At 37.6% G+C, this 72,089-nt stretch overlaps 4 protein-coding genes and 2 non-coding genes across 6 annotated transcripts in view; 4 read left to right on the forward strand and 2 right to left on the reverse strand.

The window, feature by feature from the left end:
- Positions 1 to 71: 71 nt before the first annotated feature.
- Positions 72 to 143, forward strand: TRNAD-GUC. The gene has a single exon. It is a non-coding gene; the product is annotated as a tRNA-Asp (tRNA).
- A 17,006-nt stretch (positions 144 to 17,149) lies between these two features.
- Positions 17,150 to 20,447, forward strand: LOC113282687 (pentatricopeptide repeat-containing protein At4g39530-like). The gene has a single exon (XM_026531736.1). It carries the CDS (start codon positions 17,199 to 17,201, stop codon positions 19,725 to 19,727), a length of 2,529 nt encoding a protein of 842 aa, XP_026387521.1. The 5' UTR covers positions 17,150 to 17,198; the 3' UTR covers positions 19,728 to 20,447.
- A 3,755-nt stretch (positions 20,448 to 24,202) lies between these two features.
- On the reverse strand, positions 24,203 to 25,636 carry LOC113327378 (purine permease 3-like). Its single transcript, XM_026574679.1, has 2 exons — positions 24,735 to 25,636; positions 24,203 to 24,640 (listed from the first exon to the last, which is right to left on the reverse strand). Exons 1-2 carry the CDS (start codon positions 24,873 to 24,875, stop codon positions 24,359 to 24,361), a joined length of 423 nt encoding a protein of 140 aa, XP_026430464.1. The 5' UTR covers positions 24,876 to 25,636; the 3' UTR covers positions 24,203 to 24,358.
- A 19,452-nt stretch (positions 25,637 to 45,088) lies between these two features.
- On the forward strand, positions 45,089 to 45,160 carry TRNAD-GUC. The gene has a single exon. It is a non-coding gene; the product is annotated as a tRNA-Asp (tRNA).
- Positions 45,161 to 45,381: 221 nt separating this feature from the next.
- LOC113282695 lies at positions 45,382 to 48,772 on the reverse strand. The gene is made up of 3 exons (XM_026531746.1): positions 48,652 to 48,772; positions 48,273 to 48,515; positions 45,382 to 45,717 (listed from the first exon to the last, which is right to left on the reverse strand). Exons 1-3 carry the CDS (start codon positions 48,661 to 48,663, stop codon positions 45,670 to 45,672), a joined length of 303 nt encoding a protein of 100 aa, XP_026387531.1. The 5' UTR covers positions 48,664 to 48,772; the 3' UTR covers positions 45,382 to 45,669.
- A 19,973-nt stretch (positions 48,773 to 68,745) lies between these two features.
- The window catches only part of LOC113280558, an 8,813-nt gene continuing 5,469 nt past the window's right edge, over positions 68,746 to 72,089 (forward strand). Inside the window, exon 1 of the mRNA XM_026529192.1 lies at positions 68,746 to 68,809. Coding sequence (XP_026384977.1) covers positions 68,746 to 68,809 — 64 coding nt within the window. The remainder of the gene's footprint in view (positions 68,810 to 72,089) is intronic.

Below are 72,089 nucleotides of genomic sequence, written 5' to 3' on the forward strand. Positions count from 1 at the left end.
GTGCTTGAAGCGGTTAGAATCGTTGATTACCGTTTAACATATAGTCAGGTCTAGCCAACCTAACAAACCGAGTCGTTGTAGTATAGTGGTAAGTATTCCCGCCTGTCACGCGGGTGACCCGGGTTCGATCCCCGGCAACGGCGTATTTTTTTCTTCTTCGTTATTTTTCAATTTTTTTTTTTTTTGTCTTCTTTTCATTTTCACTTTCTTTGCGTTCCATTTCTTTTCCCCCACATCGATCAAAACCAAGCAAGTTCAGCTGAGGAGAGCCTCAAACCTCACTCTACACATACCCCTCCCTCCAGGCCTCCATTGATCAAATGTCTCAATTTTCCCTCTGATAAAGATCCTCAAATATGTCATCATCACTTTAGCAACACCAACCAAAATTATAGAGGTATAATGTGGAGCATCATTATAAGACCTGATTTTCTAGCATCAAAATGCATTTTAATTCCGCTGAACTTTTTGTCTCTAGATCTGTCTGATTCTGAGCACCCACCAAAAATGAAGTACTAATATTTAAAAGATGGTATAAAGCAAAAAACAAAATTAATGATGATTCCCGGTGGATATGATTATCCAAAACAACAGTTAAAGACAGACTTTTTTTTATAGACCAATGGCGCTGTAAAAGCTTCCAAGGAACCAGTCTTTTATTTTTTACTCATCATGGCAGAGACATTTTCTTTTCAATACTCGAAAACAGAAATAGACAACAAACATCATATAAGACTGCATCATCTCGGCGCCAAACGGCCAAAGTGACATTAATTTGAATTAAGAACAACTAATTCTAGAGCTTGCGGGAGTGAAAGCGCAGCGAGGATCCGTTGCATACTTGAACTTGATTATATCACCTTGGCGAACTGGTTCACCACTATTAAGGCTACAAAGATCACCACTGGTTGGCTCCAAGATGCTGGGGCTTACATTTAAAGTGGTAGTTGTGAACACAGGACAATTAATCACCACGTCTGATTGAGGACATATACAGTCATTGATTATTGACACCTCGTACTCAGTTTGTCCATGAATTTGAAACCCAGTAAGTCTTTGGAAATCACTATGTTCGACAAATCACATTGACAAAATCCTGTCACAGAGAAAAATATAAAGTAAATACTGGGAAAAAAATCATTATATTAAAGCCGAAACTTGGAATTTGAATTTTTTTTTGTACCTCCTCCGATAAGACTTAATATGACAAGCAGCGAAGATGTTAAGAGCAGTAGCCATTGTAGATACAGTATATGCTAGCTACAACTGAATTTCACTACTATATAAAATGGTCTTTTGCTCTTGAAACAAAACTATGATGCTCAAAAACTTCAATCTTGCATCCTTATATGGTCTTAGAAATGAAACTTAAATATGGAAATGGTATTATCATATTTTATGAAATGTCCTAAAATTCTCCGCTATTAATTTTATTTTACGTTATTTTGAAACAGAAATATGGAAAACATTTAATCTTAAGATCTTATGACGTAATAAGTAATAACAGCTTTGCATGCATGCATTAACAGCTTTATGCATGCATTAAGATCTTAAAGCTTCTCCGCCATTAAATTTTTCCTTATTTTGAAACGAAAATTTGGAATATATTTAATTTTAGGATCTTATGACATAATAACAGCTTGCATTAAGATCTTAAAGTAACAACATAGGAAAGTTAACCATGAGCAGCTTAATTATATATCTTGTTGGAAAAATATATGCGGTTTCGATTTCTCGGAAATCCAAACAAAATACTAACAAATAAGAGAGTTAGAAGGACTTATCGGATTGGTTGATCGAGGCGAGGTAATCCTCTTTTCTTAAAGACAATTCATCCCCGCATACGGTGCTCACGGTTCTACAGATGTCGCCTTCCAAGATATAACGATCACGCCTTATAGTAAGTAGCACTACAATACTTTTAGCGGAAAATGGGTCATTTGTCCAAATATTTTTAAAACATGGTTCAAATGGACGAGTAAAAATTATTATGGGTGAAATGGACACCAAAAAAATAGCAAGGATGAAACTGGATTCATCCTGACTTAAACTTGAAAAATAGCAAGGATGAAACTGGATGCATCCCGATGTAAATTAAAAATAAGAAAAAGTATTTGAAAATGGGTAGGATGAAACTGTTTACATCCTGCCTATTTTTACATTTTTGTCCATTTAAACAGTATCAGAATCTAAATGTCCTTTTCACCCTGCAATTGATGATTTTGGTCTTTTTAACCAATTTTGTGTACTTTTAGGCCAGCGAATGTTGACAATTACTGTGCTCTTAAATGACTCTGACTCTTGACTTTGAAACTTGTTTTCTCCTTCTCAAAAACTAGTGAAAAACTCATATAAAAATAAAACAAGAGATGGATTTATATAGAGTTAATGGTGACTCTACAAGGTGTCTTTTCACCCATAGGTGACTCTCCATGGCCAATGGTGACTCTCCATAACACCTATTCATGACTAGGTGTCTTATAGTGAAAAGGCTTAACCCAAACATATCACTTGGAAGTTTAAATCTTGAAAACTAATTTTCACTCAAATAATAATTTTAACTTAAAATTCCAACATATCCATGACCCATTTTTCTAGCCATCACTTATCGAAAATACAATCAAAAGCATTAAAACATATCTTGCATTGCAGCTTAACTATAGAAACTATATCCATATATATCTGTCAACAAATTGCCACGAAAATAAGGAGAAAGATTAGATTTGGTAGTTTCGTCGTCCCATTGTAAAATTTTCCACCATTTCGGATGCCCTTCAATCCACTGTAAAGTGTTAGGAATGACACTATTCATGTCGAACGGTAGCTTCCTCAGTAGTGGACAGTCCTTCGCTGTAATAGACTCCGAAACTAAAAACTTCACATTATGTGTAGGTATACGAAATAGGATTGCCACGTGTCATACCAAGTAAGGTAATGTAATCCTAGTCAAAGATCCGTGTCAGTAACCTATCAAATCAATCAACATCAGGAGGCGAGACACAGATCCCAAGCGCGAGGTAGTTCCCCACCCCGAAGAAAAACAGAAGGACCATCAAGATGCTAAGGCGAAGCCACAAAAAGATTTCTTGGCGAAGAAGACAAATCGCGAAGTAGGAGTAGTAGGGCACAAGAAAAGGACAGGTGTCCCGACAAGACCACGTGAAGACAACGAAAGGTGGGGGAAAACTTTATGGAATATGCACCAGGCGAAGCATAAAGTAACCTCGGCGAAATGATATGAGTTGTATACCACTATAGTTGCCTAGGCCTATAAATAGAGACCTTTGAGCAATGCAAAGTGGTGTGGGGGGGGGGGGGGAGGGGGGGGGGGGGGGGGAGGGGGGGGGATTCTAGCAGTGGAGAGGAGAGAGGGAGAGTTAGGATTTCCTTGTAATCCATTGGCTTGGAGAGGGGATTAGGGTTTCTCGATAATCCACGAGTATAACTTGTATTTCGCTGGAGATTAATAAAGAATCTTTTGTTCTTGCGTTTATCATGTCTTAGATTTTATTTACTTTCCATTTGGGTGTGTTGCTGGATTTCCAGTAATCACATTTTGGCGTCCAGAAACAGGGAACTTAGATTGGGGGTCAATCCTCATCTAAGAGTTAGAAGAAAGGCGAGGTTGATATGAGATCTAGGTAATTAGGGTTGAAAAAGTTCAGTTGATATTGAAATAAGGATAGGTTAATGGCTAGAATATCGGATCGAGCAGCGCATGTAGTAGCAGTAAGGAAAAGCAAACGATTGGCGAATAAAAGGGGAAGGATGTAACGGGACGGAACATCAGCTGCAGGAGGCAGACGAGAAGGGAACCAGTGGCGGATGGAAGAAGATGGCCTCAGGAAAGGATCGGTGCACACGTCCGATACAGACACCGTTGACGAGGAGGAAATGACTCGTGAGGAGATGAAGGAGGATATCGGAGAAGAAAACATGACGTTGGACCAGCTAAGGGAGACGCTCCATTGTGAACGAGAACAGGACCGGACTTGGCGGAACAACAGATGCAGTTGGAAAGTCATAACGCTAGGTTGAGGCAACAAAACCGACAACTTAACGAAAACGTGGAGGATGCCATAGATTCGGAAGGAAACATTGTATATTCGTAGGAAGATGAGCTGCAGCGAAGGAGATATGAACACGAGGAAGACGAAGGAGGACGAAGAAGACGACGAATGAATGAAGACGAAGAAAGAGACTTAAGAAGAGCACTGGAGATATCACAATGGGAAGATCAAAGGCGGAGACATGAGGAGGAACAGATACGGGAGGAAGAACTACAACGTCTGGTGAATCTTATCCGAGACGAGGAGGAAAGACGACGACCAGGTGAAGGGAGGCTTAGCGTGATAATAGGACGTCACCACGAGGAGGACGGAGGAAACTTGAACCAAGAAATTCTGAACGAGCTGAGAGACATGAGGGCTTTAATAAATAACTCACGAAGAGGTGGAAGAGTGCAGTTAGCAGAAGGGATAGAGGAAGCAGATAAGTCTCCATTCACCTATGAGATCATGCATGCGGAAATCCTGGAGAAATGCGTGTTACTAACGCTTGCAAGCATATTCAGTGGATCGGAAAGTGCAGTGCAACACTTGAAGAAATATACCCTTTCGCTGATGTAGTGGGGACGAAATGACGCAGTACTTTTTCGATATTTCCTTGCGAGATTAGCAGGGGAAACATTAGCCTGGTTTGATGAGCTCCCGGAGAAGTCGATATCATCATTCAAATATTTGCAGAGCATATTATTGACGACGTATATAAGCAACAACTTGTTGAGGCCAGGGATATAGACACTGTTCAACCTGAGGAGAAGGCCAATGGAAAGCTTGCGGGGATTGGTCAAGAGATGGAGAACAGTGTGCAGCGAGTTAGCCAGGAGAGTTGATGAACGAAACTTCATCTTAGACTTCGTGAATGCTTTGATCCCAACGGACCTGCTGTACACACAGATATTCATTATTCGAAACTCGATAACGATGAACGACCTGAGGGAGTACCAGGAGGAATACATAGCGTTAGAGGAAAAGCAGAGGCAGGTCAGTGAAATGATGTTGGCCCCAGCGAAAGAAGGGAATTCTAGGATGTTACCAAGGACGGTGCACACAATAGAGGATGGACTCGGGCGAGGAAAGGGAGAGCCAGCAGTTCCCGTCCCAACGAAGCTTGTGGCCGTCTCGAGTGGAGATCAGGAATGGATTGATCAACAAAGGTATGAGGAGTCGAAACGAAGAAATCATGATCCACGAAGCTACAACACGGGATACCAACCTAGGAATAATCAGGGACCCAGATATGGGGAAAGGAGGCCCAATGGACCGATCTTTGAAGATGTGAAACTCCCACGACTTAACACAATTGTGGAGAAGGTGTGGGAGGCAATAATGCTGACGGAGGAAATTCCGCCCCCACCAAATTTCGGAAGAGAGCCCCCACCGAGGACTCGAAGTCATGAATTCTGTAAGTATCATCTCTTCTATGGACACCAAACAGGTGATTGCAGAAACGTTCGGCGAATTATACTTTGCTTGGTAGATCAAGGGAAACTCACGCATTTTCTATAGAGCTATGTGCCACCCCTGCCACCTCGTGAGAACCAGCCAATATACCGGATCTAGATAGGCCGAGGAAAGCAACAATCAAACTATAATTCGATAATTCACGCAGCAAAAAGTCTCCAAGACTTTCATGACAAAGTTCTTAAAAGAGTACATAAGAGAGATTTCGAGGGAAATGAAATATTCAGTGTCATGGCGAAAGAGCCGTTAGAGGAATGATAGAAGAGGGAGATAACCTTCTCGTCGAAGGATGCACCTGACGGGGAAATTTCACACACAAATCCTCTGGTCGAGATCTTGGGATTCAGAAAATATTCCAGATGGGAGGAAGAGCAAGCTGAGAAAAGGAGAATTTGGGCAATAGACAGAATCTTAGCTGATATTGGGAGTTCAGTCGATATCCTATTTTACCATACCTTCAGGACCATGGGATACTAGGACTCGGATCTTGTACCTTCTACATATAACATATATGGGTTCAATGGGGTAGCGTCTAAACCGAAAGGGGAGTTGACCGTGAAGATTATCGCTGGAGAACTAGAGACGAAGGTCACAGTCTATGTCGTAGATGTTGATTCTCCCTACAATTCTCTCATAGGGCGTCCTTGGATACATGTAATAAAGGGAGTTGCATCGACATATCACCAGGTGATTCGGTTCCCGATGCCAAGTGGAATCGTCGAGATAATGGGGAGATCTGAGGGACGCAAAAGAATGTATAACAAAAGACGTGCATAACTATGAGGAGAAGATAAGAAAGAAGATGGAACAAAGGAAGAAAGTCAATGAAGAAATAAGAGCCGAGCAGCTGATGGTATTTACGATAGAGTCTAGCAAAGAATTGAGCGTAACGCAGGAGGACGAGGAGGAAATCAATGAAGCAAAAGTTCATATTAAGGAAGATAACACAATTCAAGGAGGCCAGGTCAATCAAAAGCCAGGGGGAAAGGCCAAGAAGGGGAAGGTTGCTGAAGGAAATGAAATGACAAAGAACAAAAGAGAAACTCTCACGACAAAAGAGAAACAAATTCCACGAGAAGGAGGGAATATGAACCGGTCAAGAGGAAAAAGGGTGCAAGGACAAGAGGTTGAGGAAAACGTTGAAATACAAAATTCGCAGGATAAATTGAAAGACAGTCGCGAAGACGAGGAGATGGCCCAGTTAAAGGAGGAACTTTACCAAGAGAGGCGTAGGAAAGAAGATCTGGTCAGGGAACGAATAAGGTTAGAAAGGAAAAATGAGAAGTTGATTATCAGAAATAATCATTTGAAAAAGAAGCAGGCAGATAGTGATATGCAGGAGAAGAGATATGCTATGGGAAGGGCACGAACTGAAGAAAAACATTACGCACGAAAAGGTCTAGGACGAGGTGAGCAAAAAGAGCGAGAAGACTTGAAGAAATCCATCGAAAGTAGCAGAAGAGAATTCAGGGAAAGAGAGTATCGAATGCAGCAATCAATAGCGGTTACTCAAAGAAGAAACAATATCCCTAGGAAAAGGAGAGAAAGAGATTTGCAAATGGTGAACAAAGGTTCAAGTAGCGAGCTATGCAATCCAGAGATAGAAGCGCTCTTCTCGTTAAGGAAAAGGGAGAATGAGAGCTTGCGAAGCCTCGTTGCAAGATGGGAAGCAATATGAAAAGAATTGAAGGGAAGAATCTCGGAAGAGGAGTTGGTGCGATCATTCATCTATGCTTTGTCAACTAGGAAGCCACTATTCTCGACACTATTCAAGATAAGAAATGCAGTACGAATGAAGGAGTTGAAAGAATACCAAGCCGAGCACATTCGTAAGGAAGAAGAGTAGACGAGATAAGATAAGTGTATTCGCTTTATTTTAATGATAAAAATGAAACAATCGATGTACTCAATTTTCGAAGAGCATAGTAATAAAAATTTGATGAAATTTTGATGAAATAAATATTCGCCGAGCATCCAAAGACAGTAAGACCTAAAGATTGGGAGGAAAATAATGAATATGAAATAAAAACTTTCCATGGAAACTTAAAACCTTCGCCTAGGAAGGCTGAGAACCCACGGCATGCACCCTAGTTTGCATAAAAATGCAAGAGGCAAAGACCTAACGCATGTCGTGGACAACTCTCGGACAGAAAGCTAGGGGCAATGACAAGACCTATCCGCTGGGGACCCCTTTTATGATGGCCTTCGGTAGGGAGTGCAGAAATATGACCAAGGCGCCGACGTATTCGGTTGAGCTGCGGGTTCCTGGGACGTCTGGAGCGTTACCGGTCATGACCGTCTGGAAAGTCTTGGCTACCAAGGCACCGTCGATCCCAAAGAAACCCCACTTAGGGTGTGACTTCGTAAATCCAAGACTTATCGGCGAAGAGGATAAGAAGTCACGAAAACAACTGAATGTCGTAATAACCGGATGGGAGGAGACCAACATGCATGTTAGGGTTAACCTCCTTGAAGGAGCGCTCAGGGGGAATATAAAGGGATGGCACCCTCCAGATTAGGGAGCTATGTGACCAAAAAAGACGGCAATGTCATGGGGATGCTATTCATGGGAATAGATAGGCCTGTCATATTGTCGCAAAAAGAAAACTGAGAAAAGATGTTAAGGAGAGGTTGATGGATTGTTATTCGCAAAAATAGCAAGCGCCTGAGATTTCGCCGAATTAATACCCTTAAAAACAGGGTGAGGCGCAATAAGACCTTAATTAGGAGGCGCATTAAGACCTCATAAAAGGAAATAAAAAATAAACAAAGATAGACGTACACGCCGCAATGGCGTATTTATGAAGAGCGTCACCAGAATACTCTTGTCTTGATCGGACAAAGCTCAATAAGAACAAGAGGCAAGTATATACTTTTATATTTTTTGTTCTTTTTTAGCATTCTCCTCTCAAGACTACGAAGTGCTTAAGGCATAATTTAAGAGCTGAGAGACACGACATCAGAGAAAGGAGCACGAAGGAAAAAAAGCGAAGTTGAAGGCATATTCTAAGAGAAGGAACCTGAGGCAGAAAACTGAGACCGGGCGCATACTGTAGTAATCTTTGCTCCTCACTCTTCTAAAGTTATCATTCTTAACTCGCCGAAAAGCAAAAGAAAACAGGGATGAGCGAAGAAGAAAAGACGGAATTAAGGATGACTTGAGAAATGAGGGCAGAAATAAAGATGAAAACTCGCAAAAGAATAAAAGGCAAGTATATACTTAAAGGCTTCGTTATTATTTTGAGAGTTTTCATGGTCAATATATACTTGAGGCAAAGGGCGGATATCAAATAAACACACGCTTGATAAAACAAAATCATAATATCATAAAATGTGATGGTTCCCAAAATAAAGTGTTTCCCCCCCAAGCTTGGGAGCGCCCATAAAAATTGTTAGTTGTAAAACAATGATCCGTGAAAAGAGAAGACAAAACTAAAATTTCTACTGAGGGATGGCTTCATCGATGATGGCGGGCTCAGGGACCTCACCACCTGCCCCGGTAATGCTAGTAGAATCTCCCTTGGACCTCTTGTTTTCCTTCGCGGTGTCACCTTTTGGCTCCACGTCGTCATAAAAAGATGCTTCCTCGTTGGTAGGATCAGCAGCTTCATCCTGAGGCTTCTCATCATCGGAAAAAACCTCTAAAAGAAAAGAAGGAGGAGGAATGCCATGCTCGGCGCAGTAGTCATTGAAGAGCGGAAATTAATAGCTCTGAGTATTCTTGCAGGCTTTCTTGGCTACCTTCTTGGAAGATTCGATGATCTCGTCCATATTTTCATTTAGGCTTTCAACCTCCTCATTAAGACGAGAAACGTCACCACGAGCTTCATCTCTCTCTTTGGTGATACGAAAGACCTGACTCTTATGACGCTCATCTGATTCTGTGAAGGAAAGAGGAATTACATTAGAAACAAGGAAGTAAGCTGGGACAATCAAATATAATAGTACACCTAAAAACTACCTTCCGCTTGAAGGATATTAATATTTAAAGTACTCTGAACATCAGAGTATAGATGATCAAGCCTGGATACTTTGAGGTTGGAATCTTCAATCTGAACGCATAATTCGTGATATATTCTATCCCATCCTTCACCGTAAGGGGACTTCAAAGTGCTCTTGTCAGACTTAATAGAGAGAACGCCTTTTCCATGAAGACTTCCAGGCTTGACCGGAGGAGAGGATTTCACAGGTTTTGGACGAGAGGAAGTGGCTAATTTATCTTGCAAGAGTTCCACCTTTTTCTTCGGACAATCAACCTCCTTGTTTAGACCATCCACAGTGTTCCGAGACCTACGAAGAGTAGCTGCGGCTCGGTTTTGCTTTTGATCACTCGATCGTAATCTTCCTCTAGTTTCTTATAATTGGATATCGACGAAGAATAGAGGCCCCGCGAGGTAGTAAGAGAATTAGAGACCCGTTGAAGCTCTGACTTAAGGTGCAAGTTGTCATTGTGGAGGTGGAGGTTCAGTTCCTCGTTACGAGAGCATTCAACTGACATACGGTCCACTTGTAAGCAAAGGGTCTCAGCCTTTTCATTAAGGATGGAATTCTCCGAAACATAAATATCGTTATGAGTTGTAAGATTCACCATTTCAGCGCGAATATCTTCCAGCGAAGAGGAAGATTCGTCGGCGCTCATTTGACGTTGCATGCATCGAGCTTGACGAAGCGTAAAATAAGAAAATAATGGAAGCCAAGGCAAGGACAATAGAGAGACGTTCAAGAAAAAAGAACTTACTCAAAAGCTTCTCTATCTTTTGATCTTGCTGGTGGGAATGATCTTTTTCTTTCTGAAGGTCCTCCGATAAAACTTTGATTTTAGCCTCATCTTTCCTAGCCATCTCGCGAACGAGCCGAGTTTCCACAAGGGTGGCCATGTGACGGTAGACTTCTTGCGAAGCAAAACTTGAACTCAGAAAATAGATCTCGGAGCCGAAAAGGAAAAATGGCGGAAAAGGTACAAAGAAATCACCTGGTTTATCAAGGCAGAGTGCTGCTGGAGAGACAAATTCATTGAGGCACTCAAGAGCGCGAACGAGTCTTGAGAGAGGAAGTTATCAGAAACAAGGGCGGACAAAGACTCCAAAGCGCGAGATCTCATAGCAGGATCTTCTTGGGCTTTCTGGTAAACATCTCGGAGGAATTGCATGTCAGGGTCGAAAAGGGGATTTGACATTGCAGGCCGGACGGGTTGCTTTCCCTTCGCGCTAGAGAAAGGCACTCCATAAGAACTCTTAGGATGTTCAACCCCCGGTTGAACAGGGGAATCCGCGACATTGGAATGAATGACAGAATCGGCTTCTTTCGGAGGAGCAGAAGCAATAACTGAAAGGGGATGTTGCTTAGCGCGAACAGGACGACCAAGGAGAGCGGAGGGTTGTATTGCGTCTAAGGCATCCACATCCAAGGTCTTTCGCAGCCTCTTGGATGCACCAGACGAAGGAGCACTTGTCTGCGAAGTCAAAGGTTAGAAACTAAAAGGGCTAAAATTTACAAACAAAAGGCAATAAGGATGGTACCTGAGAAGAAGGAGGAGGAGTAGGGTGAGAACGTTTCTTGTGTCCCTTGGGTACCTCGGAAGTAGGTACTCCGCCCTACGAAGAGGCACGACGTCAGGATAGGCAAATCATCACAAGATCGCTAGCAAATGGAAGGAAATGATACATGTTCAGAAGGAGTCTTCTTAGCAACCACTTTCTTCTCCTGGCGCACCTTGACGAGTCCAGCAACGGGCATCACATACTAAAAAAAATTGAGAAGCATAAGTACAACAGATAGTTCCAAATGATACAAGTTGCAGTAGGAAAAAGTCATACTTCGCTAGGAACATTCCAGCGAAGTCTCCAGGGATCACATCCCGCGAGGTAACAGTGTCTGGGAAGAGGACCATTGCGAGGAAAGCCCTTTTCGTCGTAACCCCAGACGAAAGGACCACCAACTACTAAAGGAAACCTCTCCCAGTCATCGATAGAGAGACGAAGTTGGGAATCCACATCCAGAAGCAGCTCCTTAGTAGGGGGAAAAACCTCTTTTCTAACAAGCTCAATACCCCACTCCTGATGCTCACAAGCGCTTGTAAAGACAGTTGAATAATTGTTCACGAAAGAGTCTATGTTGAAATCCAAGGAATCAAATTCGTCGTCTGAAGAAGAAAGTTGCGAGATGCCATCGCGAGAACGAACTTTGAACTCGTTGGCAATCCGAATCACATTACCAGTGAGTTGGAAAACCCCACACTGAAGTCTGCCGAGAACCTCTAGGAAAATGGGGTTTGAAGGATCATACAAAGGGAAATATAGTCCCTCTCTCAACTGACTGAGAGAGATTATCACCTTATCAGCAGACCAAGTATCCGAACCGATCCACCGGTAGTTCAGTTCCATCTCTTGGGTATCAAGAATAGCAGGATCAGGGGAAGAATCAACAGTTGGAGTTAAGGATAAACCTAACTCCTGGAGCTCGGCTTGAAACTCCTCGAGAGTTTTGAGAGAAGCGGATGCAGCAGCGCCTTTGGGAGACATGGTAATGAAGAAACTAGAGGATTACGGATAAATAAGGCAAAAGTAAGAGCAGAGATTAAGCAAGAAAAGAACAGAGATTGGAAAAAGCAGAAAAGAAACTCAAAGTAAGGCGGAGAAGTGTATTTATAGCAAGAGGAGGGGACCAGTAAAACCGGAAAGCGATATGACCGAAGTAAAGATGACCGGTAACGAACGGTTACCCAGGGAACGTGGCCACGTGGAATTACGGGAATGGAGAACGTAACGGTTAAGGAAACTAAGACGGTTCTTATTCCATCCTCACAGCAATTTGGACGGAATAAGAAAACGCAAAATGTAGGTACACTAAATATGATTAGCACGTGTCATATCAAGTAAGGTAATGAAATCCTAATCAAAGATCCGTTTCTCCAACAACAAAAAAACCTTATCCGTTTCACTTTCGAGTTGAAGTGTTTTTAAGCTTACTATGTTCGCCAGACTAACTAATGATGATATTGGTGAGGATGCTAAAGGTGGTGATAATACGAGGGTTCTGATATCTCGACATTTTGTAATTTGTAATAATTTTGTGCATGATTGCAATTTGTGGCTACTTACTAACCTTTGAAGAGCAAGACCAGTCTCTAGCTGGATTCGGAGATGATTTAAATCTTGTAAGCTTTCCAACTCACTTAGACTTGGTGCACCTTCTACTTCCCATCTGCGCCATTCTGAATCAAATAAGTCCAGCATCTTTAATTTTGTAAGACAAACCAAAGTCCCTGGACTAAGTTCAACACCACCATATCTACTTAGGACACGTGATAATTCGAAATATTGTAATTCCACCAATGAAAAAATACTTGTTGGGAGTTTTTTGATATCCAAATCTGACATATTTAAAACTTTAAGCCTGGGCATAGATTGAAAAAAGTCATCAGATATACTATGCACGTTACTCTTTTGAAGCAACGGAGTTGAGAGATTCAAGCAATTCGGTGCTCCAGCAATATCTGTTATCGATATGTTACCTACTAGACAGATCTTCTCAGCCTTCTCCCATTCATGGAGCTTCAGTTTGCTTTGTGCTTGAACTGTTAAATACTTTCCTTTGTTTTTCCCCAGATCTGAGGCTATCCAAATTGCCAAATCACGAACTACATCATGCATTTTTACTTCACTTCCCTTCAGGCTATTACCACTTTCTAACAAACATGCACTTCTAAGACTTTCAATAACATCATGACCTTCATTATAAGCTTCATCCATATCATCAACTGCATCTAAGAATCCTTCACCTATCAAAAGCCAAATAAGTTCATCTTTCCGAATCGAATAGTCTTCAGGGTATAACGATCAATATAAGAAACATGACTTCAACTTTTCACTTTGTAAGTTGTCATAGCTGAACTTCAGAATAGCAAATACTCCATCGACAAGACCTGAAAAAAATAAATAAATCGTCAGACTATGTAAGTGGATTATGACTAAACAAGGTGGAAAACTAGATTTATTTGTAGCAGAAAATAATTCACTGGACATACCTGAAAATTCTGATGCGGATCTCCGAAGAACAACAACTGCGTATTCCCATTGTTGGAGAGTTGTTTTGCTAGCCATTGTTCGACCAACAGTAACGAGTGCTAGAGGTAGACCAAGACATTCTTTTGCAACTTGTTTGGCAAGCTCCGGTATGTTTGGATGGCAACTTAGCACTTGTTTGGATTTACTTTCCATTTGGATGGCAATCAAGACATTATATCTCATCATTGAACCAACATATAAAACTTTTTCCTCAGTTTGGGATCTTACAAAGACTCTTCTTATGCTCAAAAGAAACAACAATCCCAGATTTACTTCAAGAGAAATTTCGAATTATATATCAGACTTTGACAAAAACTTATTGTAGTGCATCCGTCCCATTGTTATTCCTTCCGGAAAAATCTAAGGAGCTATTGTAGTGTGACTAGCACTACTTTAGAAAACTATTCAAATTGGGATATTTAGCCTCGTTTAATTGGGGCCCCAAAATACAATTAGGGGCCTCACCCATTTTGTTTGTGCCCCAAATTTCACAGGGGTGTATTAAAATTTTGTGAAAATACTATTTTACCCTTCACTGAAAATAATTTTTAAAAATCTATTAATCCTTAATCCTAAGCCCCAATTCATTTCTAGTTCTACACAAAAAAATCACTCCCTCCCCTCTCACCCTCTCGACTCTTCTCTTCTCCTCCATTAACGACTCCAAGAAAAAGAAAGAAAAAATCTTCACCCGAAAAATTTCAGTTACAGTAAAAGGGTCATCAATTCGACAAGCCTAAACCCTAACGATTTTTCATATGCATGTAGAGACCATAAAAAATCTTTAGGGTATATGATGATCAAGATAACGACCATATTTCTGGTTTTCGTATTTTTTACCCTAGATTAGAGTCTTTAACACAATATAGAAACCTATGACGATCCTCTATGAACGGCCATTTTTTAAACGTCAACGACCCCAGGTGAAAAACAAATGGCCTCTTTGTCCCAAGCTAAGAGTCGTCAGGGTGTATCATATTACCCTAACGATTTTTCATAACCTGGAAAAGTTGCAGGTTTGAGTCGTCATTTTTGGTGTCAATACATTGACGACTTTATAGAGTCGTTGGGGTATACATCCCTCGACATTGACCACTCTTTCTCTGTGTTGTGACATATATCCAATCCATGAGAGAATTTAAGATAATCTTACCATCAACACAATCATCTTTGTTGCTTGAACCTTCCCCAACATCATTTCCCCTACTTGAATTACTCATTTCTAAAAACCGTAATTTTTCCTCTAAAACCTCCTCTTCTTCTTCTCAAATCAATTCAAAAAAAAAAAAAATCAAATTTTGATTCTAAAATCTGATTTTAATCTAACATAATCTAACCACACTAATTAACTTAATTAAGTTTTAATACTAATCATTCAGGGACAGTTTAGCCACTTAAAAATATTTTGGTTAAGGGGTGACTCAAATTAGATTTGAATGACCTTTTTAGTCCTCTAGTGGGAGGCCCCTAATTATTTTTTGGGACCCCTAATTAAACTAGGATATTTAAGCCGGTTCTTATGGCACATTCCAAATTTTTCTATTTGCCATATTATGTACTTCCATACTACAGTAAAACTAGTAAATTTGAAGAAAGTAACTTATACATGTATATGAGCGTATTTTCTGGAACCTTTATGAGTAAAATTTGTGTTCTTGTGAATTTGGTGGGGTCTTTATAAAGGGAGGTTCCAAGTATATCGCCGGTCAGATCCCGTCGTTTATATCGAGTGAAATAAAACGAGTGGGATCCAAACCCGCCCAACAGGAATTAACAGGATGGGGTTGTTGGACGGGTTGGGGTCCACTTTTTTTGTGTCACTCGGTGTAGACCGTGGGATTTTAACCCACGATACACTTATCGTTTAAGTATTATAAAATATCGAGTGGAACTCTTTTATATATAATAACTAAAATAACTATTCGGAAACAGAATCTTTATCGTCACCGCTAAAAAAAAATTCCGAACGACCAAATCTCTCTCGAGCTATCAAGTCTCTATTTTCGCTGACGACTTTATCGCGCATGTCCAAGTGATATATTTGACACTTACACCTTGTTTGTTTATTCTTGACTCATCTGAGTCGTTTGGATTTGAGTTGTCTGGAACTGACTGAAATCATCTGGCTCATCTGGATCTAACTCAATAAATTTGTTTTTTGAGTCAGATTTGACTCAACCGACTCAAAGATATGTGAGTCAGTGGCTTGTCCATGAGTCAGGGGTACGTTCATCCCTGACTCAAACGACTCCGAGGCAGGGGTTAAGTCTGATTCAGAGAGCAAGTTAGATCTGACTCAAAATAAAAAAACAAACGATCTGGCATCTGACTCATGGAGAGTCATGGGTTGACTCAAACCCAGATCAGGAGTCAGATGCAAACAAACAAGATGTTAGCCACTTTTATTTGCCATTTAAACAAGTGCATAGTCGGTGTATATATCCAAAGGAATATGCCTAATAAGAGCATCTCCAACGAGATTTTCTCCACTTCCTAAATCGTAGCCCACATTGAATTTTAGGATATTTTGAGAAAAAAACATCTCCAATTGAAACCTCTAAAAGCAACGTGAAGATGATGTGGAAGGTGGTTATAGTTACATCCTTTACATGATCTTATGGTTTTAGAGAGTCTCTTTTAGGATATGAGGATCATAATCAGCAATTCCATTGGAGAGTAAATAGTAAAGCAGTTAGACTTTTAAAGAAAAAAATTCTTTAGCCAATAGCGTTAATACATGTGCCCTATTGATTAACTTCAACGCCAATCCGTAGGAGAAGATTTCTTTTCCATTCCTAAAACTAAGCAATTTTTATCTTAAAAAGAATAACACGTAGGAAAGACCTCAGGATCCGTTGGAGATGCTCTAAGGTGTTTAGATATCAGAAGCAGAAGTTAATCAAAGAAGTATATTTTACAAACCGGTTTGGATGCGCACCCAAAAGCTACTTTTTAACTCCTAGAAGCCAAAAAATAGGAAGAATGTTTGTGTATAAAATTTCAAAACTATTTCTTTCGAGGGAGGATCCATGGACACTATCATACATGATTGTGCAATTTTCTCTGCAAAACCCAAATGACTATGAATTTAAAACTAATATTTTAATGACACATTCGTCTCATAAGACTCTACATTTCCACAAAAAATGAGCACAATTCGAAACCTATAATACCACCATCTATCCCTTTGAATATCAGTCGTTAAAAGTTATCGGTTGAAATTAAGATCGGTAGACGGTGAGGTTTGATATCTCGAATTGTGCTCATTTTTGCTAGGAATGTAGAGTCTTATAAGAGGAACGTATCATTAAACTGTTAGATTTAAACTTATTGTCGTTTGGATTTTACGGGAAAAATGGTACTAATCATGTATGATGATAGAAGCAAAAATATTTTTGCGTTAACCAACCTTCACAAAATTAGTAACTTTTTTACTTCTAAAACTAACTTATAACTTTTCCGGGAAAAGTTACTTCTGATTAAAAAAGACCACTTTTGAGCTTCTATTTATACCCGCCAGAAACAAACTTCAATTTCCAGGCCTTGTATATATCAGAAACATGTCCGTTACCTTTATCAATGAAGGTTTTCGAATTTAGTCTTCTAAATGAGAATTCTCTGCAGCTTTTTCAGAAAAATTACATCAATAAATCTTGCATTAAATTTCTCTACTTGGCAATCATCGTCTCTTATTCTGTATCTTTCAAAGAAACCCATTTTACACAACATTGAATTCCGTAGAAGAAAGCGTAAGCTGGCGGAACTTTTACAAATACATGTCCCAAACAATCCTCACCTCTTTTACAAGAAAGTTCATGGAGTTATCATAGTTTCAGGGTTTCAATCAGAATTATTTTTAATCAATGTCCTTCTTAATACGTATTCGAAATTAGGTTGTCTTTATGAAGCGCGGTTAGTGTTCGATAGAATGTCTGACAGGAATCTAATAACATGGTCTTCAATGATATCCATGTATACTCAACATGGTCAGGGTAAAGAAGCTTTGGCTGTATTTGAGAAATTTCAGGTTTCGTCGAATGAGAATCCGAATGATTTCATATTATCTAGTGTTCTTCGAGCTTGCACGCAGTTGAGAGATGTAAAACGAGCAATTCAAATTCGTGGGTTTGTTATAAAAGCGGGTTTTGATGAAGATGTATATGTGGGTACTTCTTTGATTGATTTTTATTGTAAAAACGGGGATATTGAAGAAGCAAAGTTAGTTTTTGACGATTTACCAGTGAAAACTGCAGTGACTTGGACTACCATAATTATGGGGTACTCGCGAAGTGGTAAGAGTGAAGTTTCTTTGCAGCTGTTTCAACAAATGAGGGAAACTGATGTCGTTCCTGATAGGTATGTTTTCTCCAGTGTTCTTAGTGCTTGTTCTGTTTTGAATTTTCTTAAAGGAGGAAAACAAATCCATGCTTACGTGTTGAGGAATGGGACAGAAACAGATATTTCAGTGATTAATGTGCTCATCGATTTTTATTGTAAGTGCTGTAAAATTAAGATAGGAAGGAAATTATTTGATCAGATGCCTGTTAAGAATGTCGTTTCTTGGACCACCATGATTGCTGGGTATATGCAGAATTCGTTTCACCAGGATGCTATGAAAATATTCTCGGAAATGACCCGGTTAGGTTGGCGACCTGATGGGTTTACTTGCACTAGTATCCTGTCTTCATGTGGTTCACTTGAAGCTTTAAAACAGGGAATACAAGTTCATTCTTATATTATAAAAGCGAATCTTGAATCTGATGATTTTGTAAAAAATGGTTTGATCGATATGTATGCAAAATGTACTTCACTTGAAGATGCTAGAAAAGCTTTTGATGCGATGGATGAACATAATGTAATTTCTTACAATGCCATGATCGAAGGGTACGCAAGACAAGGCCGGATTTGTGAGGCATTGGATCTGTTTCATATGATGAGGCTTAGATTATTCAGTCCAAGTCTCTTAACATTTGTTAGTCTTCTTGGGGTTTCAGCTTCTTTGTCCACCATCGAGTTGAGCAAGCAAATTCATGGCCTCGCTGTAAAATCTGGAGTTGCTTTAGATTTATATACTGGTAGTGCTCTAATTGATGTTTATTGCAAGTGCTTTTGTGTTGATGATGCAAGGCTTATATTCAATGAGATGACTGAAAGGGATATTGTGGTATGGAATGCCATGGTTTCTGGGTACACCCAAAGTGGGCAAAGCGATGATTCTCTCAGGCTATTTTTAAAATTACTCACTTCAAGAATAAGACCTGATGAGATAACATTTGTTGCTCTTGTAACAGCTGCTAGTGATCTAGCTAGTCTCTTTCATGGTCAGCAGTTACATAGCCAGCTTATAAAAACTAGTCTAGATTTAGAGCCATTTGTCTCTATTGCCCTTGTAGATATGTATGCAAAGTGTGGAAGCATTGAAGAAGCTCGGGTACTATTTGATTCGATAAACCAAAGAGATGTTGTGTGCTGGAATTCAATGATATCGAGATACGCACAGCATGGTCATGCTAAAGAAGCTTTAATGTTGTTTGATCAGATGGTAGTCGAAGGAATAGAACCCACCTGTGTGACATTTATTGGTGTGCTCTCAGCATGTAGTCATGTCGGATTAGTTGAAATTGGGCTAAACCACTTTCAGTCGATGAAGTCCAGTTTTGGCATTGAACCAGGAATGGAACACTATGCTTGTGTGGTTGATCTCCTGGGCAAAGCTGGGAAACTACATGAAGCCAAGGAGTTTATTGACCAAATGCCGATTGAACCTGCAGCAACTGTATGGCGAAGTTTACTCAGTGCATGTAGAATGGTCGGTAACCTAGAGCTAGCAAAGTATGCTGCAGAAATGGCAATCTCAGTTGACCCTAATGACAGTGGGTCTTATGTACTGTTATCGAATATATTAGCATCTAAAGGTATGTGGACAGATGTGGAGAAGGTTAGGAAGAAGATGAATAGCAATGAGGTATTGAAGGAACCAGGACATAGTTGGATAGAAGTGAATAGTAAGGTTACAGTGTTCATTGCAAAAGATAAAACTCACAACCAGGCCGAATCTATTTACTGGGTGTTACAAAAGTTGACAAAACAAATTATTGATGTGGGTGACGTGCCTGAACTAACCACTCTTTCCTAAATAAGGAGGGCTTCAAGGCTCTGTATGACAGTATCAGATTTGAGCTGGGTTTGAGTTGCTCAGTTCGATATTTAAATGATAATGCAAGATTGAAGTTAGTCTGAGCCGTCCGAAATAGTGTGCTAGTCTGAGCCGTCCAAATTCACTATTGCGGCTGAATTATGATTTGGGAGGGCTCTGCGTGTGGCTTCAACACAACACTTCTCAACATTTTGACATGTGATTCAAATCAGATACAGCCTGCAGGAAACCTGCAGGAATCTGTCTAGTCTGTGTAAAGTTTGCAAAGGGTAACCAGTAATCAAATAAATGAACGCGGAGGCTGGAGCAGTAATTCAGGAATGCTTCGTTATAAAAGGCATTCTAACAGATAACCCTGCTTAAAGGTATTTCTGTTGACAACCTTAAATTTTAGAGGTAATGAATCAGTTTTTGCATAACTTTGCCTTTTCTTCTGCCATTGGTTTTATCTACGATTAAGAGTTGGCACTAAAGTTTGCAAACAAGAATCATACGGATAAAATTAGATGTAAGTTTGCTCATAAGTCACTGCATACATTTTATGTGCTCTTGAAATAGTATCTTTCAAAAGATGAACGCTGTCATGTTTATGATCAGTAAAACACCTAGATGTAAATTCAGAAGGAACACCCCTAGAACAGGGAGAAAAAGAAGAGAGCGAAAAACAGATGATAAATTGTACTAATAAAAGCTTCTCCCCTGCATATTTCCATTTTTTTCCTCCATTTTTATGCATTGACACAACAACTGAAGTAGCTGAGAGTACTTCTTCTTGCCTGCAAATCAATGTGAAACATTATTAGTTTCACAAGTAACATCAGACTCCTTGAACCAAACAACTCCCATTAGCAATCCTGTTAATGCTCAAAAAGCTGAGCTGCTAAAGTATTCCATGATGCATAATTGAAAATGTATGCTAAAACTCCCTTTCTCTAGGAAGTTATACTTGTTTGCATTTTGACTTTTGGACACCTATACTCGGATGAACTCTGATTCTTGGACCGGGCAAACAAACCAAGAAGTAGATCAAGGTAGTATCCATTTCCTGATGAATGCATAATTGACAATTGTGTCATAATTACTGCCTAAATTTGTATTAACTAGTATCTTAAATGTTGATGGCTCGTGTACATAATCAAGCTACTGACGGAAAAGAAGAGCTAATTTGGTGTGGATGGCACTTTTAAGTTCATAATGGCTAGCCCTGTTTTTACTTACAAAGTTGTAGAAGCCCACTGAAAACCACCCAACAGTGAGGCGTGGCAGCAAAGAAACTTTATCTTAATGGAACGAATATGACAACAAAACGGGCACTTGCCCTGTATGCAAGAAGATATTGTGTGTTCATTGTATTGCTATGTCTTCGAGTGCGTGATAGCAGGATTCGGTGCCAAATATTACTCGTAATCAAACACAAATGATGATGAAATGCATCATATATGAAAATCACAACAGAAAAGGCCACTTACCTTGTTAGTTGTGTGCGAGATAGTCATTATGATTCCTATCAAGAGCATCCCTATTTTCTTCGTGACATAATGAGCAATGGGTGTATATTTCAATTATTGATTATTCCAATCTTCCTACATAGTGTTATTATTGTTAAATCCTTGTTTGTTGGGTTTTAATCACTATTTTTCTCTTCTTAGTGAAGTCGGATGTCATGGTTACATTTTTGCTGTGACTTTAGGGGAACATTTCACACAAAAGTAGGTCCCAAACAACCAAACCAAGGAATTACAGAAATATATCTATCTATTATCTAAACCTAGCTAATTAATGAAATCAAAGCAATACCTTTGAAGATTATCCAACCATAACACAACACTAATGCAGCACAAACTCCCACTAATATAAAACTCCACCATAATAATTGTGTGTAGCACTTCTAAGAGCAACTGCAGTGGTGCGAGTATAACCAAAGACTAAAGAGGGAAAAAAAGATCAAATTTTGGGTTTAGTATGGTGTGTGACGCTACGGTGGAAAGACTAAATTTGGTCAGACGTACATTATACGTTCGCCTGGTGTGGGGCGTAGACTATACCAACGCCTGTTTGGGACGTGCACTAAAAAAAAAAAAAATGAAAGAAGTGGGGCGGAGGTATAAAGCCCGCCCCACTAAATTGATTTTGAAAACAAAGAATGGGGCGGGGGTATAATGCCCGCCCCATACAAAATAATTAAAAAAAAAAATGGGGCATAGACTTTACGTACGTCCCATGTGGAGCGTAAACTATACCAACGCCTGGTGTGGGGCGTAGACTATACCAACGCCTGATGTGGGACGTGCACTATATGTCCGCCTGGTGGTGGGGCGTGAAGTATATCAACGCTCGACTATATCTGGGTTTAGTCTTGGTCCCAGACCAAATATACTCTGGATTTTAGTCGTTGATCAAAATTTGATCGATAGTACGTTCCACTACGTCTGTTCAAAAGACCAAATATTTGGGTTTACTCTCCCACTGTGGACGCTCTAATGTTCTATCATTGCCCGCCACAAGTTTGTGAAAAGAACTTTTTTCCTGGTTGATCTCGAGGGGGAATATGATTTAGATGATTGGATCACTTTTTGGTAGTCAAAAAGAGAAGATGAGAGGTGATAAGCCACTTTGGCTGTTAGCTAGGCACCAAGTAGGAGCGACACTGACATGAAACCTACTACAATGGCATTCGTTGTGAATATAAGCTAGCTATATGGATCGGCTACATTTAGATCTTTCGCTCCATTAACTATTTGCAGTACGCTCCAGTACTCTTTCAACCTTCTTCAGCGTATCATAAGTTAAGTTGTTGCATGCATGGTAATATCTATAATTATATATCAAAGGTTTTGTACATTTTGATGGACGACAAAACCGAATTGCTCTTGAATACATTATCGAACTTCCTGACTTGATTAAAAGATGCAAAACCAAGTCTAGTTAATTCATTTAGGCTGAGATCCATCTTGGAGTCAGATTCTCGGTTGTGAAATCACGTGTATCTCTCTGGTCATGCGCAGCAGCACTATACTATTAAAGTGAACATTATCTTTGATGTGGCTCAACTTTCAAGTGACACTTCACCAGCCCTACACGAGATTTTGTTGGTTGATTTCGGAAAAGATTTCATGTTTTCATTCAGTAGAATAGGCCACCATATTGACGCAGTAAGAGCACTTTCTATAAATGTCAGGAGAACAAAAGATGGCTTAGAGCAAAGCCAGTGGGAATCTACTTTTTCAAGAACCGCAAGTGCAACTTTCTACCATAACTCCATCATTCCAAAGAACATCTTAACATGGCATGCTTCTCATTTCCCCAAAGAAAGTGCTCTGTCAAGGGAGATATTTACTTACTCCCTTATGGATTCATATTGGGGATGGATTCATATCAAAATCGGGTTTTACATGAATGAGGTTACTGTTACAAGTTTACCAACTATGCCTCACTTGAGCGTCGAAAAGAAGAGTCAAAAGAAAGATGCACTTAAAACCCAATATTAATATATGATAAACACCAAGATATCGAACCAAAGTCTATCTATAGATAATGATCAACAAAAAAATTCTAAAAACAGACTATACAAAATATGTAAAACAATACTTCAAACCCCTTAGTTTTTGTTAATTTCAAAACTATAAAGTTTTCAGTGGAACAAAAATATAAGCACATCAACCTTTTTCCATTGCAAAAAAGATTATCTTGCGTCTTCTTTAGAGATAAAAAGACATTTGTTGAGATTATTAGTCCCACATGGTTGTGTTATTTAAGATCCCGCGGTTTATAATCTATTAGGGCCTCTCCATTCATGGTATCAGAGCTAAGTCTCAGATCTAGACCTGCGTATGCCCGGTGTAGGCCGAGTTACTGGCCGAAGTGTTTAACCGATTTTGTCACTTGTACACCCGGGGTGTAGGCCAGTGTCGATACTGGCCTAGGTGTTACCCCCTGATTTAGTCACTCACCTGTGTGCACTTGTTACCGATGGACTGGTAACTCGTACGTAGGTCCACGTGTGAGGCCCAGTGACTGGTCTTACACGTGAGGGGGCGTGTGAAAGGACAATAGTCCCACATCGCTATAATCCTCTTAATTAACTTAAAATATAATATGGAAGTGCCGCTCCACTCATCGCCAATTGGTTTTGAGTTGGATGCTCGCAGACTTTAATATGGTATCAGAGCAGGCTATTTGTGTCGAGTCAGTTGATCGCACCTTTACTCCGCGTCACCCGATTTAATTGTCCACGTGTTTGTAGCACCCGCCGAGGCTACACGTTAGGGGGCGTGTTGAGATTATTAGTCCCACATGGTTGGATTATTTAAGATCCTGCGGTTTATAATCTATTAGGACCTCTCCACTCATTGTCAGTTGGATGACCGCAGTCTTTAACAACATTGTACTTTTTAGTTTTTTTACTCTTTTTGATACATGGGTACGTAGTACTCTAGATAAAATTAAGATTCATATACGTAAACCGAATTACTAAGACCATTATCACAAACCAAATAGTTTTGCAATACCTTATGGTATTAAACGCTTGATTCACTCAGTATATGGTCCTTCTTGATCATCCAGTTTATTACTATTAGGCTCATTTTCGACTTTGTCGATTACCTTCATCGTCATCTTGTATTCTCCATAAAATAAGAACAGAAACCCCAAAGACATAACGCCAATGCCATTCCTTTTAATCCTGTGAAATCTTCATGGTAAAATATCACGGCTACCACTCCTGTTAATGGGATTAGAACTGCTCCGAGTATACCGTTGAAAAGAGCACTGGTGTAGAAGATTACTCCCACAGTTCCAACACCTGACAATTGCCATATTATTGCCGTCACAGCCATTATGATATAATACTCGGCTTTGCCAAGGTCAAAATCATTTGCTTCTCTAGAGATGGCCTGTGAAATTGATAGCATTATCCAAGTGTATTAGTATGGCGTATGGGACCATTGCTTGGTAAATGGTAATACATTAACGCAAATTAACGTGTACCTGAAAATCCTTGTTGACTAGCATCCCAATGACGCAAACGATGGTTGAGAAAAGGGAAGGAATGAACTGGAACTGCAACAAAATTGAGTAAGTAATGTTTTTAGTTGCTTTAGTGTATGCAAGTTCAATTAGGGGCATCATTTACCCAAGTAAAGCCGCAGCCGCCAAAGTCATAAGAAACCCCAAACAATACTGAGCTTTTGATACACCAATTGGCCTATCACCATTGGCATTAACACCCAACAAGACTGATCCAAGTGTCGTTACAACCACCGCATTTATGATGAAAGCTGTGAATTTTTGCTTCACAATCAACCATGAAAAAAATGCAATAAAACATAATTGAGTTGCCATGAGAAGGGATGAAGTTGATACAGGAATATAGGATAAACCCAATGCGTACATGAAAGTAACAAGACCATACAGAATCCCAAGTATGGCACCCCAAAGAAACAACTTGTGTTCCATCCAAAAAGATAGAAGAAATTTTATCGGCCGATGATTTCGACCGAACAAAGAGAAAAATGAGAGGAAATATGAGAATTGGAAAACCAGCGGATGCAATAAAACTACTAAGCCATATACGATTACCACCATGAAGATAGTATAGTCTCATTAAGAGAGGACCACTTATTGCACCGCAAATAGCAAAGGCACAATTTATAATAATCATCAGCCAGTTTTTGGTTTTGATTGGTTTTTCTATGTGGGGTTTTGAATTGCCGTCATTTTGGGTTGTTCCTAGAACATCTGGTGCTACAATATTCATGGCAGAAGTAGCCATGGCAATAATGATTAACTAGATCAGAGAGAGATAGTTGCACAAAGAAAAAAAATGTGCTGAAGGTGGGCATGAATTGTGTTATTCCCTAAGGTTTAGTGGTCTGACTTTTAACTCTAGCCGTGTGTCGATCCTTGGGTAATATCTAACAACGTTCAAATATATAAGTAAACTTATCATTAAATGGCCTTAGTCTATCCGATAAATATCAAAAATGCCATTTTGATCAACTCATGGGGTCCATTTAAAAATAAGTGTTTGTGTACTGTCCATGTAATTTGTGCATAGGGGTGCTACACCACCGCAAGAATCTCCCGATCCACTGAGGGGATCAAATGGTCCACATCAAAACCTTTCAACATGGGGATGGTAAAAGTGAAACCCATCCCTTTATTTCAGTCGGGAGATATTTTGGGACAAAAATTTGGGGATATCTATCATTTCCGTTTCGTACAAATAACAATTGAGAATCAAAACTAGTCAAATAAAATCAAGGTGACCAAACATATGGTACAAAAAATCTAACCATATTATTTTTAATAAATGAAAACCATTTAATTAAAAAGTGACACAACAACTCCAGGTCAAATAATAATGTGCAAATTTAGTTTTTATTACTTTAAAAAAAGTCAAACATACCCTTTTTACCTTGTCTTCTTCTTCTTCTCTCCTTTCTTTTTTCTATTTATGCGGTCTTCATCTCCCCACCACCATTAACACCAGCAGCAACAAATATCTCTCCATGAACACCATCGCAACACCTCCGTCACCACCAACAACAACACCTCTGTCACCACCAGCAGCAACACCTTCGTCTCCTCCACGAAACCTTCGTCTCTTTTTCTTCTATTTCTATTCAGATTTATCACCAACAGTAGCTCCGCCACCATCAAACCAACCGATGTGTCCAGATCCGCCACCAACAGAACCTCCGTCTCCTCCATTAACACCATCATCACCTCCTTCTCCTCCATTAACACCATCATCACCTTCTTCTTCTCCGTCTATGGATTTTCCATCAACAACACCGCCTCATCTTATTTTTGTTTTTCCCACCAGTACATCAGATCCGCCACCGACACTACTTCTACCTCCTCCTTTTATCATCTAAAACCACCACCAATACCTTCAAATCGGCCACCAACAACACCTCATCTACAATCAACACCAGTACCTGCAGATCCGCTCCCAACATCACCTCCGCCTCCTCGTTCAATCCTCTACAATCACCACCACCACCTTATGATGTTTTCATCACCAGCAAATGATGATACATCTTCAAAGTCGAAATCAATATTGTATTGGGAAATGACAGATTTATGATGAAACCAAAATTGGTTTCATCAAATTCTGACAGTTTTGGTTGGTGAAAACAGTAAACTAATGATGAAACCAAATTTGGTTTCATCATAAACTTGCCTATTTTCTGTCATGAAACCAAAGATTTTAATGATGAAAATTAAGTTTATGATGAAACCAAATTTTGGTTTCACCTGATTTTTGTCTAGTTTATTCGGTCTGACTTGGAAGACGGCATGTTTGGTTTCATCATTGAAGTTATGTTGGTGAAATGACAATATGTGGTTTCGATTGTATGTACAATGGTGGTTTTGATTATATGTGTGTATGAATTGGGAGAATGTGTATAGAAGGGTCTGGTACTGGTACTCCAGGTATTGATGAAGAAGTTTTGTTGGTAGTGGTGGCCTTAACTGAAGTTATGGAAGTGATAAAGAATGGATTAACTGAGTAAGGGTGGTGCTAATGCAATGAGAGTTGTAGTTGAGCTTCAGGTGTTGCATAAAGGACTGGTATGGGTTACAATTAAAGAGGTGTATGTCTGCATTGTTAAAAGTGTAATGAATTGGCTGAAGTTGATAAAACCTAATTAGGTTTCATCGTATTTTTTCATTTTGTTGAATATTAATATCTGTGAAGCCAATTTTTGATGGTGGGATACAGGTGGATTATTTTTTGTTGAAACTGGTTGTAGTTGAGGGGGTAATGGTAGTGGTGGTTGTGGTGCTGGTGGTTGTGGCAGCGATGGGGGTGGTGCAGTTGACGGTGGTGGTAGGTTTCATCTTATTGTGGATTATTTTTTTGTTGAAAGTAGTCATAGTTAAGGAGGTAATGGTAGTGGTGGTTATGGTGATTATGGTTGTGGTGGCGATGGGGGCGGTGCAGTTGACGGTGGTGGAAGGTTTCATCTTATTGTGTTTCATTTTTTTTTTCTTCTTCTTCTTTCTCCTTTCTTTTATGATGAAACCAAAATTTGGTTTCATCTTATTTTGGTGAAACCAATTTTTGGTTTCATCATTTTTCTGGTGGTGGCGCGGTGGTGGTCGGTGGAGCCGGCGAAGGTGGTCGGTGGCGGCGGCGGAGAAGGTGGTCGGTGGCGGCGGTGACGACGGGCGGTGGTGGTGTTGCTGGTGGTGGGTTGTTGTTTGTGGTGATAATATAATAAAATTTAAAGGTTGGGTTGATTTTTGTTTTTGTTGGGGTGATTTAAATAATAGAAGGGTAATGTAGACAGTTTATGTTAAATGGGATTTTTGTGAACATTTTGTTTTGGTGGAGTTTTTGTGCATGGATGTGACACCTTTGGGGTTATAACTCGCGGACCGATTGAGAATCGGAGATCGAAAATAGATTTTTTTTTCAACAAAAGATACGGGAACACCGTGGCTCATGCATGTGATGGTTCTCTTCCAAACCTCCTTTTTGTACTGTGGCTTTCTTGCAAGACGATCTTTCTTTTCTGTAGTTTGTGTTTTTTCTTTCTAGTAGTAAAACAAAAAAAATTGTAAACACATATAATGTATATGTTATCATTTTTTTACACGTTGATGGAGCGTCGGTGGTATACTACTCACACGTTTCATTTTCATGTCTTCGAAATAGGTATGTCGTATTTTTTTGTTTATATTTTTTATGCAGTCAATACGAGGATTACAAATGAAATGAACAAATTTAATTTTTTTTTCCAGGCATAATACCATTAGATTTGTATTTCCTACTTGGGAAACCTTATGGGACGGGAGATGATGTTCCATTTGACCAACATGGTTGGTTGGCAGAAGAGCGACACAAAGATGCACTTCCGTTGTAGTTTTGCATAGCAACACAACAAAATCATTTAGCTTTAAGAAGTGGTGGAGTTCCTAATTCCGGTTTAAAGGCATTTATATTCAACAAATTGCATGGTGATAACGATTCTAATTCTGAGGAGTATATCCCTGCTAATGATACAGATTGCAAAGGTATTTATTTTATGGATGCTTGGTTCATGTTTTTTCCCAAATTCAAACTCAAGTACTCAAGTGGTATGGCTAGAGGCGTTGCAAGATATGGAATAAGATTCCATTTAGGATTGGGGGTCTGCTATATTAGCCGAATTGTACATTTTCCTCGATATCGCATGGTGTGGTGCCTCAAATATAGAAGGTTGTTGGGGAATCCTTGAGGTAAATATGCCAATACATTCCTTTGGCTTTAAATCAGTGTACAAATATCTAGAAAGTTTTAGACTAAATATAGTTTGCTTTCCTTTATATGTTTTTACTCCAGCTCTGGTGGTATGCATGTTTCAACATTGGTGTACCAAGATTTTATGACTACCCAACGAAATATTGGCCAATGATAGTGAGGTAGGACAGTGGTAATTGGAAGCCAAAAAAATAAAAGAATGAACAAGATAACATTCATACATGGAGATACCAAATGTTGGTTAGGAACAAATATAATGTTATTTGGAGGTTGTATGTGGATTTTGAATAATACGTACAAAACTGATATTGTCCGAAAGATTCTAGACTTTTCTCTCCAGCGTGTGGTGTTATAAAATCCTATCAATGATATTAGTGTTTATTTTTTGGGGGAAAGATGTGCTAGACAGTTGGTTGGTCGAGTTGGAGAGACATACCTACCTACACATATAGCTATCGTGTACGGATCGAAATACCTTGTGACAGACCGGAAAATTACGCCTGGCGCGCCTGGGCGTGTACGTCATAACTTCGCTGGTGCGCCGTGTTGATGCTCCTTACTGGGCCTTAAAGCTAGAAAAATACACGTTCATTTTCCTTTGCAAGCATGCTCATGGACCATGATGCATCTAACTTAGCTTCCACACCTTTCCAACTTACGCTTGTTCTGCAAAAGGTTTAAAGTCTTGAAGGTTATGGCCGATGCACCTTGCATACATCACTGGATTCCAAGTCTTGTCCAGGCATAAGGCATGCCTTGAACTTACGCATAGGTCATTTCAGGCCTAATACCCATTCTTCACTTAGCTTAGCATTGCTGAGAGAATGCACTTGTCTTGCTCGTGCCAATTGGGTACATCAATCAGGCTCATGTCGTACCTTCCTTAGTCTTATGCAAGCTTCGCTAACTTGCATATCGATGTAGCTTACTTTCGATTTTCATATCCAACACGCCATTGGTACATTCCTAAGTCGAACGCCTTGATAGGAAGCATGAGCATCCAAGGAATGGAATGAAACTTTCCTTATCAAGTATGGCCACAATCATATCTTGCGTAGAGCTACCGATCCATATGATATGAGAGGCCAATGTACCAAAATCATCTCGAAATCAGATGATATGAGCGATAAGTGCTGGATCGGAAATCCTGCAACTCATTGCGTCTGCCTACGTACCCTTCCCTACTCTAAAGGGATCAAGCATTGACCGTAGTTCATCCTCCAATGGAAAAGTAACTTAAGCCAACTCGTTTAAAAGGTCGTGGCCTAGCAATAACGATAATGGTAATGGTCAAGGCCGTACAGGCCGTTACATAAAAATGCATCCAAGTGATGCATATCTGGCACGCGGCATGGCATAGTGATGCCCATGATTAATATGCTCCATTAGAAAGCCTACACAGCTATAAATGAGGCCTAAGCATCATTTATAGTCTTTCGCCTAAGCTATGAAGCTTACTTGGTGCGTGGTCTGTATATGCACCTTCAACCAACTACCCCTACCTATATATGTTAACTTGACATTTTTACAACTTAGATTAGAGGAGCAAAATGACTTCACCAAGTCCCAAGGCCGTGATGGATGCACATTACTACCCTGGCCAAATGCAATATACGGCCATGATGGTTGTACATTCAGTTATGGCTCACATGCCAAATCCAATGTTCGGCCATGATGGTTGAATATTTCCTGAGCCAGGTCCAGTCAAGGGTCGTCATGGCTTTATTTCCGGCTTTGGCCCATAGGCTACTCCAATGTCCATCCATGATGGTTGTACATTTCCAAGGCCAACCTTCTCTGGCCTGTTGCGATATTCGTCATAGGCCCATGACCTGCGTAATGCTCCATTATGTCGCTACTTTGTTCTAGGCCAGCCACACCCAACTGGCCCAAATCACCTTTGGTGCAAGATTGGATCTTGGCCAATATAACATACAACTTGTACCCTCATGGTGTGATATTGGCCATTGACCAATATATCTTCGCAATGTGCCTTATTTGGCGTCATATTGGCCCTAGGAAAATGTTCATATTAACAAGCAACGGAGCTTGAGATGAAGCTTCATCTCATTCCATGGCGCATCTTTGAGCATGCGCCATGCTAAAAATACGGGGTGTTACATCATTCACTCCTTTAAAGAGTTTTTTCCCCGAAATTCAAAATAAAAACTGTTGTGGACAAACTCTTCGGTTTGGATTCCTGAACAAAAGTCTCAAACCAGATGCTCAGAAATCACGGGTTTCTTCCAGTTGTCGTAAACAACAATTTAGACCTTCTGAGCAACCGTCCCGTACTGCCTGCCCTAAAATCCAAAAGTCCCCACAACATTACCGAGAATATCAAGTTGGCCAGTTGACAAAAGATATCTTAACCAGGTATCTTGAATGGCGCCACATACCACCACTAAAGAATCCCTAAAGTTCACAAGTGAAATATATCATCGAAATGACAAGCCAAATCTTAACGCAACACTATGAGGACCCAACGCTAATGTCAGCGCAGCAGGATGCAAGCCACCGTCCTTGACGGATTTCCATTTACCCATCGTAATGGGTTCCTAGCCCAACCTGAAAATGCACACCGTCCCTGATGGGTGAGGGGTGATCAATCCATATGTCAGTGGTAGTAGGATACCAGCCAACTGTCCCAGACAGCACCGTCGTAGACGGATTTTTTGGCAAACTCAAAGCGTTTAAACAAGCTCAACCCGATTCGCATAGTAAATGGCCTAGCAGTTACAAACTCTTTCCGCGCAAAAGTTGGTCTACTCTCCAACTTTAAGGTTTCCCTTCAAGGAAGATACTCGCTAATGAGTTCACTCCCCACAGTCCCTAGAGTTATCTCGGAACTTTCTCTGCTACCAACTGTGACAGACCGGAAAATTACGTCTGACGCCTGGGCGTGCATGCCATAAATTCCCCGGTGCATCGTGATGATGCTCCTTACTATGTGTTAAATCTAGGAAAATGCACGTTCATTTTTCCTTGAAAGCATGCTCATGGAGCATGATGCTGCTAACTTAGCTTCCGCACCTTTCCAACTTACCTTTGTTCTGCAAAAGGTTTAAAGACTTGAAGGCTATGACTGATGCACCTTGCATGCATCACTGTCTTCCAAATCTTGTCCAGGCATAAGCCATGCCTTGAACTTACGCATAGGCCATTGCAGGCCTAATACCCCTTCTTCACTTAGCTTAGGCATTACTGATATAATGCACTTGTCTTGCTCGTGCCAAGGGTGCATCAATCAGGCTCATGTCGTACCTTCCTTAGTCTTATGCAATATCCTCTAACTTGCATATCGATGTAGCTTACTTTCGAGGCCATGCCCAACGCGCCATTGGTACATGCCTAAGTTGAACGCCTTGATAGGAAGTATGAGCATCCAGGGAATGGAATGCAACTTTCTTCACCAAGTATGGCCACAATCATCTCTTGTGTCGTGCTACCGAGCCAAATGATATGAGAGGCCAATGTGCCGCAATCATCTCGAAATCAGATGATACGAGCGAAAAGTGTTGGACCGGAAATGTTGCAACTCATTGCGGCTGCCTGCGTACCCTTACCTACTCTAAAGGGATCAATCACTCATCGTAGTTCATCCTCGAAGGGACAAGTAACTTAAGCGAACTCGTTTGGCGCTATATTGGCCCTAGGAAAATGTTCCTCTTAACACACAATGTAGTTTGATATGAAGATTCATTTCATGCCATGGCGCATCTCTGAGCATGTGTCATGCTAAAAACACAGGGTGTTACATACCTAGAGCTGAAAGGAAGAGGCTGGGAAAGGTACGAGACTAAATTAACCCCTTGTGACGAAGACCATTACGACCGATGGTACAAGAGTGTTACAGAGCCGATAATTCTTAGAGAAGTTTTACACATCTATGGGATGGATTTTATTACAATAGGTATAGCATTACTGAAATTGGGTACTCCACCACATGCACCACCACTGATTCCAACTTTTACCAGTTATTCTACACCAGGAGATTCTTCTTCATCGACTCAATCAAGACGACGAACCAGATCCTCTTCTTCATCGGCTGGGCCTGATTTGCCAGTTTTGAGTTGGGAGCTAAAAACTTATAATTTTTCCAGAGTCTAGCGATTTAGAAAAAATAGTCTTAGACGAAGAAGATGAACTCGTAGAGATGAGTGAGGATGAACCTGACTTAGAAGAATCAATTGACCATTTCCAGGAATCTGATGACCTAGAAATTAGGGAAGTTGTAACTAGTCTTTCTAGAGACACAGAAAACTCTAAGTTTGGGGGTGATTATCATTCTCCATGTGCTTTAACTATTAGAAAGTTCCCTCGTGTAGGACTTGACATTTATGCCTCAACCATATTACAAGATTATCTTCATACATGTTTTCCCGAACCTAATGATGTCCAGGAAGAAGTTCAGTCGTTAGAAACCCATCCTCTGGTTGATGTGGTTTGCCCAGGCTATGATCCCCAGATTGACTTTGTTTTCCCACCAAATAGTTTTCTTCCAACTGTGGGAACGTTTATATTCCAAATGTGTCGAATATTAAGTTGTGAGACTAAACCTAAATGCTTTAGGAAATTAGAATCAAAACATTTGCTTAAGAATGACCACTACTCTCATTGCGGTCAATTACGTAAGTCAAATCTTATTGACTTAGAGGATCCTCAGTTATTTAGGTTATTATTGTGCGCTTCTAAGATCATATTTGAGTTTTTCCAGACTCTAGGACCTAATGATTCGGATCCCACCTATGAAGAAACGCATCCAATGAAAATTTTCTATGTAGACCCTTTCATAGAACCTGAACCTGAACCACAATTAGATATATATTTCTTAATCAGGAAACTAGGTAAGGGCTTGCTAGTCTTGTTCACTTTCTTGGTTCATTGCAGTTTTTTTTTGTTAGCTATTTTGGTTTTAAAGACCCGCAATTATTTCGACTGTTACTTTATGGTTCGAGTTGACTAAACCTTTTCTAAGTCTGGCTGAAGACTTTAAACTTAGCACTTCTTGGGAGGTAACCCAATCCAGACTTTAAACTTTATAGCCAATTCCTCCGGTTTCTCTCAATCAACAAAGTTCGAAAACTTCGGATTAAGGAATACATGGTTATGTAATCTAAACTCTCATTCCAATCTTGAGACCAAGGTTTTTAAAATCGTGCGATTCACGATTTGAATCGCACGATTCGCTCTATTTCCTACCAACCCGTTGTGAATCTTATTGCTAAATCGTTGTGCTTGAGAATCGTTAGTCAACCAAGCTTGACTACGATTCATGACTTAATGAGAACGTACAAAATGCTTTTTATAAAAATGAGAGCGCTCAGTTTCGAACCCATGACCTGTAGCGTCACACGCTGGGCCTCCAACCAGCGTTCTAGCTCGGTTGTTGGTGCTAAGAATCAATATATTTTATATTTATAAGAATTAAACATCAAAAATCAAACCTTAAGATTTATTTTGTATGGTTCAACGATATTGATAGGCATACATTTACGATTTAATAATGAACTATGAATCTTCGATTCACGATTTAACATACGATTCGATTCGAAAATTTAAAAAACGATTCACGTTTCGATTCACGATTTAAGCCATTATTCACAGACCGTTTCACGTCAGAGAAATTCTCAAAGTAATTGATACTTTTCATGACTTTCATCACTAGGTGAAGATAAACTTGATCAAAGCGAGACGCTTTACCAACACACGATTTCGAGAAAAAGATAAGTAGTGAATACTCAGCTCGAAATGTCAAATGTGTATGATCCAGTCTATATGGCATACGACTTTTTGTCTCATAAGAAGTAGGAGATAGAATAGATATACTTTTGAGTGATAGATAAGTTCAAGTCTCCACATACCTTTTTGTTGATGAAGTTCCACGGTTTCTTGAGTAGATCTTCGTCGTTGTATGATGAATCGTCATGAAGTCCTTGAGCTCAACTTTCTATCCTAGTCCGAGACTTAGTTATAATAGACTAGAAATCAAGACTCATAGTTTTGATCACTAACATTGGCAAACATGCTTGATATAGCAACGCATGCGAGGTCGACCGTGCTATGCTCTAACAATCTCCCCCTTTGTCAATTTTAGTGACAAAACTATTAATACATATAGAATACAAAAAAGATAAACTTTAGTGGCTCCTATTCCATAGTCTAATCTTCAACGTTCCTTGAAATCTTCGTCCTTCCAAGTACTCCAATGATCCCAAAGGTTGTAAGTTTAGCACCACCGTTGTTGAAGATCCGTAGCTATAACAATGAGAGAAATCGAGATTCTTGATCATTATTATACAGTGTCATAGTATCATTATGTAACATCAAAGTCAAATTGCATCATGACTTTAACAACAATACTATGGTGATATGTATCACTCCCCCTTAGTCAATACTCCATCTCGATCATGGAAACCACTCCCCCTTACACAATGATCCGAAAACCATATGTATTTGTAGTGTGAACTATATTATTTCTCCCCCTTTTTTTCAATAAAATTGGCAAAGGTAAAAGAACGGGATCATAATGAAATTTCCACAAGAGACATTTCATAGACTAAAAGAAAAATACATACCAACTTAATTTAGATGCAATCATAAAGCCGAAGCTAAATGCATTCATCAAGGAGTTTTAAGATACAAGATAACCCCTATAAATTTCCATAGCCGCACACCCCGTAAGATATTACCATTAACAACAAGTTCAAAAGAACTCTCCCCCATTTGATGTCATTCCCGAAAGAACAACAAGAGCGACCTTAATTTCGAAAGAAAAGAAGGATTTTTTAATTGGACACCTGATAGGCACATTTTTGTGTCTTATATAATCTCAGTTGTATATATTATTAGTGCTCGATTTTATATTTGTTATGGCTTTTTATGTCCCTGTAGGTATTTTTGGAGAAATAAGCTTTTGCGGCGAAATTGGCTAAAAAAGTGGTTTTTGCGCTCGTGGGAGAAAATTACTATACAGACTCTCACTTTGGATAAGGGGTGACCTAATTACTAAGGGTCATCCATTTCCAGGCAGCTGCTAAAGGGATACCAGCACAGGATAGGGGGAGGTCATCTTCATCGTTTTTAAACTCAGAAATTGGCGGGAAAAAATGTTGCAGACGAACCAGAGTTGGGGATTGATTTCGAAGGTGTTTTAGAGAGTTTCAATCGCTGAAATTTGTTAGGTTGGACGTGATTGAGCATAACAGGCTTGGTATGTGCGCTGGAATCAATCGAATTGGGATGGATAATCCAAAATAAGGAAACAGAGTTTGAGTTTTGTACGGGTCTCTGTGGGTTGATTTTTGGTAATTCAGGGAGACTAAACGCGTGAAATTGTTTCCTAAGGTAGTATTCTATCTAAGGAAGAGTTTAAGACAATCGGGAAAGCTCAGAATTGGCTAGGGAAATCGGCAGAAGAGATTATTGCCGTGACTTGCACGTAAAGAAAAAGCGAGAATTAATCGCTATTTTTAGGTTTCTGAGTAGTATAAAAGGTGTGTTTAAATCCCAGGAAAGGGAACGAATTTATTGGAGCAGTCGCAGAGGAGTTAGAAACCCTACAGAGCCATGTTGATCAAGTTGCAAGAAACCGTATTCTGCTGCTGCTGCTGCTGAAGAACATCCGCTGCAAATAAGAACAGCTTCTCAAATTTGTAACGCTGCTACAGTGACTTCTTTGTAACAGTCAGTCCTTTGTCTTGCAACTCCAATACATCGTTGCAAACATCCAGTGTTATAGTTTTTCATCTTTAATCAACTTTTGAGCAACAAACATGTATTTTGAGCAAGTGATTAATATGAGGAGCTAAACCCCATTGCTGAGGCGATAGAGGAAGCTATTTTTCCAACAAGAAGTGGTATATTCTATTTTATTTATTTATTTGCAATTATTTTATGATTATTTTCCTTGGTTGAAAATTGTTTGAATGATCCTTGTTAAGCAATTGTGATTTCTTTTGATAGAACATACTTGGACCTAGGTTTTTGATGTTCTATGCTTCGTATTTACACTTGTTATTTTGAGAATCTACTAGTTGCAATAAGTTAGAATCAACTTGAACGAGAAAATTGCATAAATATAAATATTGGGATTAAATCACTTTGAACTTGGAAAATAGTGGAATCTTAGCCTCAGTGTTCTTTTAATATTGATATCATCTTTGGTTGAGTTTGTGACAATTTTTAGTTTGTTTTCTATTTTAGTTTTAGAATTTAAGTCTATATTTTATCCTTCGCAAGTCTGAGAATCGAAACACTTTTACCACTATCTACAAATCACATCAATTTTTGGCGCCGCTGCCGGGGATTTGCTTTTAGGGTTTTTAGACTTAGTTTTCTTTTATTTTTTATTTTTTTATTTTTTTATTTTTTATTATTTTTGTTCTTTTTTACGTTTTTGGGTATTTATCTTTTGTCTACAGGTTTTGGATCATAAAGCGAATTGAGCCAAGGAGTTTGGTGATTTCGTAAAGACTGGAACTTAAAGCATAAAGACTTGGAGCGAAAGATTAAAGCGAAAAGAACGAAGAAGAAGAAAATTTCTTTTTAGATATTTTTTTTTTATTTTTTTAGGGTTTGTTTATTTTTCTTTATAAAAAGAGAGAGAGAGAGAGAGAGAACTGTATTAGGGTTTGCTATTTTTGTAATTTTTCTTTTCTTTTTGGACACTTGGACATTGGACTTTGGACATTATTATTTTTAAACCCTAAGGAAGGGTTGGTTTAAATAAAAATTGTGTGCAGTGAAGGACGGTGATTACGATATCACCTCGGCCCCTCGGGTTCGTACATGACATAGGAGTCGTGGCCCGAGTCGACTTCAGTGGTTGTGCGCCCGTCTGGTACGGGAGGTAAGCTTTCGAAACACCCGTGAATCCCCTGTCAGCGGGTTTATTGTATGCCTTAAGGTGAATATATGCTGAGTCTTTGAATACAGTTGTTTTAATTTCCTAGTAAAGGGCAAGGACTGGCCATACAAGATAAGGGTTCGGGTTTCATCACCGTTCTCTTCTTGCCCGCCTTAGGAACACGAAACCAAACGCGAGCCTAAGCCTAAAATTTTGACTAGAACGAGACATATAGGGTAACGATCTTAATAGGAAAGTCGTTCGAAGAATATTGGTTACTCTTTTGAGCATACTTCGAAGTTCTTGACGGTTTCTGTGAGTTGAATGCGTGACTGCGCCGCCTTGTAACCGGTGAGGCCTTGGGTATCAAAGCTCCACTGAGCTTCCCTCGCCTTGATTCAACTTACTTTGACTCAGATTGATTCCAGAGGGGTTTGCTCAGATTGTAACGAATTCCCTTTCGAAGGATTAGAAGCTGGTCTATAAACAATCTAAGTGGAGCCATCATGGTTGTTGTTTGCTAGATTTTATAGGTTTGATTTGGTCGAGTCATCCTTGTTTGTGATTGTGTAGTATTCCCTTGCAATTAAGAATGTCGAACTGGTATGATAGAAGCCAATACAATGATTATCGACCTGAATTTGAATATGGACATCATCATTTCTATGACCATGTTGGGAATAGTGGTTGGGAACGCCATCCTTTGGAAGGATATGGGTCATACCCTGGTGAGCCCAATTACTATCCACACATGCATCAGTCTTACGAGCAAGAAGATTATAGTACTAGTTCTTCGTCTCTAGAGGATACAATCAAACTATTGAAAAGTAGTCCTTTTTATGATCCCTTTGTTCCTATTCCTCCTTTAGAAGAGTCCCTCAGGGAGTTAGCTGAGTCGACGCGTAAGTTAGCTGAGATGAATAGTGTAATTATAGACGAAAGAACTACAATAATGAGTGAACTTTCTATAGAGAAATCCTTCAAGCTGATGGCTGAGACAAACGAAAGAATTGCTCGAAATAATCTTAATTTCCAATACAGTGTTTCTAATAATACCCTTGAAAATGAGGATAGTTATTTACATAATCAAGATGACGAGGTTAGAATTGGTAACACTACTTTAGAAGAGGTTCAACCATTTTCATGTTATTATAATGATGATTATGATGAGGATAATGTTGATGAAGAATTTGAAATAAATAGTGATCAGGAATTTGCTACTCCAATTGAGCTTTACAATGATAATATTATTTCTAGTTCAAATCCAAATAATTTTAATAATTATTCACCTATTTAAAAGGACGAGGATTTGACTAGAGATACCCTCGTTTTAGACGATGTAGTATTTCCTGTTTACAAAGCCGATAATGATTTAGAGGAACGAGTTTATTCTGAGAATAATGTTTTAGAGTCTAGCGATTTAGAAACAATAGTCTTAGACGAAGAAGATGAACTCGTAGAGATGAGTGAGGATGAACCTGACTTAGAAGAATCAATTGACCATTTCCAGGAATCTGATGACCTAGAAATTAGGGAAGTTGTAACTAGTCTTTCTAGAGACACAGAAAACTCTAAGTTTGGGGGTGATTATCATTCTCCATGTGCTTTAACTATTAGAAAGTTCCCTCGTGTAGGAATTGACATTTATGCCTCAACCATATTACAAGATTATCTTCATACATGTTTTCCCGAACCTAATGATGTCCAGGAAGAAGTTCAGTCGTTAGAAACCCATCCTCTGGTTGATGTGGTTTGCCCAGGCTATGATCCCCAGATTGACTTTGTTTTCCCACCAAATAGTTTTCTTCCAACTGTGGGAACGTTTATATTCCAAATGTATCGAATATTAAGTTGTGAGACTAAACCTAAATGCTTTAGGAAATTAGAATCAAAACATTTGCTTAAGAATGACCACTACTCTCATTGTGGTCAATTACGTAAGTCAAATCTTATTGACTTAGAGGATCCTCAGTTATTTAGGTTATTATTGTGCGCTTCTAAGATCATATTTGAGTTTTTCCAGACTCTAGGACCTAATGATTCGGATCCCACCTATGAAGAAACGCAGCCAATGAAAATTTTCTATGTAGACCATTTCATAGAACCTGAACCTGAACCGCAATTAGATATATATTTCTTAATCAGGAAACTAGGTAAGGGCTTGCTAGTCTTGTTCACTTTCTTGGTTCATTGCAGTTTTTTTTGGTTAGCTCTTTTGGTTTTAAAGACCCGCAATTATTTCGACTGTTACTTTATGGTTCGAGTTGACTAAACCTTTTCTAAGTCTGGCTGAAGACTTTAAACTTAGCACTTCTTGGCTGAAGACTAAACCTTTTCTAAGTTTGCATAAAGCATTCCTTAGTTTTCCAAACTCAGCAGAAAATCTCGGCAAAGAGACTTCCGCCAGTTCGCGGACTAAACACGCAAACGAGTTTTTGGAAAATCCCAGCAGAAATTCTCGGCAATATAACTTCCGTCAGTTCGAGGTCTGAGTTCGCAAACTGAGTTCGCGGACTTGGCAAAGCCAATTCCTCCGGTTTCTCTCAATCAACAAAGTTCGAAAACTTAGGATTAAGGAATACATGGTTATGTAATCTAAACTCTCATTCCAATCATTGAGACATTCTCAGAGGATGTTATATAGCCGTTATTCACAGACCGTTTCACGCTAGAGAAATTCTCAAAGTAATTGAAACTTTTCATGACTTTCGTCACTAGGTGAAGATAAACTTGATCAAAGCGAAACGCTTTACCAACACACGATTTCGAGAAAAAGATAAGTAGTGAATACTCAGCTCGAAATGTCAAATGTGTATGATCCAGTCTATATAGCATACGACTTTTTGTCCCATAAGAATTAGGAGATAGATTAGATAGACTTTTGAGTGATAGATAAGTTCAAATCTCCACATACATTTTTGTTGATGAAGTTCCACGGTTCCTTGAGTAGATCTTCGTCGTTTTATGATGAATCGCCATGAAGTCCTTGAGATCAACTACATTTTTCTATCCTAGTCCGAGACTTAGTTATAACAGACTAGAAAACAAGACTCATAGTTTTGATCACTAACATTGACAAACATGCTTGATATAACAACGCATGCGAGGTCGGCCGAGCTATGCTCTAACACTATATTCTCCGGTAGTCTCTAGTTGATTCGTTCGAAACATTTTGACACGCAGTGAACAAACCCTTTTAATTAAGGGTTTTTCCATCCGTTTTAGTGGTTTTCCAGTCTCATTATAGGTGCATAATGGGAAAATCTGGTGATATACCAGTCACATTGGGCTTGCTCTAATATTGTCATTCAAGATTTACTAAATCTTCTCTTTTCAAGAATTGTAATTTCAATAACTTGTAAAGTTTGTAGGCCAAATTATGTCAATTCTGGTAGTTAAGACTAGTATAGAGTATAAATATTTATAGTTTATAACTATGGCTGTTTGTAAAGTCATTGTTGATGGAGTATATTTTCTGTCTTACTTTGATATAGAGTCCTTTGAGTAGCATCAAAGTAGGTTCTGAATCACTCTGGAAAGCAATGGCATGTCACTTTATTTTGTTTCCCGCTAAATAGCCACCTCTAGTTGTTCTCTTGTGTTACAATTGTGGGTAGTTTCTCTTTCCTCGATTGTGTACACTACACAGTCCACCAAAGTTATTCCAATGTCAGAAGAAGTTATAGGATTCAACATGGTCATATAAAGTTGATGTTATAACTCACTGAAATTTCTGTCGTGTTATAGTTTATCCTTATTATCTCTAGCCAATAGTCGTTGTAAAATAAAATTTATTTGGCTTGTTGGTTTGTCATATGTTGTTAGCATATTAAACTATTGAATTTGTTGTAATAAAACTATTTGGTTCTCTTTTTTAAACATCCAGTTGCATATAACTTTCAATATGTTCCAGGTTATAATGTTGTAAAACTCATGTCAATCTAAAGCATAATCTTTGTTGTTCTCATTTGTATACCATGAGTTAAGCCATTCATGAAAATCATTTTTATCTTCTAGCACATAATCCATACTAAAATCCAGGTATGTCCATACCTGATTTAAGAAATTGCAATACATATACAAATAAGTGAGAGTTTCTTATCCCTTATTGGAGAGATTGCATTTAATGATCATATCTGGAATGATTGCATCCACTCTCATGTTATTAGGGAGAATGGAGAGGAAATATCTTGGAAGTATTGTCATACAATTTGCAATTTCATTTCTATTATGCATCCATTTCCTATTTTTTGTATAGGAATTTATATCATGTTTCATCTGAATCTTTGCTCACTCTATTGTGAAAGTATCTTGTATTTTATCTACTAATCTAAATTTTGATATTTTCTTTTATCCTTAGATCAATAGTTTTTCTATGTGGTTGTTTCTTTTATTTGTTTCATCTATGTTAGTTTTGATGTTTCCAAAAGGTGTTTTGACTCCAAGGTTACAAAATGTGTTTTACATTTTTAAGTTTATTTACCAAAGTGTGTGCATCCCATCCCTGTATTGGGTTAATCCAGCATGAGAGGTTAACAATGTGAGTGTTTTATGTATCATCTTATGTATTATGGGCAGTCAAACAAATTGGGACATGATCAGAGGTTAAAGGATTCATATATGTAATTCTAGAGTTTGGGAAGATATTATTGTTAACTAAAGAACTGTCCAATATTTGTTCTGTAAAATTCATGTCGTTCTACTATTATTCCAGATGAAGGTATGCGTTATAAAACCTAGAACAAACAAACCACAGTTGTCAATTATTTCTTTGAAGTTCCTATCTTCATTGTGGTTAAAACGATGTATGTTATTTATTTTTTCTTGTTCATGTAACAATCTCCTATAATAATCCTAGGCTTTTCAACAAAATTAGGCATGTATTTGATTATGTTCCAAGATTCAACTTTGAATGCGGCTTGTAGACTACTATAAAAGCGTGCTAATATCCATCTTTATGATTTGTAAATTTTACATAGTATTTTTCCAAATCCATCAAAGACCACTTGCGTACACTTCATCTAGTAAGTATTAGCCAATAATTCTTGTTCATTTTCACTTCTATTAGCCAATAATTCTTGTTCATTTTCACTTCCGAGCTTTTGTCAATGAGTCAATCTATCCAGAACATATAAGCTTTTGACTTTTTGCACAACCAATTTTCTCGATGATTGTTGATTGGGTTATATGTTTGTGGAAATTGTTTTACAGATAGGAACATTAGCTATTTCAAACCAGTTTTTTCTTTCAGTGAACAAACATAACGGAATCTATTCGGATGCGTTTGGTACCAGTGGAATTCAATTCTAGGTAGTTCCAAGTACCTAGAACTTGAATTCCAAGTGATTTCGACTACCTCTTGTACAACATTGATGTTTGGCATGAAAGTTAGTAATAAAGGGTTGTGGAACAACTTGTTACATGTAACAGTAATTTGTGCATCAAATAATTCAGATAAAACGCCAGAAATAGATGAGTCCGAATTTGTGGACCCCCTAAAAACCGGGGTGCACGTTACTGCTCACCCTATTGATTCAAATTACTTATGAGTTATGACTGGTTTTCAGAAACCACGTTTGCTTTTGGGTTTTCTTATTTTATTTCCAATTTAAAATTATATCGAAAATATAAGAAATCGAACTCGAGAGTCAAGACATGGTATTCAGAATCTTCCATTGAAACCACTTCTTTTTCTAGTTCTTCCATTAGCATCCATTAGCATCTGCAAAATTCATAATTCTAAAAAGAATAAAAGAAGAAAATCTTTTGAATTAGACACCACTTCTCTCCGTTTTTGGTATTTGTATATTTTTTTCTTTTAGTAGTAGCAGCTTGTTTGAGCTCTGCGCCTCTAGTGGCAGAGAAGAAAATTGAGATCTTTTTAATTCATGATCCCAAATTCGATCATGAACTCAAATCTTCAAGCAGGATTAACAGGTTTTTAACTTATTAAAAGTTAACCCTTATTTATTCGGTGATGTTGGATAGTTTATGATTTGGGTTACTGTTACTCTTATGTATCGAAATCAGATCAGAAACAATAATCAACGAGTAATCTCAATGAACATCACCATAAAAATCATAAACTTTATGTGGCACCATGCTGAAAGGTGAAGAGATAAACCGATAATTCCCATTCATGGTTTATGTAAAAGAAAATCGAAAATTGAGTATGTAGTTTTTCTTCGATAGTGTTAATGGACAAGAGTATAAAGAAGAAGAGGCAACGGTGTCAATGGAGATATAAAATTGTGGTCGTCATTAACTTCTTTCTATAATTAATAAAAAGATAAGAAAACAATAAGGAAACACAGTGGTTTTCAAAAACCAGTCATTGATAATCTGAATCAATAGGGTGAGCAGTAACGTGCACCCCGGTTTTTAGGGGATGCACAAATTTGGACTGGAAATAGATGATGTGATGAGATTGATAAGGACATTTTTTTTATCATGGATTCATCTTTATGATTTACTAACATACTCAAATCATAAATCAAGTAAATTAGATTCATGTTTGTAGAAAACAACAAAAGAAACATCAAATTGATCATGAAAATTTCTTTACCCCAGTATGTTTGTATATCATTAAATAAATAAATCAGATTCATGTTTGTAGAAATAAAAAAAGATATTGATTGTTTGGTTCAGAAAAAATCTTGGGTTTGATCAGAAGATGATGAATATGAATATAATTGCATGAGAAAGAAAGAAGGATATTTGATCATGGTTGATGATGCAAACATGAGAAGAGCACTGGGATTTACCTTGATTAGGTTCAGAAGTTTTATCTTTATTGCGAAAAGTTCAGAAAAATAGAAAAAAATGAGAAAGAAAGAGAAAAGAATGAAAACATTTTTTTTTCTATACGGGAGGAAAACAAGGGTGGAATAAAAAGTCGCATGAGGTACGGTGTCGACTTCTTTTCCATTGATGCAAAGAAAATAAGTTGGACTGAAAAATCAATTCCACCCTAAGAATTTATACAAACATGGCTAATATGAACTACCTCCCCTAACTCCACTCCACCCTGACTCCACCTGTGCTTAACGCGCTAGTTATTTCCCATCGAGTGCAGTGGATTGGTACGCACTAATACATAAATAAGCGCCTAAAATAGGTGAGAATTTACGGTTTGGGTGATTGCCGATTGGTATCAGGTCTGGTATACAACCTTTAAGTGCAGGGGTTAACTTCATGTCTCGTTTAATTAATTTCAATAGTTCTTTATTAGCAAACCTGGTCGTTGTAGTATAGTGGTAAGTATTCCCGCCTGTCACGCGGGTGACCCGGGTTCGATCCCCGGCAACGGCGTTTTTTTTTTTTTCTTTTCTTTTTTCCATTTTCATTTTTTCACTCGGTAGGCACTGGTGTACCCCCCTCCAGGCCTCCACCACTGATCCTCAAGTACAATATCTTTACAATTTTCTTTTCCCGGATAAAAGATTTTGTGTGTTCATCAAATAAAACTCAAACTTTATCCTTCTCCATATATGGCTCACACATATATGACATAGCTCATAAAGCAGTTAACAAAGAGAATCAAACAGATAACATAGATGTAAATTTCGGTCAAATTCGTTGGATAGTAGACTAAGTGGAGAATGATATGGAATCATTACATACATTATATGTGCTCCTGAAATAGTATCTTTCAAAAGATCAACGCTGTCGTGTTAATGATCTGTAAAACACCTGGATGTGATTTTTCAGAAGGAACACCCCCAAGAACAGGGAGAAAAAGAAGAGAGACAAAAACATATGATAAATTATACTAAAATGAAATCTTCTGCCCTGCATATTTCCATCTTTTCCCACCATTTTTATGCTCTGACACAGCAGTTGAAGTAGCTGAGAATACTTCTTCTTGCCTGCAAATCAATGTGAAACATTATTAGTTTTGCAAGTAACAGCAAACTCCTCAAACCAAACAACTTCCATTAGCAATCATGTTAATGCTCAATAAGTTGTGCTACTAAAGCTCTTAGGCACCACTTGGTATTGGAAAATTGCCTGCACGATGCATATGTGAAATTGTATGCTTAAAACTTCGAGTCTGTAGGTGTAAAAGGTAAGCATTTTGTCATATCTGCATCAAGTATGTTTTACCAGCCTCCAAGGAGAGCCTGAAATGACTGTAAATTTCCTCTTTATTATGCAAATTAGCTGTACAAAACCAGTTCCAAGAAAAAAAGCCATTTTTACAAACAAGCGCTAAATCAATGCAGCTGAAAATTACTAACATGAGAACCAAATTAAGACAAACCAATACCATACATTTGTGTACTGAATGCTAATACAATTCTAGCAGCCGCCCACAAACAAAATCAGCATAGAGTTAAAAATTAGACAACTACTGAAAAATAATGTCATAGATCTAATTGCATGTGCATTCAAATCCTTCATGACAAGCTCAAAAACAGTACCCTCCCTAAAATTTATTTTGACAGCAAGTATGCTTTGTAATAAAGTAACAGAGGTACAAAATATGGCCCAAGATTGTTATAACATTTGTACCACCTCACTTTGGTGATAATTTTTTACTTAGAAACCTGGACCCTAAAGTATGATCGGCAGGTAGCAGCATCTGGTTGTAACCTGTTTTCGGCAAATTTTGGATCCAAGTCCCTAATGAGAAAAGGGACAGCAACTAAAATCAACTAAAAATGCTACACAGACTCAATCTCATTTAAGAAAAATTGTTACTCCCTCTTGTTCATGTGGCATACAAAACAAGAGCGAATAATAACTCGACACGTCTACATATCATTTTTGAAAATCAACAGGGTATGTAATGGCATCCGCTATGGGAAATGGTTTCCCATAGTGGTCCAGTATTAGTCAATTCACCAGATCATAGTTCCCACAGTGGATACCCTAAAACTAGGGGAATCTGCCTTTTCAAGAATTGCAACTTTCAACCAAAAAAGAAGATAAGTGCAACTTGTGCTGTCCACCTCATTCATAATGTGAGTTCAGAGTTGTACTCACAGGTTGGTTTACAACTTTCAAGTCAACCTCCAAGTGGGACCATATCAGCTGTTTTTATCTAGCACTTGGTGGATATAGAAGGTGGGGGAGAAGGATAGAATTTCTATAACAATGTGTGATCCAGGGTAAATTTTCAACACAAGTGTGTGAATTGCTATTTTACAGTGCAACCCCTGAAATGGAAGAAATTTTTCCCCGGAAAACTTGCATGTTCACTAGTTGTATGGAAGAAATCTTTCCATACAACATCTAATTCCTCCAATTATTACCATGCTAGAACTAAGTGGATAAAAGAATAAACCTTGAAGTCAGAAATATGTATAAGGTGATTTACGAAACCCACCCAAACTGAGCAGAAAACCGAAACATGAACTTGCATTGCTGTGGCAAAAAAAAAAATCCATGTATCACAGTTTATGACACTAACCAGAACAATTACTGCTGTAATAATATTACATTGAGTAGGTCTACCATCAAACACCCTAAAAACACTATACCTAAATTTCGGCAACAATGAACTCTTTTGGGAACGGTGAATCTCACACGAAAGCCATGAAACCCACGAGAAAAAAACCAAATATGCGAAACTCGGTTTTTAGAGAGTTTGTTTGTCTTGCCAAGCAATAACGTACATTGAGATAACCCCAATTAAAATCTTTAACGCTTGCCGATAAAACAAACACTCACATTCACTGATTTCTTAGTGGATCCCATGACTTTCGTGTGAGACCCATCATTCCCAAAAGAGTTCTTTGTTGTGAAAATTAAAGTGTAATGTTTCTAGAGGGTTTCAACTTCAATCTGCGTAGACTCAATGTACGGGAACAGACGAACAGTAGACACCTACGACCTATGTACTAGCAGTAATACAGTAGGTCAAACTGTTGGGAACTGTAATGTTGGGTGTATCAAACTTTAGATACTACCAATGTTCTCAATTTAAAACCTCCATTATTCCAAAGAACCAGACCACTTTAACATGACATGCTTCTCATTTCCCAAAAGAAAGTATTCTTTCAAGGGAGGAATTTACTCCCACATACTCATACTTTTGAGGATTCCGGGGATCATATCAAAATCGGGTTTCACATGAACGAGTTTACAAATTAACAAACCCAACAATAATATGTTAAACATGTTATCAAATCAGCATTCAACCTAGATGATTAACAAACATTTTCCCTAAATTGGGGTATGAGTTTTGGCTGACTCGTCTGACTCATAAAAATGTTGGTCATATTTTAAAATTTAAGGAAATTCAATAAAATTCAACCCATGCAAGCGCAATCTATCTGACTCAATAGTTCATTTGGGTTACACATTTTATATCTGAAACACAGTAGTGCGTCAGTTTCAAAGATAACTGAGTCAGATTCATGTAACTGAGTCAGCAAATTGAAATGGGGAAGAAAGAAAGAAAGAAAGAAAGACTTACAGCTGGGGAGTTGTCATGAAGCTGATGATGATGTTGGTGTTGTTGTTGTGGAAGATCATCAGTTTTCTTAGTGTTATTTTGAGAATTAAGTTCTTCTTCATTTCCAATACTAGCTCTTGAAAGTTCTCTTTTGTTCTGTTTTCTCATTTCTCTGATTTTGGAGAAATCCATGGAGTAATCTGGTAACCCTCCTTTCTGATCCCAGTCTCCAAACTGAGGTACAGACAAGTATGAACCATTCTTCTGCAATTTTTCACAACAAAATTCAAGCAAAAAACCATTAAAAACAGGGGAAAACAGAGGAGATTGTATTAAAAAATACTAGAACTAGTATATGAACAGAGAACTAAAAGAGGAAAAAACCCATGAAGATTATTACATCGTTTTGCATGATGAAGATAAATCTGTAGCTTTCAAAGGGTGAATCAAGAGAAGAGAAGATAAAGTGAAAGTGTAGTGAGAAGAGAGATGGAAGTGAAAAGATAGGTGTGAAGAGACAAGACAACTGAAGACAGCAACAAAGTTCAAATATATAAGTAAACTCATCATTAAATGCCCTTAATCTATCAAGTAAATATCAGAAATGTCATCTTAATCAACCCATGTCATGGGCTCACGGGGTCTCAAATATGGTAAAAATACGGTTTAGTCCAAAATCCCATCCAAATATACAAGTTAGTCCTGACCCATTCAACTAGGTACAAATTAGTCCTTTTTTATGGAAAGTACACAAATAACCTTCCTGATTTACAGTTTAGTCCAAAATGACCCATGATGATGTCAGCAGTTTTAAATAATATAAAAATAAATAAATAAACAGATTATCTTTCAAATAGCACATCCAAAAATCACAAACTTTATATATTTGGAAAGCTTTTTCTGAGATCTACAAAAAGAGTACCCATATGACTATATAATTTTCATTTTTATTTTAATTTACACTGGTATACACATCTGCAAAAATCCAGAAAATTCAATATCAATGATAGCCAGACTGCCACTCTAGTCTATACAGACAGACAAAAATATCAACCACGCCAAGCTCTAGTTAGATAATAGCCGGATTTGCAGAGGTTGGTTTAGCAGTCAACCTGTATAGAGGATAAAACGATAAAAACATAAGAAATCGTGGGTTGAAAAAGAAGGGATTAACCTTTCACCAACAACCATATAAGAAACAAAGCAAGAAAACAATCAAAGTAAAAAAGTTAGTCAGTTACTGACTTAAAGAGACACAATCTATTTGGGTCTACAGAACAGGCCAGACATACAAAATACTAAGGTACAAGTATGTAGAATTCTACAAAAAATAACAAAATAGTGAATTTATTCAAACAAAACAATCCTTGCATTCATCACAGAGAATTTCATTGTAGAAAATATGTACACATCTACCAAAATATCATTGAACGATCACCATGGTTCAGAATAGCATACACAACCTTCTCTGACATGGTTGATACCCTACATATTACAAACACATAAATAAAAAACATATACGGTGTACATTAAAGTGTGCATGCTATATAAACAAAAACATATACACCTCTACAGAAATCCTAGCAAATCCAACGTCCATCCAATTAAACATGATATACATCCATGAGAAAGAACAATGGTGTACAACTATGTACACATCTATAAAAGTCCAGAAAAAGAAAACTACACATAAAGATAAAAATCTATGCAGTTGCAGCATAAGTTTATCAAGTCAATATGTGCAGCATAAGCCTTTCTACAGTGCATCAGTAGGCATTTATGCATCATAAGCTTATCAAGTCATCTTTTTCACATGTGCACCAGATTGTACACCCTGATTATAGTTTATGTGAACCTGCTCGCTCTATGCTACATTGATATTCAAGCATTCCAATCTTCCTAGAAAGAATGTACACACTATAACAATCTATAGTAGTTGAAAGTAATGGATGATATACCTCTTTGGTACGGAACTAAATGAAAGTGAAACCTCGTGGCTCTCCTCGCTTTGGACCATGAGTGTGACATAAAAAATTCTCTGACTCGGTCCTTCTATAAGGAGAAAACATCTTGATCAAGACCAACTTATAGTTAGGAATACAAATTCAGCGAATATTAGTACTAATATAAGGGAGGGAGAGAGTGATACATACTCAGTTATTCTTTGATCAAGATTACCGATGTACAACCTTCTTTCAATGGACACTTATCTAGACATGATGATCAGCAATGGTGAGAGGAAAACGGTGAGGAGCAATGGTAAGCAATAATCGTGATCCAATTTTCCCCTTCACCTGAAAGCAATCAATACCATTATGAGTATAAGTTTGTTAGATGAAAAGGTTCAGCACTGAAATAGAAGCAAAGATACGAACATACACTAAAAAAGCTAAATAAAATTGTAAGCATATCCCATCATCAACTTTTTCAAATCCAAAAGCATGACAACCCCTGTTAAGCATCATTTGTTGTTAATAATGAGTACTAGAGATGATAATATAACAACTATGTAAATATTAACAATGAACAAGTGTAGAACTATGTACACATTATCTATAAACATGTGTATAATTATGTATACATTAATATTCATTATGTGTACAACTATATGCACATAGGCGACACATGTCGACGACATCTAGTTTGGGTAAATTGGAAAGTGATAATGCTAACGATGTTGATATGGCTTGCTTTTATATAATTATATACGTTTATGGCAGACGAACCAGAAAACCCAAAATACAAAATAGAAGAAACAAACAGAAGAATGAAGATCCTTAATCAATACCTTTTAAATGTTTCGTCCTGTGGCTCGGCTTCAAATGGTGAAACCATAAAAGGAATCCCCATAGTGCATGTGTCAACTAAATAGTGGAATTATAGAAGCTTTACAGATCTTGCAAGGTAATGTGAGATCGTCACTAGCAACCTTACAGAGACATTGAATATGTAGAATGTTTAATGATCGAATGCGATAAATTAAAAAGCGAGCATTCTCAAGTCTGAAGCAGCGTTATGACAAAATGATATAAATTAAAATTAAAAAAAAATATTTGTCAAATCATGAAGAAAATCTTAATTTGCTCAGATCATTTCTTAACTAAGTTAAAATGAATATTTTCTTCTTTTCTGGAGAATGTGGATGGAAGCTCAAGGGTGATATGATTCGGTTTTGTAGTAACACACATATGCATCTTAAAAATCAACAGGTGTATAATTATGTGAACATTAACAATCAACAGTGTACAACTATGAGCACATTAAAAACTCAACATGTGGACAATTGTGTACACGTTAAGAATCATCATGTGTACAAGTATGTGCACATTAAAAATCAACTTAAATCAACATGTGTACAATTGTATACACATTAAGGATCAGTTAAATTACTTATATCGTTTAGTGCTAAGTCTCATCTTTATATGGGAAGAATTACTTTTTTTTATACGATATGGGACGAATTACTTGATCATCATAATAGGCTAATCATAATAAAATTAACATGTGTACAACTATGTAGACATGTATACCCAGAACATATACACTCATTGTACAGTTATGTGCACATTAACGACTAATAGGTATACAACTAAGTACACATTAAAAACGAATATGTGTACAATTATGTACACATTAAAAATTGACATGTTATGTACATAGTTGTTAGCATGTACTGGTGGTGAACCGCAAAAAGGCCAATTCGGCTGTTATTATCAGTATCTAAATCTTCTTCTAAATGATCATGAATACAGACAATCATGAAATGATAAGCAAAATATTAGTACCATAGATGACGAGCCTATGAAAAGAAATCAACATAAGCAAACAGATGTTGGAAGTTACCTTGCTAAGAAATAAACTTATGAAGACAAGACTGGATATTTTTTGGGAGTAGGGGACTCGCTGCAAATAAGAAAAATCAAAAGATTCTCAACACCGTAGCTAGAGGATTTGCCTTGTCCTGCGAAGAAGAAAGAGGTTGTCCGCAACTGTTGGGACTTATCATCATTAAAAATTTCAAACCGATCGATCCATTTCGTAGTCAACTCTACCTGTCCGGAAATATCAGAAGCAAAACCGTGGATAGGTTCATACAGTCCTGGTCTTGTAGGAAAAAAAAAGTAAATAAAACAGCCGTAGAAAAAGCATAGACACATTACTTTAGAGGAAAAATAGGTTAGGTGCTTGGCTGTCTTTTTTTCGTCACAAACCAAAACACATAAAATTGTTATGAGATTCATGACTTTACCGAGTCACCAATTTAAGCTGACAGAAGCATTCCTATACTTCCAGTAGGCATTGAAGCCTCATCGGACAGAATATCGTCGAAGACGTTGTTTGTCACGATAGTATCAAACTGTGTCATGCAAATCAGTAAAGCATAAAGTTAAAGAGCAACAAAATAGAGAGATATGAATATCATGGAAGCAGAAAACAAATTAACTTCCTCCTAAATATTTTCATATCTTCCGTCTTTAGTTCTTTCTCATGCATATTCCCTTTTTTTATAGTTGCTCCAAGCAATAACATAATTCCATAGTAGAACATAAGAAACAAAAATGATATATCATTGGATTTCTATCACCGTCTCACATATACAGTTCCTACCAACATTAGCAAATAAACTTAGCAAGAAACTATGTCTACATTGTGTGTCACATTTAACCACAAAATAATATGATTTCAATACATTTTCAATCCCAATTTCTATAAACTGGCAGCGGCTGAGATTAAGAACTACATTGCAAACAAAGATCGCAAATTGTTAAGCAAATCGAGAAAGCAGGTGAGAATAATTTATGCTGACTAATAGATATTTTACAGAGGATTTTTTTCGAATCCAAACTAATGAACTTGAACTCACTTTATGTATCCAACATACGCAATCGTTTCCTGAACAGCGGCATAGATCTAAAAATTCGAACAAATTGAATTAATAAGTTTTTGAAACTGTTTTTTTTCTTTTCCGGAATCGATTTAGAAATCGATAAATTAAATGATAAGAATACGTTGAACTTACTTTTCAGATCGATTGCAATAATGAAATCCACAAATTAATTTGATGATATTTAATCTTATCAACGTTTTCCCCCGAATTTGAAATTAATCTTCAAGAAAAACGATGATGACGATTTAGGCTTGGAATCGAATTGAATTGAGTGTTTGATTAATTCTCAGATTTATGTTTGGAAGTTGAAAATATCGAAATTAGTTTTTAGGATTTGTTCTTCGATGGAGAAAGAGAGAGCTGCTAAGAAATGGAAGTGAACGAATAGAAAATGGATTTTAAGAAGTGATATCACGTTTAATTGGTGGGGTATTTTTGTCATAAAAAATAACAATTATGGACTGAATCGTTTATAAAAGGACTAATCCGTTTTAAATTGGATATATTTGGACTAACCAGTACTAGGCCTGAGAGGGGTGGACTAGAGCGCCCAAAGCCTAGCAAAAAAAGGATTAAACATCAATTTCTACCTCAAATATTTGGCTGACCTGACCATCTTGGGGTCTTCTGCAGAGTTTGACATTTCATTTGGCTGAAAATCTTGGGTATTTTGGAGAATTACAAAAGTTCAACTTTAGCATCTGACGTTACATCCTTTTTCTGAAAATGAGCATCTGACTTTAAATTAAGATATGGTTCTTTTAAGAAAATAGAAAGAATGACAGAAAACAAAGGAATTGAGTGGTTTGTAGTTAGTGGTTTGTCTTGGCTATGTGCCTTGAATCGGTGATGAATGGCTCCATAATTTGATTTTAATTAATAAATAATAGTCTTTGTTAATCATAGAGAGAATATAATCTCCTTGATTAAATCATGGTCATTATAGAGTCCAATCATGCTTATCTTTCCCATGATTATCCCATACAGATGTAAAGAAACATTCTCTTCTTCTTTTTAGTATTGTATATTGGAGGAATTTAAGCTTCAACCATAAATTTAAGAATTATTAGCAAGATTAATCATAGTTCAATTTCACCATGGATGGTTGTTAGATGAGAATTTCGCAGTTCAGAACTTTAAGTACAATTACCTGGCTGGGAATGCAACTTATTCTTAGTACTCCGATATACACATAGCATAACGGATTATTTTATTTCTCTGTGCATTCTTTGAGAGGCAGAACCAAGAACAGACAATGTGTTGCATTTATCCATCCAAGTGTTTTTTTTCTTTTGTTGCCTCTCACCTGAAAGGGAGAGAAAGAAAATAGGTTAACGGGAACCATCGTTGGCTTTCCAATGGGATCCTAAGCAGGACTCCGGATTTTTTTTTTTTTTTGCATAGGGCTAAAATGGCAATGATTTTCAAGGCGGTGAAGGCTGCGCCAATTTTTTTTTTAAAACGAACTGCGTGGTTAATGTTAGATATTTTAATAAATGTTTGCCGCTATCGAGATGTGGCCCCTCCCGGCTGTGTTCGGTCTGACAGGTCAGGTTTCAGGGGTCTAGAGGGCAGCGCGCCTTAGCAGAGTGCGAGACAGTGTCTCGTAGAAATTTTTTCTGGTTTTGAATGTTGAAAACTTATTTCGGTTTCCAGAAATTTCTATCGACACATCTCTTTCCATAGGGTTTCTTTCCAAGAGATACCATTAATGAAGGCATGTTGAGAGCGTCTGTTGGAGATGAAAAGACATCTCCAAAAGGCATGAATTCCTCTTTAAATAGCGAAGGCTTTCTCCCATTTCAATCATCAAAATCTCTTTCTCTCTAAGCATCTTTAGAATCAATTAATGTATGTTGTTGGTTGGATCAAGGAGTACAACCTTTGAATTCAACAACGTTGTTAGGGCTTCATTATATCCTGAAACCAATATTTCGCTGACCGATTGTACTCGCCAATTATTTGGAAAAGGTCGAAATAATTGCTGAAAAAAATCTCAAGGCCTTGAAGCTCCAGTGATACAACATTCTTTTCTGTTCTATGAATTCATCCTCTGAGTACCCATTTTCCAGTAGTTAATAGCAACATGCAATCACGGAAAGAAATTTATAGTTTATAGAACTAAAATGGGAGATAATTGTGTTGAGGAGTACAATTCTTTTTCTTCTAATAAGATTAGCTTTTAATTATCTCTTAAGTGGGCTAAAAATTAAATATGTAGAATTACAGGGGTCTAAAAATAATATTTTAAGAATTTTCTGTAGTAAAATATTTTGGGACAAATTTAGGGACCGGTTATAGCCCGGATTAGCCTCTTACTAGGCCCGTCCCTGATTCTAAGAACATCTCCAATGGATTGTGGTGTGTTTCCTACGTGGTTGGTGTAGGAAGACATCCTCACAAAATGTGAAATTCAAAATTCCATACATTTCAGGAATTTGAGAGGGGTCATCTTCATCTGTAGCCTAGTTAGTAATTCTCCGAATCATTCCCGAATGATTCGCGAACGGATCTGAACTGACCGAATCCGAATCCGAATGATACTTCCGAACTATTCGAACTCCGAACCTAGTTCTCATATTATATGGACCTCGCGAATGATTCGTGAACGTATCCGAACTGACCGAATCCGAATGATATTTCCGAACTAGAACTCCCATAGGTAACTCTCTGACCATAGTTCCGTTGATTGGTTTTTGTTTGATTTTGTATATACTTTATATTTAAATACAATTATTCAGTTAAAATTTTCTATTGGTAGTTGTTTAACCAGTGTTTTATGTGTTGATTTTTGTTTAAAAGTCTATAAACTCGTTTTATTATACATTATATGACTAAATTGTTTACTTCTTGTTAAATAATCACGCTAAAATGTTTTTTTCCATCTTATAAATCATATACAAATAAAATTAGTCTCGTAATAAGATCATAATACTTATCAATTTATCATATATGTAAGCCGAGATTTAAGTGCCGAACTCACATTTATAAAACAAATATGCAGGTACGTATGTCGTTCCGAACTACTGTCCGAACAACGAGCCGTTGACCGGATTTTTGACCAAATCCGACCTATCTGAATCCATATAATTCTAGTACTATGTCGTCCCGAACTATTACCCGTACTCCGAATTGCTAACTAGGGTCTGTAGGTATCTAGATTACAATTGAAATCCATTTGTATTAATTTAATTGGCTGAACTATTCTTTTCTTTATATAGATTGGTTGAAAAGTTTGACTAGATTTAGCACATCATCTACAAGAACCTCTAAGAGCATCTCCAACGGCACATCCTCAACTTCCTATTAATTAGGTCACATAGAATTTATGTGAATTTTGACAAAAATCCTTCTCCAACGGCAATGTTAAAAGAGAATATGAAGATTACGTGGATGGTAGTTATCAAGACATCCTCAAAGTCATCTTGTAATTCAGAGGTTGTCTTAGAGGATGTGAATATCCTAGTCACCAATATCTAAGGTTAGGATTAACAACTTAATTATTTTCAACCAATAGATTCCGCACTAAATAAGTTGAAAATTTTATGGTTGGAGATGAATATTTTTCACCTCCTTAAACTAATAGTGGGTTTTGATGCAGAATTTTAAAGGTGGAATTTATGGGTCCAAGGGATTTGGTGAAATTACGTTTCCCTCGGTATGTTTGGTTGTCTGAATCCTTGGAATCACGTTTCCTACGGGAATCACTTTTCCAGCAAATTCTTCATATGGAATCCGACCCCTCCCCCCTAAGATTCGCTAGGAAACTTACAAAGGGATTTATAGACCCACTTTTTTTTTAACTCCAAATCACACACATATATATATATATATATATGCAATTTTAAGATTTGAGGGTAATACCAGATGGTACAAAGTCTTTAAAAAGAGAAAACTCTATAAATCTTAGGAATTTTAATTTAATTACCAAACACACGGGGGATTTATGTGAATCCCAGAATTTGTAATCCTATGGGATTATAAATTCCCGGAAAAACAGTGAATTCTGCAAACAAACTCATTGGAGATGCTCTAAACCCAGAGGATGAAGTGGAGGATGTCTTAATAACTAACACTCCATATCATCCTAACATTCTACATCACATCTCCGTTAGAGAAGTTTTTTATGCGAAAAGTGTATAAACCGTAGGTGACCTAAAATGTAGGAATGTAGAAGAATTCCATTGGAGAAGCTCTAATTGTTAGGATGATTCCGGACAAACCATGTGGGTGGGGCTCTCCTAAAACTACTCACATTGGTGCACGACCCGAACCCTAGGTTAGTAAGGGGTCATTTTTGGATGGGAACGGTCTTTTCCATGTGTATGGGCGGGTTTAAGGGAGTCACACCCCATGTTTTGTTTGGAATTTTCTTATTTCTTTGTCAAAAATTCGGCTTTTGAGCAGTACTTAATACTAAGTAGCTGGTGTAAAAGGGTATCTCAAAGTCCAAGTGTGTGTATTGACATACTTTGTATTTTGACTAGATGGGTCCTATCATTGTTGCTAACATGAAGTATCAATTTGCCTGGGGACAGGGACGGGCCTAGTAAGGGGCTAATCCGGGCTATAGCCCGTCCCTATATTTGGCAAACAAAAATTAGTTATGTAATAGAATTTTTGAAAATTGGTGGTTAGTACTCCCATGGTTATACCTAGCTAATGTATTTTCTTTGCCCAAATAGGTTTAGCCCTTGTTATTAGAGAACTAAAACCAATATCTTCTTTAAAACATAACTTTTTTCTTTTAATCATATTTATTTTTCCATTTTTTTCCCTAAGCCATATTTTTCTTATCCCATTGAGTTTGTCATATAGATTCTATTTATTTTTATCTTTCATTGGTCATCTATTTAGTATTTAGGCACATCTCAATTATCATTCGATTTGTTTCAAAAAAAATTATGGCGTCCGACCGCATTGCCAACCGATGATGTTCCAGTCCTATCCATGTAAAATTTCTGGGTCCATCCCTGCCTGGGGTGTACACAATCCATATAAGAGAAAGCATTCATTGGCAAGGGATTGGTATATCCCATGGAAACTGGTACACTTATTAGCGATGTTGGATCCTTTTAACATGGCTCGTTTAGTGCATTGAATACCTTTTGACATGGTGAAAAGGTAAATCATGGATTTTGATGTTCCTGAGTCGGCAAAAACCAAATTCATGAAGTAATACACGTCAAATAGAGAAACTCTACTATTTTTCGTCCAGTAGTACTTCATTGTAAAATCGTTCTTCCCCATGCAAGGCGACCACAAGTAACCATTTTTTAAAAGCTTATTCACTCTGAAAAGAGGCTGAGGTTTTGATTCGGACGCGGGGAATTAGGAAGCGGTACCGAGTCCAGTTCATGTTAAGGAGAAACGGGTGCATGGGTGTGCTGCAAATTTGGGATAAGGTGTATGCAATGGCGGATATAAGTGGTTGTTTATGATACAAAGGAATTGTTTTAGGATGTTGTGAAAATAAAGATTGATTTAGGATGGGGAGGGAGAGCTAATGTTGTAGGAGTTAAATATCGCACACGTTAGTAATCAAGCGAAGTAAAGAATATAACTTAAGCGAACAGCATCGCACACAGCAATGTTGAGATGACGCACCAGATGATGTCAGCAAAGTCACGAGTAAAAGTGTGAAGAACTGTGCGAGGAGGTATGCTATGCGAATATGAGTGATTGTATATGAACGAATGTGTCGCATAGTGATCCCGAAAATAATGGGTTTCTTAGCTGTCATCCACTATGTAAAATTCTATATAAAGGGGAGAGGTCATTGTTTCTATGAGGATTCTAAGGTAAGTCTTGATCAAGAAATAGAGAGAGAGAGAGAGAGAAAGTAAATCTAGGTTTCAAGTAGAATTGTTGTAATACTTGAATCTATTTTGTAAACATTCTCAATCTTCAATTAATAAGACAAGAGTTCATAATGATCACCTAAAAATTGAATCAGTTTTAGTGTGGTATGGTTGTAAGATTTCTTACAACTACAGTTTTGGCGCTAGAAAACAGCTCTGGAAGATAATTCCTGATAGTATATCATAGATTTTAAGGAAAAAAGTGAGATCTAAAAATTTAGAAATGGTAAGGATCGAGTCTATTGTTGAACAAAGAATGACAACTAGAAGAAGTAACAGACTTGCTGAACGAAGACGAATTACAAATCTTGAGCAACAAGAGGAAAGAATGGAAGAACATCAAAGAACAGAAATTCCAATTGGATCACAGCGAGAACAAGGACAAAATAATGATATAGATTATGATAGAGTGAGTGTCCATACTGTGATGACAAATTCCACAGAGGAAGGACAGATAATTGGGAACGAAGAACCAGTTACAACGAGTGAAGGAAATATGACGATTGCAGAGCTTAGGCAAAGATTACTAATTGAAATAAAGAGAGAAGAAAAAGAGCGTGCGAATCTAATCCGTCAAAATGATGATTAACGAGAAGAGAATCTTAGACTACAAGAAAAAAGGTCAAGGAGTGATACACATTCAAATTCAAGATCAAGTAGAAGTTCCTCCAAACAAAGTCAATCTAATCGAAGAAATGATAGGTGAAGGCAGCATATGGAAGTCATTGAAGAAAACTCGCAAGAAAATGAAAATTTGGAAGATCAAAGGGAAAGGAGATGTATAGTTTACTTAGCAACTAATCGGTATGAACATCCGCGGGAACTTCTTCGTTGTGCACATATTAATTTTGAAAGTGAAGAAGAAGATCCAAGGCAAGGACAAATGATATTACATGGCAGAGAAGTATTAAGAGACGAATGTGAGCGTTTTGAACGAGAGACTGCACGTACAAGAGATAGACATAGAAGAAGGGAAGAATTAGAAGAGATAGAATTACAAAGCGGATTGCGTCATATTGATAATCGGGTAAGGGGACGCGAGCGTCATCGCATAGATGATATAGATCAAGGTCGAGTTATACCGCAAGAAAGAGAAATATCAAGACATCGATATGATCGCACAGGCAATGAAGAAAGACATGACAGAGTACAAATTGAAGCAAATAATGAAAGGCATAGGAGAAGAAGAGAAGAAACTGAACAACAGGATATACAAGAAGCAATACGCCAAAACAATCATGAGAATAGATTGAGACAAGCAAGATCAAAAAAACCCATCCGAGAGGATTTGGATCAATCATTAAGCGAAGAAATTCTTAAGGAGATGGCAGAATTAAGAGAAATGATAAATACAAAAAGAAATGATGGAAGAAGACAATTAGAGGAAGCAGTGGAGGAAGATGTAAAAACTCCATTTACAAAAGAAATTCAAAGAGCACCGATACCATCCAAGTGCAGTTTATCGGCATTCACAAGTATATTTGATGGAAGTGCATGTGCGATACAACATGTGAAAACTTATGCAAGATCTTTATTGCAGTGGGAAAATTATGATGCAATAATGTGCAAGTATTTTGCTGCAAGTTTGGCAGGTGAAGCTTTGAAGTGGTTTGAAGGACTACCTGTAGAATCCATTGGTTCGTTTCATCACTTACAAAATGTCTTTTTGGGGCATTACATAAGTAATAATCTATCAAGACCAGGGATTGAGACTGCATTTGGACTTCGCAGAAGAACAAATGAAAGTTTGCGTCATCTAACGACACGTTGGAGAACAATGTGTAGTGAAATGGGAAGACGGGTGGATGAGAGACATCTTATTCTCGCATTCATTAATGCTCTCTTTGCAACAAACCTATTATATACCTAAATCTTCAGAGTAAAGGATACAATCACAATGTCGGAACTGCGCGAATTTCAAGAAGAATACATAGCACTTGAGGAAAATCAAAGAGATATGGAATCTTACCCAGTTGCAATATCTGATTCGAAAGGTGGAAATACAAGTTTACTTCCGAGGCTCACAAATGCTGTTGCGAGTACATCGCAGGGTAATCAAGGAAGGAATAATGGTACAGATCAAGCAGAGTTTGATAAAGAGTACAGAGACAAACAACTTCAAAACCGTGGAGGTACTGACACAGTTCAACCAGGAAGTTCTGCAGGACAACAAACACAAAGCTGGAAGAATAGTGTGGGAACAGATAAATTTGCCGAAGTTGAAAACTACAGTGGATAAAGTATGGGAAGCTGCTCTCCTAATGGATGATATTCCAGAACCACATAATGAAGGCGAAGAGCTACCACCAGGAAGGAGGATTAAATAATTTTGTGTCTATCATAGATTCCATGGTCACACAACAAGCAACTGTAGAAATGTGAGGAAGATTATATTGCGAATGATTGAACAAGGAAAGTTGGACCATTTTTTACTAAAACATCCAAGGAATTTACCACCACTACCACCTCCACCTCAAGAAAATACATATGCAAAGGAGAAGGACATGAATACATTTGTTATTGAGGTGGGTGCGAAAGCAAATAATTTATATTGTAACTCGATCATACACTCATTCAAAAACATAGAAGATTTTCATGATAATGTCTTAAGTCGAGTATATGCAAGAGATGCTGAAGGAAGGGAAATTATTAACCTGGCAAAAATATCACCCTTGAAAGAATGGCAAAAGCGGAAAATCTCATTCAGCGTAGATGAAACACCAGGAGGATAAGAATCACATGAATGTCCATTGGTGGTGCGATTGGGAATTAATGCGAAGCCATTGGATGAAGATGAGGAAGAAAATGAGAAAAACACCTGGGCGATAAATATAATACTTATAGATACTGGAAGTTCTGTAGATATTCTGTTTTATCATACATATAAAACCATGGGTGGAAAAGATGATGAGTTAGTCCTTTCAACATACAAAATCTATGGATTTAATAGTTTTGCAAATAAACCAAAGGGAGAAGTGACTATGCGAATGCTTTTACAAAATTTACCAACAGATATCAAATTCTGCGTAGTGGATGTCGAATCTCCTTATAATGCTCTCATTCGAAGACCTTGGCTGCATAGTATATTAGTTGTTGCATCAACATTTCATCAATGCATTAAGTTTCCTTTACCTCAGGGTGTTGGCATTATAAGAGGAGATACAATTGAAAGTAAAAATTGCCAAGAAATTGATATTGACAAATGTGAAGCAAGAGAATTCAAACGACGGAATTGGAAAACATATGCAGTGGATAGTCAAAAGGCAGAGAGACTAATGGTTGATGCGGTGTACGAAGTTGGGGAAACAAGTATGCGAAGTGTTGGAATAGATTCTTTTGCGAATAAAGAATGTTAATCAAGATTAAAAAAAATTTTATGGAAAGAAAAAGCGTAGAGGCAAGATATCCAAAATTGAAGGGTACAATGACTTTCGTACACATCCAATTGAATGGTTACGCGAATGAATATTCTGGAAAACATATGCGAACTTAAGAAGATTCAAGAAGTGCAGAAGACGAATGATTTTATATACTAAAATAGTGGATCTGATTTTCTTTGTGCAAGATGGTTCGATAAAAGCATTTATGTACTAAGGAGTAACATAGGCATTCTCATCTGTAAGATGGATTGTTGAAAATTTCAATTTCTAATAAGAAAACAAAAAGATAAATCTTTACAATAAGACCTTTATAAAAGGCTACAGAAAATGATATTTATTATCAGATTGGCTAGGAATCCAAATGTGGCGTGCACCCTAGTTCGCTTATATGAAAGAGGCAATATAGTAAGACCTATCGCATGTCATAGTTGGAGAAACCTAGAAGGCATGACTCAAGGGAAGGCTACACCGACCCCGGAACTTGAGTTGTGGAGATTTTGGGGTGAGAATAAAACGATAATCCCATCCGGGAGAGATACCTTAAATTTTCAGTCTAAGATAGTAATCTTAGATTGAGAGACTAAGGTGAGAAAGGATCTCCCAAGGAGTGCAGAAACTCGATCAGGGACTTCTGGAGCGTACCTTGCCACTCTTGACAAGTCCTGACTATGATGCACTCGGTCCGAAGATACCCCATTTAGGGTGCGATCTTGCTGCCATAAACCATATAGGTAGTGTATGCGAGATTGCGAAATCAACTTGTTGTTGAAAAACTGGATGGGAAGAGCCATAATCTTAACAAAATAGAGGTAAGCTTCCTTGAAGGGGCAGCCAGGGGTAAGATAAGGATGACACCCTCCATTGGGGAGCTGAATTGTGTCAAAATTCGTAAATATCGCAAGACTTTTAACTCATACAAGTATTAAGACTTGTGATATTGACGCGAATTAACCTGAAATACAAGAAAATGATAAGATGAGATCAATGGGTCAATACACTATGGTGTAAAGACTACCTGCGATTTCGTCGCACATAAACAGAGGCAACATAAGACCTTTACACAGGAAGGAAAAACTAAGACCTCATAGATAATACAAGAAAAGAAATTATTCATATCGTTTAAAATATGCTCGCACCAAGAGAAGTTCATGATAACGGATACCAATCATATTTGGTCTATCAAGATCTTCCAATTAACAAGAGGCAAGAATGGGAATGCAAAAGAAGTGTTATTTTCCTCATTTTGATAGTCTTATATGCATATGAAGAAGTCATAAATATGAAGCGAAGAAAAGAAGAATCATATTAAAAAGATGAAAACTGAATTTACAAGAATTATCACAACAAGAAGAAGCAATCAATTTTCATCTCCCTCATTTCGCTCAGTCTCAGAATCACTAACTTCTTCTTCAAAATTTTCTTCTCCATCAGTAACTTGGGTATCAGGAATGGGTACATTTTCAGGAATCACTGGAAAGTTGTATTTCGACAAAGAAATACCATTCTCAAGACAAACTCTTTTAACAACAGCCTCACGAGAACGATTAGCATCGTTACTATTGTTTTGGACTAAACTAAACCAATTTTCCTTCAATTGCTACTTTGAGTTACGATCAGATGATCTTCTTCTTTAGCAGCCAAGCGAGTTTCTAGCTCTGCACCTCTCTTTTGATATTCCTTCTCTTTCTGTGCGAAGCATCAACAAAAGAGTTAAGATAACAGACAATTATTCCTAAAGAATATGAATGAAGATCAAAAAACAACAAATGACCTTCATAATTGGAAATAATGTCTGCGACCAGTGTAGAATGTTCAGTGTGCAGGCTAACATTTACACCTAGATTATTTCTAGCATCGTTTAGAATTATAGCATCCCAGTTAAACTCAGCTTCACTTTCTATAAGGAGTTGAGATCGAATTAAATTTCTTTCCTCAATAAGAATGTCCCTCTCACGACAAGTTGAATCACGTTCTATCTTAACCTCAATAAGGGATTCTTGAAATTGTTCTAGTGTTTTCGCACCCCTAAAAGTGATCTCATCTTTTTCAAATCATAAGTTTGTTCTTCTTCGCCTCCAATACTTGAATTGCTTCTCTCTCCTCATAAAAATATCGTTTAAAATTATTGGCAATGGATAATGCACTTTTATGGCGTTCTTTAAGAGTAGTATATTTTAATCTTAACTCTTCTAAGATGAGGTTTTCAAATCCTCGAGTAGGATAATTATTTAAAGAGGAGTTGAGATGTTCTAAAAGAATTTCAGCATCGGGAAGATTAGCCGCTTCATCTGAAAGGTCATACAGGTTTGCGAAGATAATTAAGTAAGAAGTGCGAACAATCGCATAAAAGAAAAGGAGTACGAAAATATAAGTTGCATACCAATGAGTTTCTTGTTTCTTTCTCGAGTTCGGAGAACCAATTGAGAATTATTCCTAAGTTTCGTATTCTCGCGTGTAAGATTCGCATCGCATCTGAAAGAATAGATTTCTCATGTTTCAGTGTGGCATTCTCATCTTGCAACTTGCGAAGCTTTCTTTCATTATCTAAAGAAATCGCATAAGATATGCGAGCACTCTGTGAAATGTAAAACAAGCATTATAAGAAAAAGAAGAAAAAATAAGGAAAAGATAAAAGACAAATGTTGCAGAATATTACAAAGCCATTCATCGCAGATTGAAAATATGGGTTTATCGTAGAGGCAGCTCCCCGAAGAGATCGATCTCCCCACTCTGAAGCAGTACAGATCCTTGAGATCATTTTGAAGGCAAGATCCGTTTCATCATCCTCGAGAGCAGCAAAAGCATCTCCAGAAAAAAGATCAGACAACTTCTTCCGATACGAATCGATCGATACCTCTTCTTCCGAATCAAAAGTATCTCCATATGAAGATTCCGAACTTGAGGAAGAATCATATCTCGCACGCTTCCTAGAGACATCATTTTTAAATGAAGTTTTCTTGGATACAGATTTTGACGTGGGTTTCTTAGGAGTGCTCTTTCCTAGAGTTTTGCCTAAAGTTTTGTCATTCACCTACGCAAATAATCAAGATAAGAAACAGAGGCAAAAATATTGTTAAAATTAGAAAGTGTGTTTCTTACTTCCTTATTCAGCGAAGCTGATACCTTGCGTGAAATATTGACCTTTTTGGCATCCTGCATAAAAAAAATAATAATAATAAGAGAACGAAAGTTATGAGAATTTACAAATTGGATCAAGAGGATCACATACCGCTACTTTCTTTTCCTCGTTTGCGAGTAATTTAAATTCACAAGGTTGGTAAAGAGGGAAATCTTCGGGTAGAGGATTGTCAGAACCATCTGCAGCTTTACCAGATACAAAGGAACCTTCTAAGATGACAGGGAAATTGAGCCAACTAGAATCATTGGATCTGCGAGCAACACAATTAGAATTTGAATTCCAATCAACATCTCGCATAATTTTCTCATCTTCAGCGATACCATCCATTATCCTTATGCGAATAGCCCATTTAGTCACGTTACTTTTCATAACAGTAACGTAGTATTTCTTAAAGAAATTTTCGAGAGTATACTCAGCAGGATCTATAATTTTATCACGATGACCCTCTTTTCGCACTTCAACAGGATAAGAATTTCCAAGACCAGTTTCGTGACGAGCATACTCTAATGGTATCCTAATAGCATCACCACTCAATTGAAATATTCCTCGTGTGAATCTTTCGTCAGCAAGAATTCTATAGAAGAGAGGAATCTCAGGGTTATACAACGGAATTGGTAAAAATTGAAGTTGACCTAATGCAACGATAATTTTTTGATTATTCCATTGATCAGATTTGATTAAATCAAGGTTAAGTTTGGATACGAAGTTATATGAAGGAGGAAGAGAGAGTTCGTAACCCCTCTGGCTGAAGTCAGTTTTTAATCTGTTAAATTCAATCTCCATCTTTTTACCAGAAGGAGCCATTGAAGAATGGGAATGAAGAGTATAAAATTGCAGAGAAGGTGAAGAAGAATGAAAGAAATAAAAGGAGAAAGGTATAAGAAAATATATAGGAAAGAGCGACCCGTTTTTCAAGATTTATTCTCATTAATGCGAAGAAATTAACGGATAAAAACGTACGGTTAAAAAGGACGTGCTGAAAGATGAGTGGTTAAAAGTACACGCGTACATGAGGAGAGCTTAAGATAGGGAAAATTGTCGGCAAAGTAAAATGAAAAAAAGATAAGAATGTGCGAATTACAAGAGGATAATTTCTCATATCGCTCACTCTGAAGAATAAGCAATATGAGAAGAGGAAAATGTAGGAGTTAAATATCGCACACGTTAGTAATCAAGCGAAGTAAAGAATATAACTTAAGAGAACAACATCGCACACAACAAAGTTGAGATGACGCACCAGATGATGTCAGCAAAGTCACGAGTAAAGTGTGAAGAACTGTGCGAGGAGGTACGCTATGCGAATATGAGCGATTGTATATGAGCGAATGTGTCGCATAGTGATCCCGAAAATAATGGGTTTCTTAGCTGTCATCCACTATGTAAAATTATATATAATGGAGAGAGGTCATTGTTTCTAGGAGGATTCTAAGGTAACTCTTGACCAAGAAATAGATAGAGAGAGAAAGTAAATCTAGGTTTCAAGTAGAATTGTTGTAATACTTGAATCTATTTTGTAAACATTCCCAATTTTCAATTAATAAGACAAGAGTTCATAATGATCACCTAGAAATTGAATCAGTTTTAGTGTGGTATAGTTGTAAGATTTCTTACAACTAAAACTTTTATTGATGAGATTTTGTTTTGTTATGATTTTTTAGGGAAGATAGGAGTATTTGTCGAGAATGGGTTATGTTAGACGGAACGGAAGGGTTCGGGTAGTTGTTTGCATAAGTTTTTGTATGGATCTACAACGGAAAAAATTGTTAGTAGGAATTGGTGTGTGATGTGGGAAAGAAAGGATATGGGTAAGGAAATGGAGATTTGACGTGCTGAAATTTCGATTCGTAAAGGTAGTTATGGTGGTGGTAAGTTATGGGGTTCTATTTTCTGGTCAAAAGTTATCTTGTGGTTCTGAATGGCTCTTCAGTTTTACATTGCTTGGATGTCGGATTGAGATATCAACAAATACCTAAACTGGTATGTTGTTGTTGTTGTTGTAATACTCATTTCCTTAATTTATTTTTTTCTTATTATGTTATATATTGTTGATTTCATAGTTGTACGTTCTTGTGAGTACGAACGAGGTATAAAGGTTTTCATACTTATAGGTTATAGACAGACATACAGGATTGGCAAACTTACATAATGGCAGAATAACAACAATAAACAGAAAGACAAATGGATATACAACGCGTGTCAATAACAAAAACAGAAAGATTAAACTAACGGTCACTGGTGTAACAGTGGTATAAGAGAAAACTTAACAACTAGTATTGTCCCTCAAGATGAGTTGTTTAATATGAGAAGAAAGACTCAAAACATGCATCTTGTTCTTGAGTAAATCAAATCTGGGCGCAAGCAATCCTTTGTTAAGAATGTATGCAATATGATCAATTATAGAAATGTAGGAAGCCTTCAAACTCTTGGCCTGCAGAATTCTCTGACAAAGTAAAAATATAGAGCCATATATTTCATTTTTCTATGAATCACGAGATTAAATGATAAGGATAGTGAGATGATGCTATCAAAAGACATATGACGGGGCATAACAATAAAGATACGCAAGTCTTGTAACGATTGATATACCCAAACCAGTTTTGTGGAAGCTTGAGCAAGTTTCTGTATTCAGCTTCAATGAATGATTTGGCCACTGTAGCTCGCTTTTTTGATAACCATGAGATTGTGTTGTTGCCACAAAATAAACAGGAACCAGAAGTAGGTCTACTATCATCAAGAGACCAAGCTCAATGTACATCGCTAAATCCATGTAAGACCTGCAAGCCTTTTGAGAAAAATAAGTCATGATCTAAAGTGCCCTTGACAAATATGAGAATTATCTTGGCTGCATCATGTGAGTTATAGTAGGTTGATGCATAAACTGGCAGACTTGGTTGACAGAGTAGCATAATTATTGCCTTGTCCATGTAAGATACTAAAGAGTCCCTACTAAAGATCTGTATTCAGTGGTATTGGCTAGAATATAACCATCATGAACACTTAAGCATGAGTTGAGAAAATATTAGTACCACCATGTTGAATTTAGTTAAGAGATCTAGTGCATTTTTTTTCTCACCTCAAGGCCCAAGAAAAAATATAAATGACCTAAATCCTTAACAGGAAAATATTTTTTGGGATCAGCAATCAGAGTAGCACAACTAGAACAGAGTTGTCGGAGACAAGAATGTCATCAACATAGATAAGAACAACGACGATTATCCTAACAGAGATGGGGATAAACATAGAAGTATCTGCAGGAGAAACTTTGAATCCAAGAGACAAGAGTGTAGCATGTAATTTTTCATACATAGTCAGGATGATCCTTGTCCACAAAGCCAAATGGTTGTGTCATAAACACCTCTTCTTAAAGATCCTCATACAAAAATGCATTACTAACATCTAGATGAGTGATTTGCTAGTTGAAGTGAACATTTATAGCATGAAGTAGTTTAATGTTGTGGGTTTTTCCACATGACTAAAGCTTTCATTGTATTCCAAACCTTTCTTTAGATGCAACACATTGGCCTCAAGTCTTCATTTGTGTCTCTCAACAGTGCCATCAACATTTTTCTTTACCATAATGACCCATTTACAACCAATTAACAACATTTTGAGAAAGGGATGGATCCTCTAGATTCCATGTACCATTATCCTTTAGAGTTGCATGTTCATTAACCATAGATGTCCTCCACTTTGGATCCTTGTTGGCTTGAGCGAAGAAGTTAGGTGTAAGAGGTAGATAATTCTGAATAATAGCATGTGAAATTGGATGATTGGTAGCCCAAAACTTCTTAGGTTTAAAAATACCAGATTTGGCCATTTTCAGCATGTTGTGATCATTGGTAATATGAGGTGATACTAGTATAGCAGGTGTAGTAGACACAACAGATGAGATAGGACTATTAGAAAAAGGCAAGTATGTACTAGGCATAGTGGATAAAACAGCAGAATGATCAGAAAAAATGATCTCGAGTAAGAAAGCAATAAGTGTGTGAAGAATTAAAGACAAGTTTAGAGTAAGGAAAAACGGTTCTAATAAAAACTACATGTTTAAAAATATAGACTCTCTCTGAAATAGGTTCTAAACATCTAAAACCTTTTTTCTTGATCCTGTATTTTAGAAAAACACAATGCAAACTTCTTGGAGCTAGTTTATGAGGTGCATATGATCTAACCATGGAAAGCAAGAGCAACCAAAACACTTGAGAGAATTATATTTAGGCTTATTCTGAAATAATTTTTCAAATGGAGATTGAAAATGGATCGACTTAGTAAATTCGCAGTAAGGAAAACATCATGATAAACACATTTTTGTGTATGATTTATCTCAATTTCATATATTGATAGTGCTCATTTTGATGTATGTAGGTTTTTTTGGAGAAATCAACTTATGGAGAAAAATTGGCTCGAAAAGTGATATTTGAACCTCAAGAGGAAATTACTAAAGGCACCCTAGAAAAGTGTTAAAGGCACACTGAGGAGTTGATAAAGGAACCCCAGGAAATTTTTTATTTACACCCCTAAAATTACTATTTGCACCCCCTGGCATGTACTAAAGGGAACCCCAATAGTGGATATGGGGACTCCATCATCTTCCCGAATTCAAATACAGTTTTGGTGGGAAAATAGGTGCAGTGAACTTGCGGAGTTTGGATTCAAGAATTGGTCGTGATTTCAGGAGATTCAATAGCTGATTTTTGTTGGGCTGAATTCTAAATACTAGACAGGGCTGGTTTAAGCCTTTGATTCGACTAAAATTGGCTAGATTATCGATTTGAAACAAACAGGGCACCTTTACTCTCTTGAGGATATCTCAGGATTTTTGTTATTTTTGGGAAGTTTTCGTGTGGCTGCAAGGAGTTTAACTCCATATGGAACATGTACGCAACGTGCTGGTGTATGATAGTTGCAAGAAAACAACGTGAAAAGATAAATAAAGGGAATTATTTCCTGTAACCTGCTGAAAAAGGAAAAGAATTTATTAAGCGAGATTTTGAAGATTTGAGGGGGGATGTCTAGTATGTAAAGGTTGCGTGGGGGTAAGAGAAGAATCATTGAGAGGTTTGGAAGCTAACAGAGAGCTGCAAAAAAGAATTGGCAGAGTTTCGGGCGAAGCTTTCTGCTGCTGCATCTGAATAACACGAAGAACATTAGTTGTCGAGAACCGTCGTACTTCAACAGTTTTTACGATAGAAAATTGTAATGGTTATATTAAAATTTGTAAAGTTTATCTTCGGTTGTAACACTTCTTTAGGTTTTCTTTGTAACAGTCGATTTGTAATGCCTATACATCATTGTGATTTTTCTATTTTATATTATTTTCACTTCCTTGTATACTTTTGAGCTATGAGTACATATTTTGAGCAAGTGATTAATATGAGGAGATTCAGGAAGTTGAGCTTAAATCAGAAAAGTCTTACCAATATCCAACAAATCCCTATGCTTAGCTTTTGCAACACCATTCTGTTCAGAAGTGTGTGGACATGTAACCTCATGTTTAATGTCATGAAAAATAGTGAAAATAGCTAGCTCGGTATTTATGAATTCAGCACCTCCATCAGATTTAATAGTGATAATTTTGAGTGATAAAGAATTTTCAGTTTGTGCTTTGAAATTATATAACACATAATTGAAATCTGACTTTACATATAAAGGAAACAACCAACAAAATTTAGTAAAATCATCAATAATGTTTACATAGTATATATAGCCAATACTAGATGAAACTGGAGAAGATGGATGTGCAGGTATTTGATGTCAAATAGCAGGTGAGGTGGAGATTTTTTAAAGAGATTTGAAGTTGTTGGGGAAGTTGATGGGATATAGCCCATTAAGTTGAGGACCCTGCAGCAGAATCTCTATATTGTGATAATCCTGCACAGAATAACCAACATATGTAAAGGTTATGATGCAGTGATTCTCTGTTGTAAATTTGTGAACTGACAATAGCTTAGGGGAGGCACTAGGGACATGAAGAATATTTTGCAGAAAAGAATTAACAGATGGAGTGCTGAAAACAGAAATACTAATATAAGAAATAGGCATACCTTCGTCACTAGCAGTTTGAATATACTCATAGCCATGATAAGAAGTATAGTCTTCAGTTGGTGAAGCTTCAGATCAGATATACTGACTAGCACCATTGTCAGCATACCATGGATTTTCTCTAAAGATGCTAGATGCAGCAAGCATAACATGTAGGTTGTGTGGTGGTTACCGGCCTTGATAAGAAAAGTTCAAATGCTTGGTACACACATGTGCAAGATGACCATGGTGGTGGCAAATCTCACATGGATGTTTATCACCAGAAAAGAAAGTAGGTGGTGGTGCTTAAGAAATAACACCAGTAGGTCTCTGAAAAGTATATGTGTAACCACCTATGAGATGGGAAGGATAAGGTCTTCTACCTCTATAACCTCCTCTTGTTAATCATGAAGAGAAACGATAGTTATGATTTGATAAAGGTGTTCTAGGTTGAGTTTAAAAATCTCAAATTCAACAACAATGACTTAGATCTAACATTAAGGACAATCTCTTTACTTAACAACAATTTATGCAATTCAATACTTGTAA

This window comes from Papaver somniferum, chromosome 1, assembly GCF_003573695.1.
Source record: "Papaver somniferum cultivar HN1 chromosome 1, ASM357369v1, whole genome shotgun sequence".
NCBI classification, from domain to species: domain Eukaryota; kingdom Viridiplantae; phylum Streptophyta; class Magnoliopsida; order Ranunculales; family Papaveraceae; genus Papaver; species Papaver somniferum.

Excerpts from the sequence above, each read along its gene's own strand:
- LOC113282687 (XM_026531736.1), top strand. The coding sequence starts at position 17,199 with ATGAGAATTCTCTGCAGCTTTTTCAGAAAAATTACATCAATAAATCTT.
- LOC113327378 (XM_026574679.1), bottom strand. The coding sequence starts at position 24,875 with ATGATGCCCCTAATTGAACTTGCATACACTAAAGCAACTAAAAACATT. Across the intron at positions 24,641-24,734 it reads TAGTCAACAAGGATTTTCAG|GCCATCTCTAGAGAAGCAAA; the intron begins GTACACGTTAAT and ends TCAATTTCACAG.
- LOC113282695 (XM_026531746.1), bottom strand. Across the intron at positions 45,718-48,272 it reads TTCATGACAACTCCCCAGCT|GCAAGAAGAAGTATTCTCAG; the intron begins GTAAGTCTTTCT and ends ATTGATTTGCAG.